Genomic DNA, 72,089 nt, shown 5'->3' on the forward strand with positions numbered 1-72,089 from the left:
ATCAAGGCAGAAATTTAATTACTAGATATGTCTCATTAACAGATAAGGTATAAACTTAAGAAAAATTTGACTTATTACTGAGCTAAAAAAAAAAGAAAAACTTCTGAATTTAGCTTTTTTAAAAAATTTTTTTCCTTACCAGAATAGAGATAGCAGTTGGATTCTGAGACAATTTTCATCTAGTTGGTCTCTCAGAGGTAAAGAGAGATAAAGAGCCAGTCACACAGATAAAGCTATTAAAATAAATATCTTTTAAGACACACAATAGCTGGTACATTAAATTGTTTTCAAATCTTATCTAATTCCCATGGACTCCTTTATATTAAAAAACATTTTTTAAAATAGTGAATTGTGAAGACTTTGAATTGAGATAAACAAAGTGAATGTATCTTCCCTCTGGTTTTGGATAATATCCTGAGCTCTGTGGCTTATGGTTTATGGCTTTTGGTTTCTAGGACCATTTTAAGGAAACAACGAAACTTGCTTCAGCTGCCACAGGAAGTTTACACTTTATCCTGGGCACAAGAAAAGGAAGGAGGTGTTCAAATGCTGCATAAATACATTCCAGGATGTTGACTTGATATATAAGACAGCTTTTTGTCACTGTGCCGAATTCCTGAAAACAACAACTTAAGAAGAGGAGAATTTAATTTTGTCTTACAGTTTCATGGGTTTCTGCTATATGATCAGCTGGCTCTATTGCTTTGGGCCTGAGGTGAGGCAGAAACATCATAGCGGTAGGGCATGGTAGAGAAAGGTTACTCAGCTCATAATAGCTGGGAAGCAGAAAAAGGCAAGGGATAAGAGACACCCTTCCAAGGCACATCCCTAGTGACCTACTTTCTCTAACAAGTATCATTCCCACAACTTCCACCATGTCCTGGTAGTCCATTCAGCTATCGATAGATTAATGCATTGTCCAATCACTTCCCTAAAGTTCTACCTCTGCAGTGGGGACATTGCTGCATTGGGGATCAAGCCTTCAACATTTCATATCCAAACCATACACTTGGTCAGTAATGGAAGTACTAAAGGCTATGTACAATTACTCTATATTGTACTATGCATGGTGGAAATGAATGTGAATTTAAGTGCTATCATTAAATGTTGATGTAAAGAGGTTACAATACCAATTGACCAAATTATTTAAAATTAGGAGCAGTAACACATCCGTCTTTGTATCTCCAACCACTGCATGTTATGTTTGAATGAATGAATATACAACATTTTTTAACCTTATGTACTAAAAGCCATTGAAGTTTGGCCTTGGGAGCACATCACCAGCCTCTGGGGGAAAGATTTGCAAAATCAACTTCTGTCAATGAGTACAGGTGGACAAGGGCCACAAAGCAAGATCATTCAATTAAAATCTCAAATGATGGCAAATTTGAATATCTCCTGTGGTTATCAAGTACACTAATTTTTAACAGACCCACAGTAACCCTAAACTGATTTTGAAATTTTTCATTTCTTCCTGTACCATTTCTATGTTACTTCATCCAGATAGCAACCGCATAAAGATTGCTGAAAATGAAAGTTTCCTTTAATTGATATTCAAGATCTCATTTTGCCCGGAACTCTAATATATTTAGAAAGAACATATAGCCCATAATAACGATGATTTTGTTCCATTGATATGTATCTGCAGATTAAAGACAGAGGCCCTTCCCTCTTCTGTTGAGGAAATGTATCCTGTCTCTCATTTTCTCCATAACCTCAGATAAGTACTTATTGTTTTCATGATAATAAGCAGTCTCATCTTACTGTGACATGATGTTTGTGAGGAGGCCGGAGTTTAAGATCTTTTACATAAAAGAAGTTTCATAATCACAAGCTGTGAAAAGGGAGAGAATGTCTACCTCCCATAGGTACTTTTACCATGAATTTCCTGACCTTGATTTGATTAAAACCTCAACCTAAAGATTGCAACAATTTAAATGTCTTTAGAGTTTAATTGTTCATTTCACTTTGAAAAAAAAAAAAGACTCAAGGTGGGGCAAGAAGGGTGGCAGAACGGAAGGAGAAGCTAAGGACTGAGTTGCTTTGCAGAGCAGTGTTTGAAAGTGAACAGCCAATTTAACAAGAAGCAAAACCACAAAGACTCTGCTCACTTTGTTTCACAGAATCATTCAGGCTCTTCTTACTGTCTTCTCCTTGGTGTTCTCCTCTTTAATTCTCAGATGCTGCTGGGGTAGATAACCTGATCCATCTCTGAGGAATTCAGGGGAGAAAAGAAGCCTTCTGCTTGAGCAGTTCTTCTGTCACTGATACGCAGGGGAATGAAGACGTCGCCAGCCATGTGTAGAATTGGGAAATTATTTGGGATCCTTTTCCTAATCCCACATCTGGGCTTCTGGAGCATCCATGGTAAGGTGTCTATTTAGATTATTTCTGGTTTTATTTCTCAGGGGAATAGGTAATGTATTCCCCTGTTGAACTTAGCAGTGCATGATGTTTATGCCAACTGGGTAATAGTAGATGAAATGATTTGCTCACTGATGACATTAGAGAATGTAAACCAAATTAGAGCCTGGTACTCACCTGCTTAAATAGTAAACACCAAATCCACAGCTTGGCCAGTTTTCTTAAAAACATGTGCTAATGGTAAGAGAAAAAAAATGGTTAGGTGCTATACATAGTTAAGTACAAATTTATCACTACTATTACCAAAAACTTTTTGACTACCATACTGATAGTGAATTAATAGCACTTTAAATATATATTTCCGTTTGATGAACCTTTCTTTCTTCCTTCTTTCTTTCTTTCTTTCTTTCTTTCTTTCTTTCTTTCTTTCTTTCTTTCTTTCTTTCTTTCTTTCTTTCTTTCTTTCTCTCTTTCTCTCTCTCTTTCTCTCTCTCTTTCTTTCTATGCAGTGCTGAGAATTGAACTCAGTGCCTCACACATGCTAGGCAAGTGCTCTATCACTGAGCTACAACCCCCCACCCCCACCCCCAAATAGCATGATCTTTCCAAACTGATTCCAGAAAAATATTGTAGAGTTCATTTGCGTAGTTGGGTAGGATAGGTGCTGGATAGCTGAAATTAAATCTGTCTCCTTGGTTACTCTTAAGTAGTATTTTCTCTAAATAAAATCTTGGTACTTGCTTCAGTGGTGTGTGTGCCTTGAGAATATTGACTGAGCAAATGCTGGGAAATAGGAGCAGAGCCTTCCACAGAGCTTCTACTTTGTTGGAAGGGAATGATTCCTACATGGTTGTTAGCTGAACATTGAAAGTGTCTGAGTTCTGTATAGATGATGTTTGGCCAGCTCTAAAAAGACTTTGGGTACATGAAAAAGATCATTCCTTCTCTATTTTGAGGTCTCTTTCTCCTGTACATTGACACTGGGGCCATAAGTTGTACAGGGCCTATGAGTGGTTAGACAAAGTTTCTAATTGCTCAGTTAATTCTCCTTTGCACACAACACACATTTATCAGCTTGTGTGTTTCTGTTTTAAACTAGAAAATATGATCATTGCAGTCCTACAGAATGCCATCTTTAGTTCTAAAACTGTTTAGCTTGGAATTTGACTCTAAGATACCAGGATGCCACAGTAAAAATCTCCTTGGTCACTAAAGTGTCTAAGTGTTGAGTCCAGTAGGTTCTTAGCTATTTGGCTGAATTTTTTGGCTTCCATCAGATGCCTGCAATCACATAGCTACAGTCAGAGACAAATAGTAAACAAAATTCATCCTAAAGGATTTATTATATATTCTTTGTGAAAGAAAATAAAATATTTTCAGTGCTTTACTACAATTGGGGTGCCATATGACTTCTGTTCTTCCTCTCAGTGTATTGTAACTTAGTGCTTATAAAAATAGACACAGCTATTAGAATTGTGTTCACTTACTCACTCTGCCAGTCATTGTGCCATCTTGGTTAAGTTTCTTATCTGCTCTCATTTTTACTTTTCTCATTTGTAAAATAGAGATGATAATTGTACCCACGTTGTGGGCCTATAGTAATTTTAAGTGCAATAACACAGGTAAAGTATCAAATACTAAGTACACATTACCAAAGCTTGATAAATCTTAGCGGTATTTTTGCTAGTAGTACTTACTGCCAAGAAACTCCCATAAAATCCAGTTAAATGAGATGTAAAGTTTAACATTATTATATCGTTACAATGCAGTGCAACAGATCACTAAATCTTTTTCTCCTAACTTGAACTCAGTACCTGTGACCAACATCTCCCAATACTTGAGTTATTAAAGTTAAAATGAATAAGTAAAATATATTGTACAATATATTTAGCCCAGAATACAGTGAATCAAATCATTTGGAAAATGAAAGGGAAAGGCTTGGACCAAGTACTGACTAGTTATCTTATATAAAAGTTAATATAATTGATTTTATCACTACTCATATTAAATTAAGAATATAGATTGAGATAGAACATCAAGTGGGGGTGTAGCTCAGAGGCAGAGCAAAGAGTTTAAAGATAATTTAAAAATGTTTTCCCTCACTTCAAAACAACCTGAGACCCATGTGCTTCTTCCCAGTATAAGGTCCTTGCTTAGCATCTGGATGGCCATCTTCAATGACAGCCCCCATTTTAAGAAAGATTTTACTTTCCTGCCCAAGGGCCTAAGAAAGGCTCACCACTCCCTTTTACCAACTCCACCCTTAACCACCCCCATTTGGGCTCGCCCAGCTCTAATCCCTGAGCTTGCCTCATAAAAGTCCTAAACCCCAAGCCTGTTTTGCCTCTCTCCATCTATGGAGAGATGTGCTTTTATTTGTCAGCTCTGACCAATAAACTCTCGCGTGTATCTCTGCCTCGGCTCTGTCTTTCTTCTCTCGCTTGCCTGTCTTCCAGTTCCTCACTTTCCTTTCCTTGGTGCCAAAACCCAGGATTGGGTTCCCTGGTGTGCCCATTCCTCTCTTCAAGGGTCACTGAGTGTCTCCAGGCCCCTATCTGAATTCCATTATGGGAGCAGGCCCTCCATTCTGCCAAATACCCTCTCTGCACTCACCACTATTTCAGGTAAGACCCCTGTCTCTGGTCAACCTAAACAACCTTCAGGTCCCTGGAAGTGACTTGATCTTTCGTTCGGCACTCCCAGGTTTACCGTGTGGTCAGGGCACCCACAGCCACAACTTTTACAGCTACGGCTGATCCCTACTGTTGACCGAGTTTATAGGTGGACTTTTATTTGGGTCTTGGGTTTTGAGAAAAACCACCAAGGGTGATTGGGAGTTGTTACTGGTGAGACTACCTCTTGGCCTTGGGTTAATCTCTATGGTTTTTGCCCCTATGTAGTCCCAGCCGGGTGCCCAAGTGTCTCTACAGGTCCTGCTTCTGATGCTTACCCAGCAGTGGTGACAACCTCCTGAGCATAACCAGTCCTCTTGACTGGGTGACACTAGAGACTGGGCGACACCCAACTCTAAACTCACCTTCTGTATCTCATCATGGGTGGCTCCTCATTCATTCCTTCCCATAGTCCTCTAGGCTGCCTCCTGGCTAACCTGGGTCTCTCTCTCTCACCCTGGACCTAAACCCTAAAAACTTATTCATTTGTGCAATCAGATCTGTCCTCAATACCCTTTGGACTCTAAATGGCCTCTTAATGGCTCTCTAGATTCCAATATTATCAGGGATCTTTTAAACTATTGTGAACATTCGGTAAAATGGAAAGAGATATCATTCATTCAGGCTTTCTCCTCTCTGTTCTAAGCCTTCTCTCTGCAACTCTTGCTCTCCTGCACAAGTTCTCTTAGCTCTCTCCTCCCCTATGCCTGCTTCCAAAGGGACAAAAGATTCTACCCAGGACTCTTCCTTAGACCCAGCAGATGAGCTCCCACCACACCATAATTCTCTTTCTAATGAAGCCTCTGTAGCAACTGCCCCCTCAGCCCCTCCACCTTTGATGTCCTCCTGCCTGAGGAGCCCAGGCAAGTTTGGGAGCAAGCTAGAAATTATGCAGATGAGGTACATCAGACTTCCCCTGCCCATCCAATTGGCATTGAAGCAGTTCCTGATTGGGACCCCAATTGGGTTTATAATTTGCCTGGAGGAGTAACTAGTAGAAAGCAATTCATTACTTGCCTCATGGCAGGACTTAGAAAGGCAGCCCATAAGGCTATCAATTATGAAAAGCTCCAGGAAGTCATCCAAGATAAAAATGAAAACCTTCAGCATTTTTAGACCGCCTGGCCAAGGCTTTATTACAATATACTAATCTGACCCTGAGACTCCAGATGGAAGACAACTACTAATGGTCTACTTTTTCTTCTAGAGTTTCTCCAATATTAAAGCCAAGCTAAGGTGCCTTGAGAGGGGGCACTTAACTCCCCAAGCTGAGGTTCTGGGAGTACCCTTTAAGGTGTATAACAGGAGAGACGAGAAGGCCTGGAAGCAGAAATATTAGATGTTCACTCAAGTCACCTGGCTGGCTTCAGCATCTTCCCTGGTTCCACTGGCCCATGGAAAAGTCCCTCAGGACTGCCCAGACCCTGTTTTAAATGTGGTCAATGGGTCACTTGGTTTGTACATGTCTCAAGCCTCGCAAGCCTCTGGGCTCTTGTCCTAAATGCCATCAGGAGGGACAATGGGCTGTTGACTGTCCCCAAGTCCATAGCAGCCCCCAGCTATCCAGCCCTTTTAGCTCTCCTTTCCAAATCTTAGAACTGGCTACAGAGGACTGACGAGGCCCAGGTCCCCATCACCCAACCACTACCATCACTCCATGGGAACCCAGGGTAACTCTGCGTATTTCAGGTAGGCCTGTCTCCTTCCTTCTATACCCCGGGAGATACATAATTCAGTCCTCGAGGAGTTCTAGAGGCCTACTACCAACACTTTACAGATACCTAGCCTTGTTTGTGCTTTTGGTTCTTACCCACTCCTTTTTGGTTATTCCACAGTGCCCTGTTCCCTTTATAGGAAGGGACATCCTCACAAACTTGGTGGCTACGCTTTCCTTCTCCCCTCATATATGCTTCCATCCAAACTCACCTGCTACTCCCCTGATCCTCACCCTTACCTTAGGACCATCCCCTATTCCATCTGCCAGTGCATTCCCATTACCCCCTTCCAAGGTGGACCCTACCATCTGGGATGTTTCCAGTCCTTCTATCTCCTCACACCGTGAGTCCATTCACATCTGTCTCAAAAGCCCTCTCCATTTTCTGACCCAGTCACAATACCCGCTCTCCCTCCTTGCTGCTGCTGTCCCTCTTTTTGCAGAGCAGCCTTGTCAGGCTCCTGACAATAAACCCACTTCTTATCCCAGGTTTGTGATTAGTCCTGAGCCACTTTTCTTTCATTGATGCCAGTGACTCCATTACGTGCTCCTATCAGCTTTGCTCTCCTCTCTGGGGATTTGAGCTGCTTTGGGATCCTGGCCTGAGGGCCCAGGACAATTACCACACACCTTCTTTCATTCACCTGTTGCTCTTCTTCTCTATCCACACTCCAGCCTCATTTGGGTAAATGACTTCACCCTTCCCCTCCCCTGCTCCTCACAACTCTACAAGTCTCCTCTCTAGAACTTAGATCTTGGCCCAGCACCAAGATTCTCACCCATCTCTTCCCCTGGGTGAGTTCACTCCAACTCGCCATGGGAAACTCCCAATCCCTTCCCCTTGGAGAGTTTACTCTTGGGTCTTGGTTCTCAGCTCCTTAGTGGAGCTCACGAAAGCCCTAGCCAGGCAACCAAGACTCCCATAGGCAAAGCCCGGGACTATGAAAGTAGTGGGTGATTCCCTTCTCTCAGTCCCAGACTCCAACTTGTCATGGGGAACTTCCAAATCCCATCTGACTCACCTGTTGGCTGCCTCCTCACCCACTTAGCCCCACTCCGTTTGGCTCCTGATCTAAAGTCCCATCCACCAATTCAACCTTCCAGTCTTTACAACTTTTGTGAGCGCTCAGGAAAATGGAAGAAAAACCCTTATGTGTGAGCTTTCTCCTTTCTCCATTCTAAGCCTTCCCTTTGCTCTTCTTGCTCCTCTGCCCAGCTTCTACTTGCCACTAAAACTCTGGATTCCTCCAGAGGCCCTACTTCTAGACAAACAAGAGACCCAGAACTCTCCTAATCGGAGGGTCTTGACTCTACTTGCCTACAAATGTTGGCTGCAGCCTCTTGACTCATTAATGAGTCAAAAAAATTCACCTTTGGGGCCCCATTTATCATCCTGGTTCCCCATCACCTAAAGGAACTCCTTACCTACAAGGGCTTACATTCCTTACCTCCCTGTTGCTTTTTATCTCTACAGGATTCCCTGGTAGAAGATCCCAGTCTTATTTTCCACATGTGCTCACCTTTAAATTCTGCTACTCTCCTCCCAGCTCCTCAGGAATCTTCCAATTCTTCTCTTCTTACCCATTCATGCATTGAAACTCTGGAGGAGTTTCTTCCATATCCCTCCCACCTACAGGAAGGCCCCTTGCTCTGCACAAAATACAGATGGTTCACAGATGGCTCCTCCTTCCTTTAGGAAGGAGTTCATTGGGCAGGTTATGCCATGGTCTCTCTAACCTTGGTTGCAGAAGTGGCTCCCATCCCCAATAATACATTCAGTTAGCAGGCTGAACTTGTTGCCTTCATCAGAGCCTTCACTGTGGCAAAGGGAGTCTCCCTCAATGTCTATGCTGACTCTAAATACGCTTTCCACATACTTCTGTCCCATTCTGCTATTTGGAAGGAGCATAGATTCCTTACCACCAAGGGAACTTCAATTACTAAGGCCCCCTTTATCTCCAATATCCTTCAGACCTCAAAGCTTCCCATTACCTTTGGAACTAACGGATGGCAGCTAAGTAACCCCCTTCTCAAGTGGGCACTTCCTTTTCTGACCTCTCTCCTTGTCATAGGCCTTTTGCTAATGCTTGTCCCCTGCATCATGAGATTTATTCAAGACCATATTCAAAGGATCTCTAACCAAATGTGAACCAGCTTCTGTTATAGGATTTCCAACCCCTTGCCAAAATTGGGCCCTCTGGAGTCAGCATCACCTGGCGCCACCTGACCATCACCATTGCCTCAATGGCACACAACACCCCTCACAAGGGTCCAGATGCTGCCCCTTCCCAGCAGGAAGAAGCTACGGAAGATTAAATCTATGCCCCTGTCCCTTAAGGGGCCCAATACAAAGAAAAATATCCTTGCTTAGCACCTGGGATGGCCATCTTAAATGACAGCCACCATTTTAAGAAAAATTTCACTTTCCCTCCCAAGGGCCTTTCTGAGGGAGGCTCACAACTCCCTCATACCAACGCTACCTTTCACCACCCACATTAGGACCTGCCCATCTCTAATCTCTGAGCCTGCCCCATAAAAGTCCTGAACCCAAGCCTGTTTGGCTTCTCTCTGTCTATGGAGAGATGTGCCTTTATTTGTCAGCTCTGACCAGTAAACTCTCTCATGTATCTCTGCCTGGTCTCTGTCTTCCATTTCTCACTTTCTTGCCCGTCTTCCCATTCCTCACTTTCCTTTCACCCAGGAGTGACTCCGAATCTAGAATAAGGTTGAAAAAAATGTAATATTTTCTACAAACTCCATGTTTAAAGTCCTTCTTTAACACAAAATTATGCTTGCTTGCTTTTTTTTTCTTCTCTATTTATCAAAAATATACAGGGAAACCTGTCTTTCAGTGCTTCAGTATCAGGTGATTTCTGTCCTCATGAAAGTAATAAAAGTACCAACCCCTTCTCATGCTGACAAGACTTAGGCTGCAGGTGGAAGTTGTTCTTTCTGCTGTAAGTCCCTGGACCACTTGTTTAGTTGAGGATCAACTGAGGATTCCACCTTCAGTCAGGCAGGAGTACTTCAATTAATGTCTGGACACTGACAGTGTGTATGAGCTGGAATAAAGGCAATTGGAAATCTTTGTTCACTGGTTATTGTGATACAAAAGAATCCTAATCTGGTCCAGTAAGGCTATTAAGAAAACAAAGTGATTAGGGTCACATCTCCATTTGGTTTTTGCCTATGTCCAATTCTTATTATGAAGGTTCAGTATGGATCATGGATCTACCTTTAAATGCCATACTCCACACCCCATCCAGATTATGTTGCTCCATTATGTACCAGCTGTGTCCTTGAATCAGAGCAGGCCTACTAGGGCAGATAACCAGTAGTCTGCAACCGGAATTACTTGAAGTTCAAGTATTGTAGCACAGCATCTGTATCAGGCTTATTTATTTATATGCCTTTTGTATTTGTTCCTGTTGAAATGCACATATGAAATATTAGAGATAGAGTCACGTCTTCTACTAAATGCCAAATACCTATGTGCTGTCATCACAGAAATGCCCACCATTTATGCAAATGTCTAGAAATTCATTCTGCATTTTCAGGATTTCCTGGATTAGGGCATGAACAGATTAACCCCTGTGCTGATTACAGCCTTGAATTGACTCCCTAACAATGAGGGGCTCTTCAATTTATTATTGCTTCCTTCATCCAACTATAAAAATTTCCTCTATTTTAATGATCAAATCAAAAGCTATTATCTTGCCTCCTTGGGACTTTCTACTTAATTTCCATTACTGGCGAGTTTTGTTATACTTAGAGTTCGGAAAACAGCTTATCTTCTCATATACTCATTTTCCTCATCTTAAAAATAAAAATAATAATAACAATCATTGTGAGGATAAAAATAAAATGTATATATAGATGATCCTTGATTTAGAATAACTCAACTTAAAATTTTCTAACTTTACAATAATGCAAAAGTGATATGCCTAAAAGTGACTAACATGAAATAAGAACTTAAATGTATTAGTCTTATCCTTTTTGCCTATTGTGGGGATGGATCCAGAAAGGGTCTATCATCCAGTGGTGAATGAGGTGCCATGGGCTCTTGGGCAGGTGGCAGTGAGTGTGCAGCAATGATTCCCAAGATGCTCTTCCAAATGTGACTTAGCCCATCCATCTGCTATCTGACCTGATGACATTGAAAGACCTCTGCTTGTCCTATTCTTAAATATCTCAAGGAGAGGAAATGGCTCAGGCACTTTGTAAGCTTTGCTAAGTATTATCAAAAGCTACAGCAAATACGAAAGTGACTATTTTTAGGTAAAACAATTTCAGAATTATCTCAAACTAGATAAAACCATGAGGTGTATAGTTTAAGTCTTAAGATTGCTCTATACAACTAGGTGGAAGAGATAGTCTTCAAATATCCCCCCAAGTAGTCATATCATACAGTGAGAAATTCTAGCCTTAGAAGAAATAGTTTGAAAGTGTGCTAAATAAATACTATATGAAAGCAACTTAAATGATTCTTGCATGATTATAAGAAGATACATTTTTGAAAGAAGGGGATTTTTAAGAGGAAATAGTAAATGATAATTATGAAAATTCTTTCAATTTTCTTGTATCATGGCCATTGTTTTGCAAGTACTGAGAATATGGAATCATACCATGTGTATTCTTGATATGAAGTTAATTCTTTACATTTTCATTTTTGTTAAGAGAACTTTATATTGTATGAGTGTGTGTGTGTGCATGCATTTGTATGTGCTTAGAAAGAAAATGGCTATCTCTGTCTAAAGACAATATCCAGAGAAATTATTCTACAGAGAACAGGAGACAATATTATTCCATGCTATTTATGTCTGTGATCTATATTACATTAAGTGCTGTTTGTCAAAAAGATGTATACGAATACACTTTCATTTCACAGCAATCTCAGTTTCCATTATAGTCCTGAGAACAAGTCACAGGGTTTTCCTTAAACTAACAATGGTCACCTTTTATAATACAAGTTCTGACTTTAACATATTTATGCTCATGTCTATTTAAATTTCTCCAGGTATTCCTATCAATTTTGGGAGTGTCTGACTTATGCAGTAGGTTCATTTGCCACAGTATTAAAGTGACATATTTAATAAAGGCTACAAAACATTGAATTACTGGTTTCTAGATGAGGTGGAAGTTCCTGCTCTAATCTCATGTCACCGCATTCTGATTTTGTGAATGTATGTCAACTAGTTTGTGACAGGAAGTATGGCATTTGGGCCTTCAAGTGTTACTTATGTGATTCCCCAAGGTGTCCAAATTGATGTCCTCCCAGGCTCTTTGATGTGTGATTACAAGTCTGCCATCGCTGTGCATGGATTTCCTTGACTGTGCTCAAACCATTGCCTGATGTCATCACAAAACCTCAATTTGCTAGGGTTGATGCAGTTATTTCCTTCTCTGGTGGCCATTATCTCTCCTCCCACTATTATCCTACCCCACTGAAGTAAAGCAGAACATACCACCAGCATCACCTGGAAGCCTTTTCCTCCTGAGTGTGAACAAACTATCCTCTGTAGTCACCCCAGCATGTATCTGAAGTATTTGTTATTTGTCTATTATCATCTCTTCTGATAGAGGCTAAAATCTTGACTGATGTCCTTAAAAATTATTCATCTGTTATACCTTTAGTAATATTATAGTTTTCTAAAATATTGTTTACATTTCTATGTTCATCTCTAACACTGTCAGCTCAAATTAATCATTTTGAACTTTCCTTAAATTTTAAGAATTTTCAATGGAGGAACAGTGAAACTTGTTAGGATTTTTCTAATGATAACAGTTATAATCAAAGGACATAGTTTTTAAAAATAAGAAATAATGACATTTCACAAAATATGCATAATCACAGTCCTAATTTAAGAACCTAGCTAATAGTTTTCACAAATTACTTACTCTCTTCAGCCCCTGAAAGAATTTCTATATGCAATTACACTTGCTCAGCTGGAAGTCCCTGGACCATGTGGTTGTTTATGGCTGGCATTCCTTTTCAATTAACTCATCTGGTGTCTAGATGGCTGTGGAACACCACATACTAAATAGTTTAAATATCACCCACAAGTGGACATAAATCAGATCTTCCCACATACTTGCAAAATCTAGTTTTTCTTCAGTGGTTATGAATTAACCACTACAGGGTATTTTGATGTGCATATATTACCACCTCAATGCCTTTTGATTGAGCTCTTAAAGGGCTTAGCTGTGTCTGTGTCTTAAGACAAAGGAACATTTAGAGCTGTAAACAGGAGATTCTTCACTTCATCAAGCTTTCTTTTTAGTCTCAGGACACGTCATGCCTTCTCACCTTCATACTTTCCTAAGGCTACTTACTTCTGCAGAGATGGGTACCATAGGATCAAGGTCATGGTTAACTAGACAGAGGGCAAATGCTTCATCACAGAGGTAGTTGAAATAGAGTGATGTGTGCCACGCTGAATAGCATGGGACCATTCTTTAGGGAGCGGGTGGTATTAATTGTGAAAATAGAAAAAGGACCAAGTATACCTGGAGGTGGGGTTGGGAGTGGGAGAAGGTTCATTTTCCTCCATGAGGCCTTCCTGATTGGCCTAGTCAGAAAGATTCCCTCCCTCTTAGGGATCTGAAAACTCTCAGAGATTATAATAATATTCAAAATAAATAAAACTCTAGCTGCACAATTGAAGAGCCACATAAGCAACTTTCGGTCTCATCTTTGCACTAGAAACCATCATTCCTAAATTGCCACAGGCGTTAGGGTATCTATCTTCCCACAGTCTATCTAGTATCTTACAGCACTAGTAATTCTGAACAATGTCAGGAGTCAAACACTGCTCCCGTAATATTTGGTCTAAGTTTTAAGTGATTAATGTGTTACTGTTGAGTGTTAATAATATGTATGTGATCTTCACATTAATGTGTTTATAGTTATGACTCTCCAATAAATGTTACCTTCTACATGCAAGTTAACTCCAAGAACCTCCCACTTAGAGTTGGCCCTGGACACGTACAAATTCAGCTACTTTTTTTCATTTCCAGAATAAATTTACAATATTCAGAATCACTCTCCAGTGCTCCAGGTCCATTCTAGAGCCACAGTGGCTGTGGTACTCATGTTCCTGCCTCTCAGCTGTCCTCTTTAAATGAACACCACAATGATTATAGAGATGAAGAAACACAATAGAAGCTGTTTCATTTCTGTCACTATATGCAATTGTGTTGAATATTTATTGTGTTTGAAGTTTTAAAACAACAAAACAGAGCACAGAGTGTAGATGTGATATTTTTATTTGGTGATAAATAGTTCATACATCGAATGTTTGATTAGTATCTTTACAATTGAAATGAACACTTTTTAAAGGGCTTAATTGTTTTGAAACTACAGAATGAAGCAAGAAAAACACTTTGTATTAGTGGTAAAATTTAGGAGTTGACTAAATTATACTTTACAGAATTTCAGTTTCAATAAAGGTTCAATCATTAGTTTAATGAAATTCACCTTATGAATCAGTGGACATTTATTTTGTACATTATTACTACAGCATGTAACTAAGGATCAAAGTTCACATCATTGCTCAAATAATTGAACAAATAGTTATGCATTTTTAAATTTTTTCTATTCTACTATCTTTCAAATATTTGCTAAACTTATTAGTTATGTATATGTAAAATTCAATGCAAAAAATATTTATAGTTTATATTTCTTTTCTGGCCACTATGTTGTCTCATTTTTTGATCATTTCTGAAAATACTTTTCCATGTAGAGGTAAAGGTTGTTCAAAATGAGTTGTGCTAGATTTCAGATGTGCTACATACTGTGATAATAACCCTGTGGTTTTCTTAAGAATTTTAAAAATAAGAGGCTTCCTAAATCTATAGTTACTTAAATAGCAACTATTATATTTTATCAGATGAAAACCTAGAGGTGGTAGATGCTTTTAACCTCATGCTGCATTTTAATTATTTTAACATCAAAAATTCCCTATTACCAGATATGAATGTTTGAAAAAAAACAGCAGAAACACTAACAGTAGTAACAAAAATTAACTGGTAGTTGACAGATAAGTCACAGCTCAAAGCAACTGTGATTGTCTTTTCCCTTTAGAAAATGTTTTCCCCTTGAGGAAAGCTTTGTGTGTCTTGCGTGTATCAAGGTGGAGTTTCATAATTCAAGACAGACAAAAAAACTTGTCAACATACCTGTAGGTTCAATGGTGTTTTATTGAGATAAGATTCATATAGCATACTATTCACCACTTCAAAGCGTACAATTCAGTGGTTTTTAGTGTATTCAAAACATGGTGCACTTATCTCCACCATCTTATCCCAGAACATTTCCATCACCTCAAAGAAACCATACTGGTTAAATTGTTCCCAGTTCCCTTCTTTTCTCCATCTTCTAGAGACCACTAATGTACTTTCTGTCTCCATGGATTGTCTGTATGGAGTATTTAATAGAAATAGGATCATACAACATGTGATCTTTTGTATCTGGCTTATTTCACTTAACATAATATTTTCAAGGTTCATCTATATTGTAGTATGAATAAATATTTCATTTCTTTTTATGGATGGATAATATTCCATTGTTTGGAAATATCACTTTTGTTTATACATTTATCAGTTGATGGACATTGAGGTTATTCCTATTTTTTTTTACTATTATGAATATAGTTACAATTAACACTATTATACAAGACACTGTAGGTGCACATATTGTTACTCCTATTGGAGTATACCTAAGAATAGAATTGCTGAGTCCTAAGATAACTATAATGCTTAGCTTTTTGAGGAACTGCCAAACTGTTTTCCACACCAACTACGTCATTTTGTATTTTGCTCAGCAGTGTATAAGTATTCAAATTTCTCCACATTCCCACAAACACCTGTTTTTTTCTGAAGTTTTATATTATTACACTTATTCTAGAATGTGTAAATTGGTATCTCATTGTGACTTTCATTTGTACTTCTCTGGTAAATAATGATATTAAACAGCTTTTTTTTTTCTTTTTTGGCACTTGGGATTGAACCCAGGCCACTTTACTATTGAGCTACATCTCCAATCCTTTTAGTTGTGAGATAGGGTCTTGCTAACTTGCTGAGGCTGGCCTTGAATCTGTGATCCTCCTGCCTCAGACTCCCAAGTCATTGAGATTACAGGCATGTACTATGATGCCCAGGGTTGAACATCTTTTCATATATGTATTTGACCATTTGTATATACCCTTAGGAGAAATATCTACTCAAACTCTTTGCTCTTTCTTTAATGGGTGATTTACCTTTTATTGTGGAGCTCTGAGAGTTCTTTATACACTCTAACTCTTAGACTCTTACACATAAATAATTGCAAATATTTTCTCTCATTCTGTGAGTTTTGTTCCTTCCTTCATTCCTTCCTTCCTTTTTTTTTCCCCCTGGAGATGGAACCCAAGGGCACTCTACCATGAAGCTACATCCCCAGTATTTATTTTTTTGAGACAGAGCTTCACTGATTTGCCTAGGTTGACCTCCTGCTTCCCAGTTGCTGGGATTACAGGAGTGCACCACTGCACCTAGCTTCCTTTTGGCTTCTTGATGGTGACCTTGAACAAAAACATGTTCACTTAACCTTTTGACCATTAAGGTAAATTCAGGATACAGATCCGAGATTCTTTATCCCCTGAGAGCTTCCTAGGAAGAGCTAGGGAGCAGTCCTCCTTTGAGATCTGGCCACCCACATATCCTGAAAAATTAGAATTGTTACATTTGGTTCATTGGATCCTTTTTGTATTAGAAGCATCAGGTTTAATCTCTGAGAGACAGGAAGAATAACACCTCATTTATGCACAGAGGGAATATTCTTGATGATTTTTAATGCCTGGTTTCCAAGCATTCATCATCTATTCATTCTTTCATTCAAGAAAAATTCCTGTGCCTGTGGAATCAAAGTTCACACTGGGATTGTCAATGATCCTCATCCTGCTGATAAAAATATGCAGGAACCTCAATAATGTTTCTGTAAGCCCTTTGCAAGTTAGGGATGTAGCTAGGACTAACAGCTCTCTCTTTTTTTTTCCACCTCCACCTGCTAATCAATTTTGTACACTACTCTCGAGCATAGAATCACAGGATACTGAGACCAAAAGATGTGTTTAATTGTGCTACTAGCATGAGGTGACAATTCTTTGGATAAATGGAAGGGTACTATGTTGCAATAGGGGTCAAAATTGCAGTTTAGAAGTGGTTTCACAGTCAGTCACACATTTGGGGGACGTGAAGTTGTATGTGTTTGTGTTAGGAGGTGATGGTGGTTAGTGACTTTTCTGTTTTTGTAATTCAATCCTGTTCTTACTGTGAAGCAATTGAGTGCTATTGAAACTGGGTAGTTATCCCAAGTTCACACAATGGTTTCACATTTGAAACAGGTGTGTTCAATGAATATTCTCATTTACAGCTATTTCCATGCCCTTTATAAATACCTCTCCCCCGAAATTAGGCACTGCGTTTTCTCATGGTAGATAGGCAAAGTTTAAACTTCCCTACTTAATATTTATTCCATTTATTCTGAACTAACCAGTGGAATCCATGTCACTTTCAGAAAACTGTAAGCCAGTTGTATGTCAGTTCCTTGAATGAACCATAAGATTTCTGGATGAAGAGCCTTTTTTTTTTAATCCCCCATTGTCTCAGTCCTGAAATATCTTGCTGGTCTCTGCTCTGATTGTCAAAGGGCTGTTTATTTACTGAGGTTCAGCTCTCAGTTTCCATGAAGACTTGCCTCAAGAGCCCTAGCTGAAGTCACACCTGTGCATAGCCACGCAAAGTGGTCTGTACTTTTTCACAGTGCTATTCTCCCACTCATCCTGCATCTTTATTTCCCATTAGAAGCCAAATTCCAAAATGCAGGCATCGTGTCTTATTTCTATATCCACCCCCCAAAATTAACATACTAGGTCCCTCTAAACCTTGCTTTCAGCTCAAGTAAACTTTAAGAAAAAAGAGTAGTAGATAATAAGGATATTCTAGAAACATGGACTTGTCATTAGGTAATATTGTCTAATTAAACAGTAAACTTCTGAAAACAAAATGTCTTTGTAACCATCTGGATTTTTGCAATTCTGGTACAAAGTTATAGGCTCCATAAACTGTTATTAATTTACCCAAGAGAATGAAAAGGGGAAGTTAGGAAGCTATGATAGTCCATTAACGTTAGGGAGAGGAACAGACACCTGGTTTCACTTGGTCTTTCTGCCCCTGATCTCCTTGCTTTTTGGTCATAACTATAACCACATTTAGGCACTTCCTTTTCGTAAGTTATTTTACTCTTTCTCTTCAATTTTTGAAAATCTCATTTTTATGACTTACCTTTTTTGTTTGCTTTCATTTTTATTCTGAATTTTTGAAAGCCACTGACTTAGCAAGTATTAAAGTGAACTCGCTCTCAACATAGTTATAAATGGTAAATTGGGTTCTTAAGTTTCTCTAAAGGTTCTCTGTCTCAATCACAATTTCTGAAAACTTAATCAAATTTCAATTTTAGTGAGCTGGAATTGATGAGATATGACCAGGAATTAGAGTGAAAGTTTTATTAGGTGTTAGGAAATAGCTGAAAATGAGAATATTCATTCTATAAGGATATAGAAATAAAGCAGAACATTGTCCTATGTAGAGAGGCTTGTGGAACTTGGGGCCCAAAGCCGCTGGCTAGCTCAACGTCTGGTCTCCCCTGTGGTAGAGTCCTTAGCCCTCCTGGTCTTTAAAGAAGGCTTTTAGCTGTAATCTCAGGTATGCTTATGTGATTATAACCCATGATTCGGTGAATCTATTCAGAAGAATACTTGAAGATGTGTTAAAGAGATTAATGGAGATGGATTAGACACATTGCTGAGAGAGTAGTTCAAAACATAAAAGAATAGGCTAATAAAGAACTAGAAGATTGGAGGAAAAAGTATTTTAAATACTTTTAAGACCATGTGCTTAGCCTTATCTTTACTAGAAAAATAAAAAGATATAAATTGCTTAACTAGACAGAAACTTTGCCTATTTTATTTTGTTTCACCACATCAGGAAGTTAGAACCATAATAAAATATTCAGTGATTTTATACACATATCATACAAATATCAGTTACATGATGTAAATGATGTAAAAGGTTTTTTTTTTTTTAATTATTGTAAGTGCATACCGTATCTCATGCCCCTTATGCATGGGACTCTGACAATTAATAGTTAAAATTCTATTATTGATTAAGTCTTGTTATTATGAACATATTAGTCTGTATCATATAGCATGTTTTGTCCTCTGAAGTGAAAATGGAATTGGAAGAATTAGGTATAAAATGAGCTAAATTTTAGATCTAGAGATATCTATTTTGTCTGCTTAGAAAAGATTTCTTTCTCATATAACTTGGTTCTCAGGTATTATTTTGAATATAGAGGTTACAGGGTAAATATATTTATGATAAGTTAATGATAACTTATTCAACAACATAGAAAACTTTAAAAATGTTTCTGGCTGCAGATTTTATACACACTTGACAATTGCTAGCTGGAGATTCATAGATTACATAGAAAGGCCTATTTTCAGGGAAAAGCTCTTTCCCCCAAAGGGAGGCATGTTTGCAGTATGTTGGGCCAGCATGCAGATATTCCCAGAGTTGGAGCCCTGCTCCTCCTTCCTGTTGGAGAATAAAAAGTTCTGGGTAACTAGGAACATCTTGTCTTCAGATGATTATTTTGAGTTGCACGTCTTCTACAAAGAAAACGTGGAAAAAACTTGCAAGGCAGCATTAAGGCCGTTGAAAAACTAAGAAATAAAATTCTTAATTTCAGGTATTCTAGGCATATGATTGTTTACAAAAATTCTTCTTCTTGGGGCTGGAGCTGTAGCTCAGTGGCAGAGCACTTGCCTAGCATGAGTGAGGCTCTGGGTTCAATCCTAATCACTACATAAAAAATATAAAATAAAAAAATGAAATAAAGGCAGTCTGTCCATCTACAACTATAAAAAACTTTTAAAAAATTCTTCTTCATTTAATGGATTAAGAGTTGCTCAAGAAGTAATGTAGACTAATGGCTAATGGGTTCTAGAACAAGAAACTACAGTATGACTTTAAATCTTAATTCTCTGAATTTTTAGCATGTTACTATAGACAAGTTCTTTACCACCTCAGTCTTCTCATTTGTAAAACATATATACTAATATATAGGATTTTTGTTGTGAAGATGAAATGATTTTCTATAAATCTAGTATTAAAAATATTAAATAAATATCTTTGTTATGTGAATACTATATACCAGACACTGGGCTAGTGAGGTTCAGTTCCTTGGATATATTTCCTAGAAAAATTATATAATTAAGCTTGAGAAATTTTTGGTAGAAATGGTGGAAGTGGCATGTATATGGTGGTTGAAAAGAACAGATTTGATTTTAATTCTGTCTTTATCTTTTAGGGGAGGAGTCATGTAAAGAACAACTTTCCGTGAAGAGACATTCAGCATACCATGCCCCGGCAGGAAGTTCCTTTAAATTGGAATGCCCTGTCAAATACTGTGCTAAGAGACCCAATATAACTTGGTGCAAATTCAATGGAACACAGTGTTCTCAACTTAGAGATAGACTTCAGCCACACACAAGTTGGGAAGAAAGGCAGAATATTTCAGTATTTTCTCTACATTTCGAACCAGTGCTTCCTAGCGACAATGGCTCATATAGCTGTCGTGCGAATTTTTCGTCTTTTGTCTCTCCAAGTCATTCAATAATCCTTTATGTGACAGGTGAGTTCTCAACCCTCAGACCATCTAATGTTTTTCTCATCATATTTCCAGGCAACCGAAGATCCGGGTTTTCTTAAGTGAGTAGGTTAGAAACTGAACGCCTGCATCACCTCAGAAGTCTGCCACACCTCACAGAGTGTGAGATCCAGGAGTGCATGGGTGTCTGCATGTATGTGGGTGTGTGCGTGTGAAGTGAGTTGGGGAAGAGTAAGAAAAGTACAATGAAAGTTTTTGTTTTTGCACTTACGGATTATATCATTTACTTGGTAAGTCCAGAAGTAGATTATTGAAACAGTGAAAAAAAAAAAAAAAAAAAACAAGGTGAATACCAGTGATTACAGATAGTTCTTAACTGTTTGTCCTTGCTTTTCTTTTCCTTTTTTGTTCCATTTTTTCTGTTTTTGACTTTGTCGATTATAATTAATGCAAGTTATATTTGTGGTGCTCCAATAAATACACACTTATTAATGTTCACAGGGCAAACCGACACAAGTAGCTTGACTCTGATGAGTTTTGGGGACTGTGCAGGATTTCAGCTGACTCCTCACTTCCTCCTCAGAGGCCTCTAATTAGCTGTAACAGCTGAGGGAGAACAGGTGAAGATTAAGCAGTGGAAAACCCAACTGAACAAAGCAGAGGGAAAAAATATATATATAGGGAGGAGGAAAGGAGAGTAAAATTATTTTTGATTTGTGAAAATCCCACAGCAAACAGCTTATCCAGTGGTGGGAGATGGAATTCTTGTCCCCTAAGATCAGGAACAAAACAAGGATGCCTGCTTCTCCATTTCCATTCAACATTGATCTGGGAGTTCGAGCCAGAACAATTTAGCAAGAACGAAAAATAAAAGGCATCTAAATTTGAATGGAAGAAGTAAAACAGTCTGTTCAAAGACAGCATGACCTTTTATACAGATAAATGCTATAAAATTCATTAAAAAGTATTAAGATTAACACTCAAATTTAGCAAATTTATAGGATACAGGATGAACATATAAAAATTAGTGGTATTTCTATAACACTAGTAAAGAATAATCTGAAAAGAAAATTAAGGGGAAAAATTTCATTTATAATAACATCAAAAAGTAAAACACTTAGAAATAAATTTAACCAAAGAGGTACAAGTCTTGCAAACTGAGCAAAAAAAGTCTGACTAAAATAAATTTAAGATGTAAATAAGTGTAAACACCTCCCATCATCATGGTTTAGAAGAATCACTGTTGTCAACATGATAATATTTCCCAAGATGGTCTAGAGAGTCAATGTAATCCCGTTCAAAATCCCAACAGCTGTTTTTTCCTATGAATTTTGAGGATCAGATTTTCATAGGAAATTGTGATAGATCTGAAATAGCCAAAACAATCTTGAAAAGTAGCAAAGCAGGAGGCATCACATACCTGATCTCAAGACATAGCACAGAGACACAATAACAAAGACAGCATGCTACTGACCAAACAGGCACAAAGATCAGTGGAGCAGAACAGAGGACCCAAACACATCTTCAGCCAACTGATTTTATTTTATTTTATTTTATTGGTACCAGGGATTGAACTCAGGGGCACTAGCCACTGAGCCACATCCCCAGTCCTGTTTTGTGTTTTGTTTAGAGTCGGGGTCTCACTGAGTTGCTTAGTACCTCATTTTTGCTGAGGCTGGCTTTGAACTTGAGATCCTCCTGCTTCAGCTTCCCTAGCCATTGAGATTACAGTCACTGCATCCAGCCCAGTCAACTAATTTTTGATAAAGGTGCCAAAAAAATACATTACAGGAAGGACAGCCTCTTTACCAGATGGTGCTAGGAAAACTGGATATTCACATGTAGAAAATTGAAACTTAACTCCTATCTCACCCTGTACAGAAATCAGCTCAAAATGAGTCAAAGACCTTAATCTAAGTCCCGAATCTTAAAAACTACTAGAAGAGAACATAGGAGAAACCCTTAAGATATTGGTCCCTAGCATGCAAGAGGCCCCAGGTTTGATCCCCAACACTGAACACCACCCAATAAAAAAACACAAATGAATGATTTGGTTGGGACAATTGTATACACACAAGCAAAAGAATAAATTAAAACCCTTTACCTCACACAAAATTTAAAAATGGATCAGATATTTAAATATAAAAACTAAAATTATAAAAACTAAATTTATATAAAACTATAAATATGTATATAAAACTGTAAACCTTCCTGATCTTGGATGTGGTAATAGTTTTCTAGATAAAATTACAAAAAAAGTAAACAAAAAAATTAGATAAGTTTGGCTTCATAAAACCTGAAAACTTTTCTGCATCTAAGGACACTTTCAAAAGAGTGAAAATTCAAACCACAGAATATGAGAAAATATTTGCAAATTATATGTCTGGTAGGAGATGTTTGCCTAGAATGTGTAAGAACTACAACAAGCCAACTATAAACAGATAAGCAAGGACTTGAGTAGACATGTTATCAAAGAATTTTGTATACAAAATGGCCAATAAGCATGTGAGAAAAAGCTCAATATCATTTAATCTTTAGGAACATGCAAATCAAAACCACCGTGAGATACCATGGCATACCCACTACAATGACAAGAATTAAAAAAAAAAAAAACAGTGTTGGCAAGGGTGTGGAGAAGTGGAAACACTTTTACATTGCTTGTGGTGGTAATATAAATTGGCACAGCTAATTTGGAAAACAGTCTAGCAGTTCTTCAGAAAGATAACCTAGTTACCACATGACCAAGCAATTGTGTGGCTAGGTAAATACCCAAGTGGAATTAAATATATGTCACAAAAAACTTTCACATGAACGTTTTTAAGCAGCTATTCACAATACCGGAGGTGGAAACAACCTAAATGCTCACCATCTGATGAATGGAAATGTGGCATATCTATACAAATGGATATTATTGATCTCTAAAAAGGAATGAGTACCGATACATGATGCAACCTGGATAAACCTCAGAAATGTTCTGCTAAGGAAAAGAAGTCAGACCCCAAAGCATTTCCTGTTAAACTGTGTGCCCCGAGGGGTTTTATTAGTTTTATACTGGAAAAAAAATGTGTGGAGATGAGGCCCAAGAGACCCAAAGAGTTAAATTGAAGACAGGAAGGGGCTGGTTTCTTTTGGAAGATTTCTACCCTCCTAGGTTTGTCTCTTCCCTGCTCCTCCCTTCCTTATTGCTCTCTTTCATTTCACTTGGTCAATCAAGGCTTCTGGTCCACACTGGGTATTCCCCACCACTTGGCTTTGGCCTTCTGCTCCTGTTTGTCAAGAGAGTCTTCTGCTCTATGATGTGTTCTCTTTACAGCTTCTAAGAGCATCTCAGACCTTCATTATTTTCCTTCTAAATGACTCCAATTAATGGTACTATTGGACTTCTTGTCCTTAGTGTTTCCCATTTTGGTCATTTTGGCCCAAAATCTCCCTAAAATACTTAATATGCCTGATACATTTCTTGTCCCCTGGAGAGCATCCTCAGTGCTCGCAGAAATGGGCTTATGTTTGTTCACCGTCACTCAAGGTCTTCCTCAGCTCATCCCCTACCTTTGTGGATTGTTTCTGGATTCCACGAACCTCTCCACTCAGCCCAGAGTAGAACCTCTCCACTCAGCCCAGCTGCCCCACTTGCCATGGCTCTACACTTACCATGAACCCTCTTATGCCATTGTCACCGCTCACAGGGCATTCATTCACCTATCTTTACCTATCAAAGCTTCAGCCCGCCATTCAATTCCAGCTCATTACCTAAGTTTTTAAGGAAGCCTTCCACGATTGCTTTAAGGGATGCAATTTCTCTTTTCTACCAATTCTTATGCAATTTAAGCCTCTGTGTCTCTCATTTTTTTTTACATATTTTCTTTCACAATAGTAATGTATGGAAATGCTCTCAAGTTCCATGAGAGAGTATAATGTCCTGGAAGGTAGAAATTGTGTCATATTTCTTTGGGTTATCTGATTCCTTCACAAAAGTCAAATAAATTATTTTGAAATTATTTTAATTTAAACTGAGTGTGAATTCTACTTTAATGAAATGGTGAAAACAAAGGTAATAGGGAAAGGGTTAAGAAAATTGTTTTCCTTTTGAAAATGAGAGGACTCAATATAGTAAATATGAAGTGAGGGGGAAATGTGCCCTAGAGTTATATTTAAGAACCATGCTTTAATAAATACATTTTGGAGGTATGACAAAACTATTTAATTGTTCCCCCTTGAAATATCTTTCTGAAGGGTTATTGGGCATTTTCTTGTTTTTGTGTCTGATTCTCCTTTGCTGTTTATGTTCAGAGTCGGTTCATGTAAAAACAGGCATGTGACAAAGTGGGGAATTTGATTCTCTTGGGAAAACAGTATTCTCCCCAAATGAAGAAAAGCAACTTTGTAAAGCAAAGCAAAGTCCCAAGAGGAAAGTTGATTGAGCTGGGAAACAGTTAGGGGAACATACCTTGGTCTGGAAGTCTGTTCTCCTCAGACTGTCCCTGGTCAGTCCTGATGAGAAACTTCACAAATGCAGGGTGATTATTATCTGAGAAAGAAAGTGGTGTGGAGTGAGAGGGAAGAGAGAGAAAGGCACAGTCTTTGTTTCAGAATGAGCACCCAGAATGTCTCCCAAAGCATCCTTTCCTTATGGTCTTCCATACTCAACGCGCAGCACTTGCTGGTGTGTCTTGTTATTGCAGGTTCTAGAGGTGCTACATGGGCTGTTCTGTATCCATATACCTAAGGAATGTGGAAGAGGGAATCAAAGCAGACAGATGAGGGTTACCTTGTATTTGCGGAGTTTTTCTTTGAGTCTGAAACTAACTTAGGAATTTACTTTATTTCATGATTTTGTAGTGATGATACATGAATCCTGCAAAAAACTGGCCTTGAGGTGGATCATTGGATTCTCTGTTAGTATGCAATTACCAGAGTCTTCTCCAAAGTTAGCTTTGATTTTAGACATCCCTGAGAATATACTCATTGTTTTCTCAATTTCAATTCTTCATCCTATTTCTGTATTTCAGAACAGACCAGAAATAATTCAGAACAACCTCAAATAAGTAAGTATCAAACTAATCAAATAAAATTAACAAGTTTGTGTGATGGGTGAAAAAATAATTGAAGTTGGGTCTTCTTAGTCTAGTGGATTTGTTTGTATTAGATTATCTGTTGTTTGTTATCCAAACCCCTCCCCGAGACAGCCGTCTCCCACTCCTGCAATGACTTGGCTGCCTGCCCAATTTCAACAGCAGCTGCAGCAGGAACAGTGCTACATTTGTTTCCACTCTTCTGAATTACCAAACTATAGAACTATAGGTCCACTATATGTCCACCCGCAGTATGGTGAAGAGGTGTCTTGTGTAATATAGGGTGTTTAGCCTGTGCTCACTATATGCCAGTCCCACTCCAACTTTGTTACAACCAGAAACATTTCCAGACATTGTCACTTGTGTCCTGAGGGAGAAATTGTCCTGCTTGAGAATCACTACTGTGTGAGATCCATTTCAATATATTCTGTTTTGCTCTGCTTCATTTTCCAGAAATGATATTTGTGATCTACTAAATTGTTTTATAATCGGCTAACAAGTTTCAAATTACCCTGGACAAGTGGCCTTAATGTTTGTTAAGACCTATAAATAATAATGAGCATCAGCTATATGCCATGAAAAGCATATTTGAGGAAACCAAAAGTATTGGGTATTTGGAGATAACAATGAGTTATGAGACAATGAAAAGGTACTGTGTTGAAGGGAAGTGAATTTAGTATCTGAAACATGTTGGTTCACTGGCTGTCTTATTTTGGGGTAACTCCTGGAATTATTATTATTATACTCAAGTCACAGAATTGAATAAAGCTAAAGCCTTCTCTAATTTCCTTAAATAGTGCATATGAATGGAAACTTTGATACTGTAAAGGGAAGGGCTTGGTGAAATACTTTCTGAGAGCTGTTATGAAGATTGTTCTACAGAAGATTAACCCTAGCAGAATTAAAAAAAAATGCAAAAGATTAAGCCAAGTACTGAGGCCTGTTTTTTTAGGAGAGACCTCCGGAGGAGAAATAGAAGCATCTGATGATGCAGAGGCATGTTGCTGAACCTAATATAGCTTTGACTTCCTAACTGTCTTTAGCACTGACTAACATTCCAGATGCACCAACTGCCTCAGGACCACCCTCAAAGGAAGAGGTGGCAGACAAGCTGTGGCTCCTCTACAGTCTGCTTTCTGTGGGAGGATTGTTTCTCTTCATCATTGCCTGTTTCTGCTTGTTCTGCTACCTAAAAAGGCATCAAGGTGGGTTCCATTTTCCTTCTGCCCCTCTGTATCTGGGGTTCTGTTTTCCAGGATGACAGATTTTCCGTTGGTTCCTGTTTTTTTTTTTTTTTTTCTGATCTATGATAAACCATGGAGAAGGAGATCCTGGGAACACTCCTCATATTTTCACCAAAAATGCCAAGTGGGTCCATTTGGGCTCCCTCTTGTCATATTAAGGCACCTGCTTCACAGAAAAGTGCACAGCCCAGGGTTGTGGCCAGAAGGCCATGTTGCTGGGACATTCTCTATTGGTGTCAGTCTTATGCTCATATGAGAAAGAATTCTTCTAAACTTTGAGTTGAAAGTGGGGTTGAAATAATTTCTCAGTGAACAAGTCTGCATTGAGTTGTTTTGTCTCACCTTTTTACACCTATAATGCATCATCCCAGTCACACAGTCTTGTCTAAAGAACCATTGTCCTCGGCAGGAATTCATATGTGTGTCCTTTCTATTGCCATCAAGAAGACACAACTGAACTGAATGCACTCAGTCCTCACTCAAAAATAATGTGTTTGAAAAATGTGGGTTTGGTGAAAATGGGAGAGGTGTGGTGTTTTGAAAACAATTCCTTTCTATTTTTGAAAACATTCTGTCAGGGTCACCACCAAATACTTAAACCCAGTAAGAGAGGAATGCATTGAGAATTCTGATTATCTCTGATCTTGTCACCTCAGTTTTCTCTTTTTTTTTTTCTTTTCATTCCATGTCTTCCCAATCATTTTCCTACAACATTGGCTATAGTGTAGGTATAGAAACTAAGCCAGACAGACCACCCCTGATTCCATTGCCACAAAAGAAAGAATTATCTGGTTGAAGTGCTTCCATTGAGGAATTCTGAAGCCCAGAATCGTCTTACAATTCTGAGGAATCTTCTGTAATCTCACCTTTGCATCTGCAACTCCATAGATCTTTCCTTGTCTCTCTGTATTCCATCATTTTTCTCTCAGAACTTCAGAAAAAAGAGGAAGGCATAATTTTGTAAATTCATTTATCAGTTTATTTTTATTATTTGCAGTACTAGGGTGTCACTCTACTGGGAGATACATCCTCAGCCCATTTACTATGTTTCATTTTATTTGAGACAAGGTCTCACTAGGTTCTCCAGACTGACTTTGTGATCCTCCTGTATCAGACTCCGGAGTAGCTGGGATTACAGACAGGTGTGGGACAAATCTTTTGATTTGCCACATCAAAGTGAACTGAGTAACAGGAGATACTGGCTATGCAGGTGACAGGACAGGAGCATTTCTGGGATTGCACATGGGATATACTCAGAGCAAGGGCTTCCAACCTTTTCAAAGTGAAGTTGCTAGATCCTGCCCCTTCCTCTTGGATATGCCATAGGCCATGTGGTATCAGGAGGGCTGGAAGGGAAATGGGTAATGTGAATTCTCATCCACAGGGGCCTGTACAGCATGCTAGCCAAGGCAAATATACAAGCCCAAACATATGACATCATTGTTAGTATGCAACAGGATGGGCGTGGGGGGAGGTGGTTTACCTCTGCTTTCTTTCCTCCTTTTGATTAATCGTTTTTTGTTTTGTTTTTTACTTCTATCTTCCAGGGAAACAAAAGAAGTCTTCTGATATAGAAGGAAGGGAAATTAACCTGGTATGTTTAATGTATCTGTTATGATAAATGTGACTTGTATTATGTCATTTTTTTTCAATAAGTTTGCATAACACCAAGGGCCACCCACTTTTTTTTTTTTCAATACATCAAAGACTCTTTGGTAATAACAAGTCTCATAATAAGTGTTTCTTTGATATGGAAGCAGTCCAGAATAGAAACAGGAAAGTCAGAGAGGGACCCACATAACTTTGGCTCAGCTCTGGTCTATTATGTGTCTTTGGGCTCTTCATTCATTCTTACAAAAACACCTTGAAGTCTTTCTGGAAGAGAGTAGAGAGTTAATGAAAAAATTAACCCATAAATAATCATACTTCTAGGTTAATTATCACAATAAATCATAACTGCATTATAATAACTAGATTTATTTTCACAAACATACCAGTAGGTAAAGAGACATGATTCCAGGCTAAATGATTATGCCAAAGTCCATGGTCAGGTGGGTGGGCTCATTAAGGAAAGGGAGAGAGAGAGCCAGACAAAGGAAAGAGCTTTTTGAAAGCAATTGTTCCTGGAAGATTTGGAGAATAAATTTAGGTCTTTCTTTTGGATCCAAAGTTGTGAAGATATTGGAACGAAAGAGAGAATGCAAGATAAAGCAATGTATTTGTGGGGAAAAAAATGAAGCTCCTTAATTAAAATAGGCATAAATGAGGTATTTGATGTGTGTGTGTAAGTGTGTGTGTGTGTGTGTGTGTGTGTGTGTGTGTGTTTCAGTAAGGAAAATTAGAGACAAATAAGCAGTAAGCATCTTGAAAGTTCCAGAAATTCCAGAGACAGATACAACCATGTAATATTAAATAGTATTCAACATTTCCCACCTAAGCTGCCAAATTTTATCGTATTTTCCCCCTATTTTTATTCCATTATAATTACACATAATGGTGGGGTTCATTATTATGCATTTGTACATGTGCACGATAAAACAATATAACAATATCATTTGGTCAATAGCATTTCCCAGTTTCGTCTGCCCCTTCTTCCTCCCCCTGTCCCTTTCCTATATTCTACTGATGTCGCTTCCATGTTCATGAGATCCCCCCCACTCACCTTTCTTTTTCTTTTCCTCCCTGGCCTCCATATGTGAGAGAAAACATATGACCCTTGATATTATGAGTTTGGTTTATTTTGCTTAACATAATGTTATCAAGTTCTATCCATTTTCCTGCAAATTGGATAATTTCATTCTTTTTTTATGGCTGAATTGTATGCAGAATCAAATGCATTCACCTTGATAAACTTTATAGTAAGTTTTAAATAAGCACTAGTAGGCACTATTTTTGGTGCTAAAGCTTTATTTTCTCAAATAGGGAATGGTACTTAAATATTATTTTCTATATTTCTAAGTAAACAACAAGAAAAATACAGCATTCTGTCATAGTCAGGCTTGAAACTATTTAAAATAATAATCTAAATAATATACCATGCAAGGAAAACCCAGACTCATTAGAATGTGGTCATATTTTTTCCTGTATAAGCTGGTGTTAATTATGGTTTGAAGTTGAATTTAAAAGGGGGAACACATAGTTCAGCATTCTTTGCAGGTTAAAACTTGAACAAACCTGATGAGGGGAATTGACTCAAATCAGAGCGGTTACAAAATTTGCAAGTCCATTGCCATACCAAGGAAAGACTGGTAACTCTGGACTCTTTGAAGGCCCATTGGATATTTACAAAGTACCAAAGATTACTTTATTTTCAGTTTTTGTGGCAATGTGCAGCAACTTATCCCTATCAACAAGCCTCTAAGGCTTATGAAAGAATTTTTGCCTTCTCTTTGTCCATTCTACAGCCATTTTGACTTTAACTTATCAGTACATATAAAAAACTGATATTCTGGATTTATTCCAAAATGGTCCTTGGCAAAAAAAGCGATTATACACTTAAAAGTTGAATGCTATGATATGTGCATTTTAACATTTTGGGGGGGTAGGTAGCATTAGCAGGAATTGAACCCCAAGGCACTGAATCACTGAACCACATCCCCAGCCCTTTTTATATTTTATTTTGAAACGGGGTCTTGCCAAGTTGCTTAGGGCCTTACTAAGTTGCTGTGGCTAGCTTTGAACTTGAGATCTTCTTAAGAACTCCCAAGCTGTTGGGATTACAGGCATGCACCACTGTGCCCAGCTCAATATGCATTTTTAAAAGCATATTATAAACCATAATGTGCCATAAGTATGCAAGTGGGATTGCTGCTTCTGTCTTTATCAACTTTTTCCACCACATCATGGGGCGAGATCCTTGTGGCACTGATTGTATAAGAACTTTCCTGTGATAGAAATAACAACTGGAATAATATTTCAGAACTTTATCTAAACTTTGTCCCTCTAAAACTGACATCAATTTTCCAACTCCAGGTCTCAGATCATAATAATTTATCTTGGATAGCTCATAATATTTATTCTTTTGGCCCCCATCAGGAGGTCACTATTCTGCTTTATTTATGAATCTTTTTATTCTATACTACATTAATACTTCCCATTGGATTATGAAATACCTGAAGTTTTCATGGGGCACTTTATGTTTTTCCCATTAATTTGGGCTAAACTTTTATTTTGAATGGAATTTAAAGTGTTCTATGATTTCAAAAGTAACCCATAATAAAGCACAAAATAACCACTTGGGAGGAACATAGTAGTCCTCAAAATTTATCCCTTAAGAACCAAGAATTTGCCAAAAGTGTAGACATTATCAGCCTATGTGAGGAAAAGTAGATTATTTCTCTCAAGGTAGATGACACCATTTAGCCTTTTGCTCACAGTTTGCTAATGAGGCCATATTATCATTCAGTGGTGCACCTTTTTTTTTTTTCCTCTTTTAGGTGGATGTCTCTCAGCCCTTGAGGAGTGATCAAGCTGAAGTGAGCATCAGACAAAATTCCCAAACTTTGCCTTCCCAAACTGAAATTTATGATAATGACTCCTTGTTCAGGATAAGAGAAGGCTCTGAAGTTTATTCTAACCCATCCCTGGACGAAAACAAACAGGGAATCGTTTATGCTTCTCTGAATCATTCTATCATTGGTATGAACCTAAGACAAGCAAGACCAGTGCAAGAAGCACCAACAGAATATGCTTCAGTATGTGTGCGGAGTCAAAGCCGGTCCTGATACCAACCAGCCAAATGATGGGCCTGTCATCTCCTCTGGCCCTAACAGTTTGCCAAATATTCATCAACTTGGGAATTTTCACTTCAAGGTGGTTTATGGTGGTGCTTGTGTCTTAAGGGTCCATAGAACATATGATCAGAATTCCTCCTGATAACTTCTTTGGGAGAATTTTATATTATAGCCTTGAACAACAAAATCTTCTCTCCAAAACTGTTTCATATTGTCAATAGCACAATAGTAGAACATTTAAACTCAGCTATATTTTACCCAATATATAAACTCAATATTTCCTTTGAGGCTATCAGAGAGACTTGTGGAGAAGAGAGGTTTGTATTATCTGGATCAATTCACTACACACTCTTGAAAAGGAAAGAATGTGCTATTTTGAGTAACTATAAATATAGTCATTGTGTGTTACCAGTCAATATTCTGTAATTAGAAATTTTTATTTGTCAATCTAAAGCTATTGTTTCTTACATATAAAGGAGAAATAAAATTTTAGACTTGACATAAACAAAGAATGGAAAGAATAGGTGCAATACAGGTATATAATATCCCAACTGGATGTGGGGTAGATATTCCCTACGCCTGACAAGCAAACGCTTAAATCTACCCTGTTGGATTGTGAAGCAAATATATAGGTATTTATGGAGCAACCAATGTATAGTATTTTATGAGCAAGACAGTGACTTGGTGTTTGGGTCATGTGGTATCAGGTATGTGAATGTGACATAATGCTGCTGATTTAATATACTCGTGGGCATCTGAATAGACCTAAAAAGCAATGACAACAGGTATTATCAGGCAAGTGACAACTGAACTTTTAACTCTCTCATTCTTGACCTGACAATAATAAAAGGGACAAGTAACGGAATGGAACGTTAGAATAACAAGTTGGTCTGTAGGGGTCGACATACTTTCATTAACATCTGTAACTTGGCTGTTTTTAGGAAGGAAACAGTGCAAATCATATGCTTTGAAGCATTACAGTTTGACAACCATTTGTTAAAAATACTGAGATTGCAACCAATTAGGAGGATTTCAGATTTCAGATTTTTAGAATTTCTGGAATACTTGAGTCTAATTATTTAAGCAGTAGCCTGCAACTTGATTCAACAGTTGAGATTAGTGTTCTTGGGTGCTGCTACTAAATAATGAAGAAGTCCTGGTACAAAGTGGATGGCAAACATTAGGATCCACTTGAACAAACATGTGAGCTGCTGAACAAATGAATGTGGTCTGTGTGTGTGTGCGTGTGCGCATGTGTGTGTTTTATTGTAGAGAGAGGCAGGTGACTTACGGAAATAGTGCAAAAGAAATTGATCAAATTGGCTTTCCATTTTTAGTTTGCTGATGAAACACCGAATACTAGAATGAGTTATTAAATAAAATAATCCATACAAAATTATGACAGTGGGAGTGTGAGTAGAGAACACACACAAAGACAAACATGAGGTTTTATGATGAAGCTTTTTTTACACAATGCTCATGTTAATTTTAGTTCTGTGGATTTGGTTTTTTAGTCAACATTATTTAGCCAGTTTGATAACATTACATATCTAGAATTTTAAGCAACCAATTCTAGGTAGGTTCTTTTCACCAAGCTACATTTGTGGGCAATTTATGTAAAAAAGAATAGTGACTAGTTGTGATCTTAAAAATAGAAACCGGAAGCATGGGAGGATGCATGCAGCTGCCTTCTTATCAGATGAACACACAGAGTTGAACGGTTCTTTCATAAATTCCTTCCAATTTAAAAACAAGTATATTTCCATCACTGTATTTAAAATATTCTTAATACATCTTACAATCAAAGATAATGTTGGGAGTGACTTCATCTCTATCAATGATTTATTCTTATATTTGTACCATGCTTGTCAAAATCACAATTCATTTATGCTTCTATTCATTCTTAATAAAAATATCAGAGAGATATATGTAATAAATCTATTTTAGTATTGCTCCATGATTATTTCATTAATTTATACATAGTATGTAATTTAATGATTTCCTGTGAATTCTAAGCTTGTTGATTGTTCCAAATAAAAAAATAAAGCTATTAAAACGTACTTGAAATCAATTTGATGTTTATTTTTGTAACAAAAATATATGGATACAAAATGGAAGTGATTCTTAAATTTCATGCACATCAAACAGCCTGAAGAATTTGTTAAACTACAGATCACCAACTCCTGACACTAGGAAATTCTGATTTGGGAGGTCTAAGACATGGCTGTATGATCTTCATCCTTAAGATATGCCCTGGGTGGTTTTGACATGTTTTCCAAAGTCCACGATTTGAGAAAATGTGAAGTAGGGGCTAGGTTGGTTATGTCATTTACTTGATATGTTTTGTGCACCAACCAAGATCGTCTAGTCCAGAAGGGATGAGAGAAAAAGAGAGACCGACTGAGACTTAAAGACTAGTTTTAGTTCAATCAAAACTAAGCAGAAAGCACAGGGATTTTTTCATATGCTCCTTCTCCACCCCACAACACACACAGACTCCCTTCTCATTAATATCCTTCTCTGCTTCACTGCCATGGTATATTTATTAAAACTGAAAAAATACTGAGATATCACTATCAACCAAAGTCTCTAGTTTGCCTTAACATTTACTCTTGGTCTTGAAGTTGTTTGGGCTTTGACATGTATAATGGCCTATCCCCATAATTATAGTGACATGCATGATAACTTTACTGCCCTAAAAAATGTCTGAGCTCCATCTATTCATCCCTCCTTTCCTTCTAACCCCTGGTAACTAGTAATCTATCTATTGCATCCATATTTTTGCCTTTTCCAGAATGTGATGTAGCTGGAATCATATCCCATGTAGCCTTTTTGAAATGAGTTCTTTCATGTAGTAACATGCATATAAGTTTCCTCTGTGTCTTTCTATGGCTCAATAGCTCATTTCTCTTCAGTGTTGAATAATATTCAATTGTTTCACTATACCTACTGAGGAACATCTTGTTTTTTTCCCAAGTTTTTTAAATTATGAGATTGCTATAAACATTCTAATTTTGTGTGGTCACACTTTCAACTCATTTTGGGTAATTTGCAAGGAGGATGATTGTTACATCACATTGGTGAGAGTCTGTTCAATTTTGTTAATAAAATGCCAAACGGGCTTCCAAAGGGACTCTACTGTTTTGCATCCCTACCAGCAATGAATGAAAGTCCCTATTGCTTCACATTCTAGCCAGCATTCGGTATTGTCAGTATTTTGGAATTTTGCCATCCTAATAGGTGTTCAGTGATATCTCTTTGTTGTGATTTCCCAATAACATATTATGTTAATCCTCTTTGCATATGCTTGCATGAATCTTTTTTTGGGATTATTTTTCTCCATTTTTAAATTGGATTATTTATTTTCTTGTTGAATTTTAAGAGTTCTTTATGTGATTTGGATAATAACCCTTTATCAGAAATGTCTTTTGCAAATATTTCCTCCCAATCTATAGTTTGTCTTCTTAATCTCATGACAGTCATAACATTTGTTTGTTATTGTGTTTGTTATCTAGACTGTGGGTTACATCCCTCTTTAGTTTTATAGCTCAGTGCCTGATACATTTTAGAATTAAATTTACTGTTGAAGAAATTTTAGTATTGAATGAATGAATTATTATGAAATAGATCATCTACTTCCTTGTTGCTCAAATAAATCAGTGGCGTGGGAACCTCTGGGAGTTTGGTAGAACTTGTGCTTTTTCAGGCTGCACACACTCAATAAGAATCTATGGTTTAGCAAGATTCTTGGGTAATATGTATGCACTTTAATTCTTTCAATCCACTTAGTCTTTATGTACCCATCTCTCCCTACCCTGAGTAAGTGAGGTAGGAACCCAAGATACATTTGTAGAACAGACTAATTTGGAAAGTTCTATTTTAGGAAGAAACAGGAAGGACCTCACCACCTCACCCAGAAAGTAAAAATGACAAGTGAGACATGACATTTTATAGAAAAGAAGTTGGTACTGAACTGGAGAATGTAGGAACTGAAAGTTTTGTGCTAGAAATCAACTCACAGTTTCAAGTTCAAGTTATAGAAATTGTACTTTAACATAAGGCCTTGATCTGAAGTCACTCACAGTAAACATGCCATGAGAGTTGCTTTCTCTGTAAATAATTTATGACCCCCTACTACTACCTACTAGTTTGCTAGATGCTGAGGTTCTGTGGTTGAGAAAGATTTCATTCCTAACACTGCTAACAGTCTAGATGAAGAGGGTAGAAACTAAACAAAAGATTATAATTCATGGGCTAAATTATAATGTATATAATATATACATTAATTGCTGTGGAAACACCACAGAACTGTGAGTTCTTTGAGCATAAGACACACTTCTGATTCATTTTAGTAGAATATTTTGTTCCTAATACACTGAGGGTTTGGGAGAGAACCCTGATTAATCACATTTCTCTGTTTCTATAGGCTATTTCTATTTCTATATTTCTTAACCTATTAAGATATAGAAGAGCCTACAGAGATACCCAACCAACCCATGGAAGGGTGTCAGTCAGCTTCAAGCTTCCTTGCAGCTGAAGAGGAGTTGGGATATGGTGACACCTTCCTTACCTTTAACACAAGGGCTGCATCCTGAGGTTAATGTGGCTGAAGGCCTCTGTCTCACCAACCACTTAAATCAATCCTTTTTCTGTAAGAAGGCAGGGTAGATCAACAGAAGACTATGTTTTGTAGCTAATGTAAGGACAGGAGGAAAGCAAAAAAGAATGATTTTCCCCCTTATTGGAGAACATAGTAAGAATTCACTGAATGTTACATTAGTGAAATGAATGGATTAAAAAGGAGGCAACTCTTCTTTAGGAGCAATCAAAGATTGTGCTTTCTCTTAGCGCCATCATCCTTAAGAGGTGCGGTGGTTTTGGCGTTTTTCCAAAGTCCAAAATTTGAGAAAATGTGAAGTAGAGGCTAGGTTTGTTGTATCATTTACTTGATCAGCTTTGTGCACCAACCAAGATTGTCTAGGCCACAGAATCCTCTGTGGAGAGGAGAGCTATTCGAAAAGGCACAGCATATTCTGAGAATGGCCAGAAATCCAGTGGCTATCGTGTAAGTTACATGAGAGGAGGAACAGGATATAAGACCAATTTCAGCTGACATGTCCATTTAAATAGAATGTGTGTGGTTACAAAGTGCTTTCCTGTATATTATTCCAAACATTTTATTCACCGTGAGAAATCTATTGCAACCATTTTCTCTTTAAGTTATGTGGCTGTCAAAAATATGCATAATTAACATGCTGATATAGTCATAAACTTCATTTTTATTTTAAACACTATCACAACAAGCATAAATTATTAATTTTTTCTTATTGTTAATGACAAAAGTCTTAAATAAAATATTTCCAAATATGAATCAATAAAACACTTAAGCAATAATGTACTGGAACAAAGGGAAGCATATCCAAGGAATGTCAAGTGTGTAACTGCAGTCTTAGAAGAAGAGGACACTGAAGCTTGGCTAGAAAAGATATATTTGAAGAAATAATGGTTAAAATTCTTCCTAAATTTGAGAGAAAAGATAAATCTATATGTCTCCAGGTAGACAAATAAAAGGAAGGTTATACTTAACCATATCATGGTTAAATTATCAATACCCAAATATAAAGGGAAAATATTGAAAGCAGACAGCAAAAGGCCATGATATATACATTGCATTAATAAAAATGTTAACTTGTCATAAAAATAGTGAAACAAAATTTTAAAGTTCAGAAAGAAAAAACAGTTGTCCTAGAAATTTATGTCAGGAGAAAATATCATTCAAAATAAAGGCAAAATAATTTTTAAAAAAATTAAAAAAATAAAAATGGGGAAAGTTTGTCACCAAAGCAAAAATACCACTAAAATATTTTTAAAAAATTTTGGGCGGGGGAGTTAAGGAAAATGAAACCAGAAGAAAAGCTGGATCCGAACAATAGAGTGAAAAGTTTCAGGAATGAAAATTATGTGAGTAAATGTAAAATAAATCTGAATTCTTGTTTTTAATTTTTTAAAATGATTTTCTAAAGAAAACATAACAATGTTATATGGACTTAATAGAACATGTAGATGTAAAATATATGACAATACTAGCCCAAATGAAAGTATGATATTATATAAAAATAAATGGTGATAAATCAAGGATGCAAATTGAAATACATAGAGTAATCATTAAATTCTTTTCTAAAAAATTATAGCAAGAAGGCAAATAAAAGCAATAAAGGAGGATGTTAGGTAAATATTTAATGAAAAATATTCAGAAAACAAGAAAATAGACAAAACATAAAAGACCAATAAAAAACAAATATTAAGATAGTGAACTTAAACCCAACTACATGAACTATTTTTATCAAATGTAGATGGAGTGTTGATTCCAATTAATAGTAAGACTGATAACACCAAATATTGGCAAGGTTGTGGTGCAATTGGAACTCTTAAAAGTTGCTGGTAAGATTATGTAATGAGCAACAATGTTGGAAAGACAGTAGTTAAGTGTTTTGTTATAAAAATAATCATACACCCATCTCATGACTCATTAATTCCACTTGTAGATATTTACTGAAGATAAATGTAACATATTTTCACTTGTATAAGGACTTGTTCAAGAATCTTCTAAGCAACTTTAACACAATAGTTAATAGGAGAACTGATTTTAAATTGTATGCTCATGCAATAAACTACTATTCCAGAAAAAAAAAGAAAAGGATAAACTGAGGTTACCCACAATTACATGGAGACAACTCTAAAACATTTTGCTGGGTGAAAGAAGTCAGACAAAAAAGATTATAATTTCATTTATATAAATCTCTAGAAAAGGGGAGGTGAATATTTGGAAAGATAAATTTAAAGAATTGGTTACTTTGCCTTGGGTGTGTGTGTGTGAAAGTATTGGTGTAGAAAGGGTAATTATCTAGAGAGTGATATTACAGATAGGTATATACATTTACCAAAACTCATAGAGCATTTAAGTTTTGTACATTTGCTTCTATGTAAAATATACTTCGAAATTTAAAGATAAATCTTCAAAATTTATACTTCAGAATTTAAAGATAAATGATAAAATATATAAATGCAAAGACAAACTGAACTTTTAGATAGTAAGACTTAATAGGACTTTCTCTAAAATTTTCAGTACTTAATGATTTTCAATTAAAATACCAACAGATTTTCATTTTAAAGTTGGGAAAAATTATATCAAAACTTACTTGGAAAATGCAAAATTTTAGGAAATTTTTAAAAAGGAAGAAGAATAATGATAACATTAAAACCTACAACACTACCATAATGAAGTCCATTTGAAATAGAGATAAATAGCAACAAAAGAAAATCAATATATATGAAAAATCATTTGGAAAAGTGTTAGAAGTTATTCAATATTTATTTCGTGTTTAGATATTGACTCAGAATCACTAATCTTTACAGTAAATATAACTACTAGATAAATAAAGGGTTTTCACATTCACATGAAATTGTGATGAAATTGTGCAGGGTTTTGTTACTGACAATATCATAGACTAGATGTTATTTAAAATGCCCACAATTCAAGCATCATTATATGCTAGATTAAAAAATATTTTAAGTATAACTTTTAAAAGATATAGCTGATCTGCCAAGAAGATAAAGCATTTTGGGGAAAGAGGAATTGAGAAAACCACTCATCTGAAGTGTGAGAATACTGAAGCTGGAGGCTATTCTGGTGGTATATGTTAATCTTGAATGGCCTGGAAGCTGTATGTTACAACATGAATGTGCACAGTTACTTGTGGATCTTACTATTTGCACGTTTTGATTCAGTTGATGTGGGGTACAGCTTGAGATTTGTTGTTTAACAAGCTCTATGGATGTACATGGTGCTGATCCATGCATGTGTTGAGGTAGCAGGCCTAGGGCTTTGGTTTCAATAGCTGAATTTAAAGTGGAGTGTAGTAAGTAACAAATACACGAAAAAATGCTCACCATCTCTAGCAATCAGAGAAATGCAAATTAAAACCACTCTAAGATACCATCTCACTCCAGTAAGAATGGCAGCCATTATAAAGTCAAACAATAACAAGTGCTGGCAAGGATGTGGGGAAAAGGGTACACTTGTACATTGCTGGTGGGACTGCAAATTGGTTCAGCCAATTTGGAAAGCAGTATGGAGATTCCTTGGAAAGCTGGGAATGGAACCACCATTTGACCCAGCTATTCCCCTTCTCAGACTATACAAAAAGATCTAAAAAGAGCATACAACAGGGATACAGCTACATCAATGTTCATAGAAGCAGAATTCACAATAGCTAGACTGTGGAACCAACCCAGATGCCCTTCAATAAATGAATGGATAAAAAAATGTAGCATTTATACACAATGGAATATTACTCAGCACTAAAAAATGACAAAATCATGGAATTTGCAGGGAAATGCATGGCATTAGAGCAGATTATGCTAAGTGAAGCTAGCCAATCCCTAAAAAACAAATGCAGAATGTCTTCTTTGATATAAGGGAGGCGACTCAAAACAGAGCAGGGAGGAGGAAGAGCATGAGAAGATTACCATTAAATAGGGACGAGAGGTGAATGGGAATGGGAGAGAGAAGGGGAATTGCATGGAAGATGGTAAGAGACCCTCATTGTTATGCAAAATTACACATAAGATGGTGTGAGGGGGAAGAAAAAAGAGAGAGAGAGAAACGAGTCACAGTAGATTGGGTAGAAAAAGAGGAGGGGAGGGGAGAGGGGGATAGAAAGGGCAGCACATTACAATAGACACTAGTATGGCCCTATGTATAAATGTGACTGTATAACCAATGTGATCCTGCAATCTGTACACGTAGAAAAATAAGATTAAGATTACGTACCCCATTTGAATCAAATGTATATGTCAAGATCATTGCAATGTTTTGAGCAACTAATAAAAAAATTAAAAAAAATAAAGTGGAGCATAGGAAAACAACTTAATTGCCCAACTTATCATTAGGAACCATAAAAGGTTAACACCCTCAATAGGTAAAAGGGGAAAACGTAAATCCTAAAACTGCATCGTCCATGTGGTCAGACATTGCTTTTCCTTCTCATTCATTAATTTACTCAACAAATGTATGCATATTTTTGAGCCCCTTGCACATCAAGCCCTGTGCAGGTTTTAGAGGTTTCCATGAGATCTTGTCTTTGGAGGCTTGCTCTCTTGTGAGGGAGGCCATTGTCACAACAAGTGGTAATCATGAAGATGGAGGTTCATTCCAGCTGTTTTGGGTGCACAGAAGAAAGTCATCCATCTGGCCTTGGTGTGGGTAAGCGCAATTGTAAGGTCCTTGCTTATCATCTGGGCTGCCATCTTAAGTGACAGCCACCATTTTTCTGCCCAAGGACCTTTCCAGGAAAGGCTTACCACTCCCTCATACCAACCCAACCCTTCAACACCAGCATTCTTTCCCACCCAAGGGAATATCACCGCCCCCTCACACCAGCTCTGACCAATAAACTCTCAGGTGTATCTCTGCCTGGTCTCTGTCTTTCATTTCTCACTGGCCTGTTTCTGGGTTCCTCACTTTCCTTTCAATAATCATAAGCAATTTTTCTCTCTGAACCAAGATCACTGAACTTTGAACAAAGAGGGAATCTATATGCTAATTCTCACGGGTGTCATTAATTAAATATGCTTGAAGCATGAAAACTAAATGTGAGAAGAAAAAATGACTTTCAAACTTTCCCAAATCACTGGCCATCAATCAATGTACACAAATAATAATAGCAAACATTTACTGAATGCCAGATATACACCAGGAAGTGTGCAAGAGGCTTTATATGGTTCATATTATTTGATCCTCACCACACCCCTTAAGGGGCAGAATCCCAGGATTCTGTCATTGAAAGGGTAAAGTTTCTAAGCTGGAAAGCTTGAATGTAAAAGATTAGGTATTAAGTTCCTCTGTTACACCCAGAACCTGGAATTCCTGAGATAGTTAAAACAACACCCTACTGGCCATTTAGCCTAGGGCCCTGTGCAGTTTGTCACAGGGCCCGAACTAATCAGTTTGAATGTGTAACCCGCTTACGAATGACCAATCACCCCTGCCCGAGCTGTTCCCGCCAATGAATTTGCCAATCACATCTCAGAGTTGTTGTTCAATTTCCCCGGGCCTCATGATGATTTGTTCTGATGTATGCAAAGCCCACCGCCCTCTCCAAAAAGTGTACTTAAGCTCTGCTTGACCTTTGCTCTGGGCTGTGGGCTGCTCTCCCTCCTTGAGTGAGCACAGAGTCCCAGCGCGCTGGAATGGATCCCCAATAAATCCCCTTTTGCCAATTGCATGGAGTCAGTCTCTTGGGTGGTCTCTCCCTCCGATGATCCGCCGGACTCCCCTTTGCATCATCTGTGTTTAAAAAAAAAAAGTTTAATTTACTTACTGAAACTAATTCTATTAATGATGCTTTATGTTTAGAAAACTCTAAAGATGTCCTATTGCCTGTAAGATCTTCCCCCTAGGACGTAGAAGCAAAGTAGGTTGAATCAAGGCTGTGTTGTAAGGAAAGCTCGAGTTGATCAGCAGGGCTACCTGTGAGTTTTGTCTGGGTCTTGGGAAATGTAACTAAAATGGTAAATCAGAGAACTCTTATTCAGGCAAATCTAAACCCAAGTGTAGCCCTGTGCTCCAGCCATGTTGTGTGACTGAAGGGAATAGAGAGAAGGGGAATGGGAGGAAAGTGGATCAGAGAGATTAGAGTGGGTGGTACCCTGGAAGCAACGGATGGGAGGAGAAGCCCTGAGGAAAGTTTGGGTTATAGGGTCATAGTAAAGAGTATTCAGACTCAAAAAAAAATATTTTTAGTGAAGTCCCAGAAGTTGTCAGACTTTCACACTCCTCCCTTGGATACGACTCTTAGTTTAAATATCTGGAGATAATAGCTTTCAGTTCAGATAAATTTTCTTCTGAAATCTCTTTCTGCTTAATGCATACAATGCCAATGAACAACAGCCAGACAGCAGACTTTTTATATCTGTGGTCAGATCTTAAATCTTAAACAGCCTGCTAGCTACATCCCTAGCAGGGAGCGAGCTCTCTTGCCTTGGACAGTCATTTCACCTGGGCTTCTTCCCACCTACTGACAGTGAATTCCAGATCATTCCTGGTGACTCTTTCTCCCTGCTGCTGGGAACCTAGAGAATCAAGAGCAATTGTATGTTCAGAGGTTTCCTAAAGCATTTCAACTTGTCTTAGCTGATTACTGATTGAGCAATGAATTTGTGAACACAACAGTAACAGGCCATAGTTCATCAAAATACCATGGTTTGAAAAGTCAATCTGTGACTGAAATACATAATCACTGAAAATTACTGTATCAAATTATAAACAAAGCATCAACATTATTTTCTTCTATAAAATAACTGTGGATTGGAACATAGAAAAAAATGAAAGAAAAAATTTCACTTATTTTTTTCCAATTTTAATTGAATGTAATAAAAGTGAGACAAAGAAAAACATGGCAATTCAGAGACCTTTCTCCTTTGATGTTGTAGATTTCCTACTTTTGATTAGATTGGTTTTAATTTTCTTCTAAATATTTTTCACACACACAAAAAAAAGAAAAGTCAATCTGGCTATCACTTCTTGGTTACAAACATGTCTCCTTTCACCTCCTTCTATCCCTAGGAATTTACTGGAAGAGAGCTCCTCAAGCTTATTTGGCCAGCTTACTGGAGTAGTGAGATAAACCCACACTCCTGGAGCTGATCTGTGTTCTCAGACCTCCCTGCATTGTGTGGGAGGAAGGTTCCTTCCAGCACTTGGCCCTGCCTGATAGTTTCAATCTCTCTGATTCCTGTATTTAAGGCTTTGCTCCATTTTTTCTTGCTAATATTGCATAAGTCAGTCTGGAGGCTTTCTGTTTTGTACCAGCCTGGCTTTGATCATATGCCACAGTCCAGCTGGGCAAAATAACCGGGAGGTGACAAGCAACTTGAAGGATGAAGCGGGAACTGCTTTATTGCAGGGAAACTCAGCGGGAACTCAAGGTAGTGGGCACCCAAGGTAGCAGGAGCGGCTTTTTTGCAAAACAGCAGAGGTATATATACCTAACTGATTACACACAGTTTGACTCAATTAGCATCATCCAGTTACAGCAATCAGCCAATAAGGAATCTCCACCAACTTAATGGCTCAGTGGCGTTGCCTCACAAACCACTCCTCCTGGCAAACTGCCAGATGCCATCTTGACTTGATTTGCGGTCCCCAACAATCATAGATTCTAAGTACTTTTGCCAGGAATGCTTTCCCTATCCTGGTTGGCTGGTAACTAGGTTCCTCCTAAACTCTTATTTAGTAAATATTCTCACTGAATATTTGACTTACACCTAGGAACTCATTTTATCAATGTGTTTCACTAAGTTCTCATATTTCTCTCAGCACATTGTGTTTTCTGGCTTGCCCTCTCCCTCTCTTTGAATGGCACAGAGCTACCTCCTAGTAGTCTGATACTTTCCCTAGACATCAGCTTTTATGGGAGTAATCTACACACTCCTCATTGGGACATTTTAAAGTCTTTGCAATTTGATTCTATGGTTACATTTCTCCCTCTCCAGCTTTTATCTTTTTTGCTTTTTTCCATACTCAAAAGACTGAAAAGCATTTCCAGAATCTAGCAAAAGAATGTAAAAGACATACCATCTTCCCTCTGATTGCTTAGTCTTTGCAAGATAGTGAGCACATAAAAGGGTGCCACCACGAGATTGTCTGTGCACACTGTGAGCTCCTAACTGGTGTTTCACTGAAAGCAAACATTACTGTAGTAGTGAGATAAACCCGCATTCCTGGAGCTGGTCTCTGTTCTCAGACCTCCCTGCAATGTTTGGGAGGAAAGTTCCTTCCAGCACTTGGCCCTGCCTGATAGTTTCCATCTCTCTGATTCCTGTATTTAAGGCTGAAGGGAGTAATGTTTGTTTCCACACAGCATTCAGCATGTCTTTAATCAAGTCCTTGTAGGCATCACACCTTAACATTGGTGCTGAATTCTAATTTCAGAGGATGTGCACAGGGGACATACTCCTGATAGCCCACAGCCTATAAGCTGTTTATGTTCCATAATCTTTTACACTTCTAGAGCCTTGAATATTGGTTTTCTTCTCTTTTACATGTTTCCCACCATTTGGTACCTGGATAATTTCTAATTCATGTCACTTTCTTTGTACATTCTTTCTTAGGTTCTCCAGCAGAACTAATTCTATCTACCACATTCTGTGTTCCATAGAACTTTGGGTCAATATTATCTGAGTTCTAACAGTATCCTTGACCCCTTCATTCAGCCACTTCTTGAGGTCTGGGGTTCTAGGCTTCATCTATATGAACTCATTGCCAAAACAGTGCCTGGCATGGACTGAAATTGCCACAATCATTTATTTTAAATAAAGTTTGTTACATGTAGAAATTCATTTAATCAATAATCTCCAATAAATTGATGTTGACAATTCTTGTTTATTTTTTGTACTTTTATGAATGGTTAGTTTAAAATTTTTATTTTTAACTGATATATAAAAACAAAAATTGTACATATTTATGGGGTATCATATAATGTTGATAAATGTATGCATCGTGTAATGTTTAACTCCTCAAAAACATTTATCATTTCTTTACAGAGAAAACTTAAATTTTCTTTTTCTGGCTTTTTGAAAGGTACAACATATTATATTTTCTATAGTCACCCTACTGTTCAATAAAACATCAGAACTGCTTGCTTCTGTTTGTGACTTAGTACTACCCATCAATCAACTTTTTCTCACCTACTCCCACTTTCCCCAGGTTCTGGTAACCACCATTCTTCTCTCAACTTCTTTGAGATCAACTTTTTTAGATTTCACATACGAGTGAGGTCATGCGGTACACAACCCTCTGTGCCTTGCTTATTTCATTTAACAAACTCTTCATCCATATTGACTCAAATGACAGGATTTCATTCTTTTTGATGACTGAACAGTATTCCATTGTGTACACGTATCACAGTTTCTTTAATCATTCATCAGAATCTGAACCCTTAGGTAGTTTCCATTTCTTAACTATTGCAAATATTACTGCAGTGAACACAGGAATGCCTGCACATCCCTTTACCATATTGATTTCATGTCTTTTGGATATATACCCCATAGTGGAATTGTTGGATTACACAATAATAGCTCTACTTTTAATTTTTTGAGGAGTCTCCATACTCTACTATAATGGTTGTAAAAATTTATGCTCTCACTAGTAATGTACAAATTTTCCCTTTTTTCCACATCTCCAAGTACACTTGCTATTTTTTGTCTTTTTAAAATATATAATAGCCATTCTTACTTGGGTAAAGTGATATCTGGCTGTGATTTGTGTTTGCATCTCCTTGATAATTAATGATAGTGAGTATTTTTCACATACTTGTTAACCATTTATATGTATTCTAAATATAAGAAGACATGTCTTCTTATATCTAGTGCTTATTTTGAAAAAAGATTATTTGTTTTGTTGAAATTAAGTTTTTGGAGCTCCTTATCTTGTATCCTTGTTAGATATATAGTTTGCATATATTTTCTCTCATTCTGAAGTTGTCTGCTGCATAGAAGCTTTTTAAAATTTGATGTAATTCCATTTCTTTATTTTTGATTTTATCTTCTGTGTTTTTGAGGCCCTATAAAAAAAATCTTGCCCATTTTAATGTTCTAAAGTGTTTCTCCTGTGTTTTCTTTTAATAGTTTCAGGTCCTACATTCATGTCATTAATCCATTTTGAATTGATTTTTTTTTGCAACTAGTGAAGAATAGGGATCTAGTTTCATTCTTGTGTATATGGATATCCAATTTCCCAGGACTTTCTATCAAAATGACTGTCTTTTCTTCAACTTGTGTTCTTAGCACAATCATCAAAAACATGTTGGCTATAGATGTGTGAGTTTACTTCTAGGCTCTGTATTCTGTTACATTGCTATCTATATAAGTTTGATTTTATGTCAATACCATGCTGTTTTGATTACTACAGGTTTGTAGTATGAAGTCAGATAGTGTAATGCTTTCTACTTTGTTTCTTTTGCTCAAGGTGGTTTTGTCTATTTGGCACTTTTATTATAGTTTTACAGAATTTCAGGATTCTTTTTTCTAATTCTATGAAAAATGCTGTTGGTATTTGATAGGGATTGCATTAAATATGTTTTTGTAGTTTTTTTTTAGTTAGTATGAGCATTTTAAAAATATCAACTCTTCTAATCCATGAATATGGGTTATCTTTCTGTTTTTGTGTACTCTTCAATTTCTTTCACCAATGTTTTATAATTTTCATTATGGAGATCTTTCCTGTTTGGTTAAGTTTATTCATAGGGATTTTATATATTTTTATTATTATTTTAAATGGGATTGCTTTCTTGATTTCTGTTTCAGATAATCCACTATTTTCATATAGAATACTGAGTTTTGTATATTAATTTTGTATGCTGCAACTTTGCTGAATTTATTTATTCTAATAGGTTCTGTGTGTCTGTGTGTGTGTGTGTGTGTGTGTGTGTGTTTGTAAAGGTTTTTTATTAGTTGCTCAAGGTGTGTATAATTTTTTCGTTTTTTTCTAAATGTAAGAACATGTCATTTGCAAACAGTGATAATTTTACTTACTTTCCAAAGTGCATGATTTTTGTTTCTTTCTCTTGTTCTGTCGCTTTAGGTAGAATGTCCTGACTGTTGAATAAAACTGGTGAAATGAGTATTCTTGTCTTACTCTACAACTTAGAGAAAAACTTTCAGCTTTTTCGCATTCAGTATATTGTTAGCTGTTGACTTATATTCCTTGTATACCTAATGTGTTCAACACTTTTATAATGAAGAAGTAAAGTTAAATTTTATCAAAAACCTTTTGTGAATCTGTTGAGATGCTCATGTGGCTTTTGTCCTTTATTCTGTTGATGTGGTATATCACATTTATTAATTCACAGATACTGAAAAATTCTTGCATTCCTGAGATGAAACCCACTTGTTTATGGGAAATAGTCTTTTTCATGTGCTGTGGAATTCAGTTTGCTAGTATTTCATTTGGTATTTTTGCATTTATTGTAATGAAGGTAAAAGGCCTAATGTTTTTCTTTTATTGTGTCCTTAACTGGTTTTGATATTGGGATAATGCAGGCCTTGTAGAGTGTGTGCCTGAGAGAATTCTTCTCCCTCTCTCTCTCTCTCTCTCTCTCTCTCTCTCTCTCTGGAATAACTTAGGAGTATTGGTATTAGTTCTTCCTTAAATGTTTCTTTAAATGTTTGGTAGAATTCAGCAGTGAGGCTGTCAATCATATCCCAGGCTTTACTTTGATTGCAGGGTTTTTATCACTGATCTAATCTTGTTATTTATTATTGATTTCTAATTTATTTATGATTATGTGTTATGTTTCTGTGTTATTTAATCTTGCTACATGTTATTGATTTTTATTTCTTTATGATTCCATGTTGGTAAGGTGTATGTGTATATATATATATATAAATTTGTCCTTTTCTTTTAGGTTTATCAAATTTGTGGGCATATAGTTGGTCATAATCTCTAATAAAATTTTGTAATTAGGTGGAATCAGTTGTAATCTCTCCTTTTTCTCTCCAATTGTATTTGAGTCTACTCTCTATTTTTCTTAATCTAGCTAAGGGTTTGTCTATTTTATCTTGTCAGAGAACCAGTTCTTTGTTTTATTGATGTATTTATTTTTGTTGACATTTTATTTATTTTTGCTCTGATTTTTATTATTTTTTCTTTCTAATAATTTGGGGTTTGGGCTTGAGATATAGTAATAGGTTGCTTGTTTAGATGTTTTTCGTTTGTCTGATGTGAAAATCAATTGCCATAAAGTTCCCCCTTAGCATTACTTTTGTCATATCCCATAGATTTCAATATGTTGTGTCTCCATTATCATTTGTTTCAAGAAACTTTTAAATTTCAATCTTGTTTCTTCTTTGACACATTGGATGTTTAAAACTAAGTTGCTTAACTTCCATGCATTTTCAAAATTTACATTTTTTTTCTTGTTTTTGATTTATAGTTTTCTTGTATTATGGTCTGAAAAGATACTTGAGATCATTGCATTTTTATTTTTCCAAAATTTTTAACACTTGTTTTGTTGCCTATCATATGATCTATCCTTCAGAGTGTTCCATGTGCTGATGAGAAATATGTGTATTTGGCAGATGTAGGATAGAATTTTTTGTGGATATCTGTTAGGTCCATTTGGCTTAGTGTACAATTTGACTCTGCTGTTTTCTTTCTTTCTTTCTTTCTTTCTTTCTTTCTTTCTTTGGACAGGATAATCTGACTATTGCTAAAAGTAGAGTGTTAAAGTCCCCAACTATTATTGTAATGGAGTTTATATCTTCCTTTAGCTCTGCTATATTTGCTTTTAATGTTTGGATGCTCTGATACAAGATGCATATATATTTAGCATTGTTATTTCCTCTTTCTGAATTGACTGCTTTGTCATTATATAAAGACTTTTCTTGTCTTCTTTTACTTATCTGGACTTGAAGTCTGTTTAATCTAAGTATGACTACTCCTGTTTCCTTTTGGACTTCGTTCATGTGGAATTCTCATTTTCAAACTATGTGAGTCCTTAGAAGTGAAGTCAGCTTCTTGTGAACAGCATATATATGGCTCTTTTTAAAATTCATTCAGTCACTCTGTCTTTTAATTGGAGAATTTAATCCATTTACATTCAAGATAATTATTGATAGGTGTCTCACTACAGTAATTATGTAACTTGTTTTCTATTTTTGTTGTATTTTCTTTCTTGCTTTCTTCCACTCTGTCTTGCAGTCTTCCTTTGTGTTTAAGCGATTTACCAGTAGTGTGTTTTTATCTCTTGATCACTATTTTTGGTTTATCTATTACATATTTTGCCTTATGATTACCACAGGCTTACAAAAAATCTTTTGATTAGAACAACTGCTATTTTGATATTAGGGCAACTTCATATAGCTGTAAAAACAAGAAGAGAAAACAAACAAAAGAACAAGAGAAAATATGCTAATAAGAAAATTTAAAACTTACATTTCATTCTTTCCATCTTTTCAAAGTTTTGATATCTTATTTAATCTTTCTGCTTTGCCTATGTCTTAACATATGAATTGTAATTATTATTTTTTTGTTTTATTTTTATTGTCTTCATGATAAAAGAATGAAAGGCTTAAATACCATGTTTAAAGTATTAGGGTTTTCTAAATTTATTTGTATAATTACTCTTACCAATGAGTTTTATACATTCTTATGCTTTCTTTGTACTCATTTATAGATATATATTTTTTTCAATTTGATGAACCTTTCTTTATCTTTTTTTTATAGGGCAGTTCTGGTAGAAATTTTGAGACAAAGTCTTGCTAAATTGTCTCAGCTTCTATTTATCTGGGAATGTCTTTATCTTGCCTACATTTTCAAGGATAGTTTTGCTAGGTATAATATTGTTAGTTGACGATTTTTTCCCTCAGTCCTATGAAAAGTGTCCTACAACTCTCGTAGCCTATAAGCTTCCTGCTGAAAAGTCTGCTGTTAGGAGAAACTAGGACACATGGAATGCTACTTGTTTTTTGGTCCCTCCCCTCTTTTCAACCTTAAGAATGTTCTCTTTATTTTTCATCTTTGAGAGCTCGATTATCAGATACTTTAGAGTAGACTTGTTTCAGTTAAGTCTGGCTGATGATCTTTGACCTTCATTTACATGATATTTAGCTATCTGTCATATGTACCTTGGAATAAACTTCCTATCCCTATGGCATTCCCAAGTCCTTCTCAAACCCCGACATGAATACTTGTTTTTTTAATACTGTTCCAAAGTTCCCATAAGCTTTTTTCACTCATCTTTATTCTTTACTCTTTTTTCTTCTCTGTGTATCTTTTTTTAATTAATTTTTTATTTATATATGACAGCAGAATGCATTTCAATTCTTATATACATATACAGCACACTTTTTTGTATCTCTGGTTGTTTACAAAGTATAATCATACCAATTTGTGTCTTCATACCTGTACTTTGGATAATAATGTTCATCACATTCCACCATCATTAATAACCCCATACCTCCTCCCTTCCTCTCCCACCCTTCTGCCCTATCTAGAGTTTGTCTGTTCCTCCCATACTCCCTCTCCCTACCCCACTATGAATCTCTTTAAATAGTCTGTTTTTAGGTTAACATTTTTTTTTTCTTTTTGGTACTGAGGATTTAACCCAGGAGTGCCTTACCACTGAATCACATCCCCAGCCATTTTTATTTTTTTTTAATTTTGAGAAAAAGTCTTGCTAAATTGCTTAGGTCCTCACCAAAGTGATAAGGCTGACTTTGAACTTGTGATTTTCCTGCTTCAACCTCCAAGCAGCTGATATTATAGTTATGAACCAGATTAACAAATTCTTTATTCTGTCTGATGTCTCCTGCTTATTGATTCTTTGCATTATGTTTTTAATTTTGCAGAGTGTATTTTTCAGATCAAGGATTTCTGTTGAATTTTTTAAGAAAAATGCTTTCATCTCTTTGTTAAGTTTTTCTGTTAGAATATTGTAATGTTTCTCTGCACTTTCTTCAAGCCCATTGAGTTTGCTTAAAATATCTATTTAAAATTATCTGAGAATTCTCTTATACTGAGTACTATATAGTCAGTTTCTGATCCCTTATATTAAGTATTGGGTGAGGTCATGTTTCTTGGAAGCATCCCCCTACCACACACACACACACACTTCTCTCTCTTCTAGATATCAAATCCAGTATTTTGCATATGTCAGGCAAACACTCTGCTACTTAGCTACACTCCAGCTCCCTGAAAACTCTTGATACTTGTTGGCATGCAACATCATTTGGGTACTAAAGGATTAGCTAGTTATTCTTCTTAATCTGTCCTTGTACTTATGTTTCCAGAAATTTGAAGTAGGCTGTTTATCTTCTCTGGGCCTAGGTTCATGCCTCTTATGGGAATACTGGATGTGCCTAGGTCCAGGTTTGCTGGGAGTCTGCTGTTGATGTATTGTCACTATTTCAGTGATAGAGGGCAATCTAAGCCCAGGTTTCATCCAGATACACTGTTGGTGCATTGTGCACAATGAACCAAGAGAATACATAGAAAGAGGAGTCCATCCCCACAGGACCTTGTTGGTCTGAGGTAGGGTCAGACACTTCAACCACAGCTACCAGTCTGATGTCATTTTGCCTATCTCTGGACAGAATCACTATAAAACAGAGCAGCCACGGGTTATTTTTCACACCTGTGGCCACCAATACTACCAGGCTGTGTCACTCTGAGCCCACAGTGCACTAACAGAAGCACAACACCAGGGTTTTGTCAAGGTCCCTGTTGCTGAAGTAGGCTGATGCTCTGAGACTGTTGCTATCAGCCACAGATGATGCAATGTCTTCCCCAGGAACTGGAGCTGTTCCAGAGGCTCCTTATGAGGCAGTATTGAGGATGAGGGCTGTTAGGATCTGCTCAGTGTTGGATTTCCCTTGCCCAGGATTAAGTTCCATAGCAAACTTATGTTTAATCCTGTCCTAACCCCAGAGAATGGAATCTTGCACTGTGCCATGGTGCCAGAGGTTGGGAAGTGTTGGTGAAGGCAGTCTCTTGGTCTCCTAGACTGACATTGTGCTGGGTTGCGTCTGAGTCTCATAGCTGCAAGGGGTTGTGTGGTGTCAGGGATGCACTGAGGCTCACATTGCAGCTGGCAGTGGTGTAGACTGAAGCACAAGTCTATCCTACTCTGCCACAGGTCTGACTTGTGATGGCACAGTTCTAGAGTCATCTATGAGGATTTGCCTGGCAATAGCTGTGCAAGCTGAGATTGGGAGAATAGATGGAGCATGACAATCTCTTGGCCATTAAGACTGACTACAAGCTGGGTTGCACCTGAGTCTCACAGCTGTGACCCACAACAGTCTTGGGATCAGGATAGGTATGCCCTAGGCCCACTCTGAAGCTGGAAATGATGGGTCAAAATGTGAGTATCCTACCAGTACCCGCTTCTCCCTCTGATGCCAGTGCTGGTCTAGAGGCTCTTTCTAAGCCTTAGCCTGTGTACAGGACCTTCAGTTTCTATGGGGTGCTAGATCCCACTACAGCAGTCTTGACATTGAGCTTACACACAAAACCCTGTGCTAGTTTCATGCCCTGCTCCCTAGTGAGTGAATCTTATTCCCTACTCCTCTGCCAGGTGGTGGGAGGGGAGTGGAGGCAGGCAGACACTGAGCCCAATGAGGAGGGTCTGTGGGTTTTGGTGTGGTGCTAGGGGTCATCAGATTTTGCTTATCAATGGATTTCATCATGGAGTGTCACAAGCTGTTCATGGGTTGCATGTGAGTCACCGCTCATGGAAGCCTCGTGGATAGAGACATCGGGTGTCTGGGAATAACCAGTGAACATTTCCATTTCCTCTGTTCAATTGCCCAGGGACAATGTGAATGTCTTTCCTGCTCTGCCCTGGTCCACACAACACCTAAGATGGGTTTAACCTGCCAAGATGTCAATCAACCTGAAGCAGTATTCTGCCCTTGGAAAGTTATCCCTGCCTTTGATGTACCCCCTTACATAAACCACCAGAACCATTTTCCCTTTGTCTAGTTACAGAACCTATGTGGACTAGATCTATCAGGGGCTTTGCATTATGTAAACATAATTCTGAATATCTGTGTTTTGTTACTTATTAATTATCTGAGATTGTAAGTTTTAGGGTGACTTGGATTCCCCTGGGCAGAAAGGAGAGCCCTTTACTGAGATGTTGGCCATCATCTTCCCCTCGAATTGGAGGGCCTTGTACTAGATTTTAAATCTAAGGCCTTTTTTCCTCTTTCTCCACTCTGGGCTACTTGGAGTTGGGAGCCAGGTAACAGGGACAACTCTTTCCTTCACATTTTCTTTAATAGACATCTTTTTCCCCCAAATTTCAAATGGCTTTATTCTTAAAATGTGCACAGTATAGTTTTTACTTAAATACAAAAAGTCCAGTTTCCTTGCACATAAAAAATTTCACCGTCATTTCCATGTCAATTGGCTTCTTTTTAATCAAAACCTTCACCTAAAAATAAACATTTAAATTACTGACCTGTTATGTTCATTAGTGTCCATTCCTCTTACAATACTTTGAACTTTATAAAACTGGCCTTGTGGCATTGTCTGAGCTGGCCACCAAGGGGTGAGACTGCTCTTCCCCTTCCTCCAGGATATCCTGCTTAACACTGGGCTCCTCAGTGACGAGCTTGTCTCCAGACAATGGTGACCTTGACATGCACTATGGGGGAAACTGAAAATTAGTCCTGCTTCACACAGTTCTGCATAGGTCAGACCTGGGGCAGTTCACAACTTCATGTTCAAACTGGTTAGAGAAAATTTACCGGGGAAGGACATCACCACAACCCAAAGGCGGTTTAACTCCCTTTGGAACTGTGCATAAACCCACCTGGTTTTCAAACCAATAATGAGAATATATGGTTCTTCAATAAACCCAGGCAGAGAACCAGCTGCAGAGACAAGCTCATGGCTCTTAAAAATTCAGAGGATTCTTGGGGTTAAAAAGTGCCAAACAAGAAGAAACCTCTCCTAGCTGAGAAGGGAAACCAGAAGTGGAAGCAGGACTTGGTGGCCAGGCTTCTGACCTGAGGCAGCTGCCTGAAGCTGTTCCAATCCATTCTCCCTGGTCCTGGAGGCCTGGACTAGCAACAGCCCAAGGAGGTAGCTGTCCATTTCTCTCAAGTGGCATCAGTGACAGCAAGGTCATGGGGTTTTAAACAACATCCTTGTGACCAACTATCTTTAGGAAACACTTATTATTATTTCTGTTAAAGTATACATATTATTTTACACTTTCAAAAACATCTTACATAGACAGGTTTCTCTCTTTTTATTTTTTATTTATTTATTTATTTTTTAAATTTTAATATTTATTTTTTAGTTCTTGGAGGACACAACATCTTTGTTTATGTTTATATGTGGTGCTGAGAATTGAACCCGGGCCACACGCACGCCAGGCGAGTGCACTACCACTTGAGCCACATCCCCAGCCCCATTTTTTAAACCACTTCAACAAAGAAATGAAAAAAATGACCTTTTTTAAGAGTTGGGTTTATAAGCCTAAGTAAAAAATAAAATTAGTCCAAGAGACATATTACATTTAGGCTTCACATTAATATGTACAGTTTATTAATTTTAATATAATCTAATTTATCTAGTTTTGCCTTGTGGCTGGCACTTTTACATTCTGTTCAAGAAATTCTTGCCTACACTAAGTTCATGAAAATATTTTCTATATTTGCTTCACAAATATATTTCAAACTAGTCCTAGAGCCACTGAGCAGTGCTCTGCTAGTGCTGTCTGAATGCTTCGAACAAGATCCAAGTTCTGACGACCTTAGGACAGGGTTTCCTGGAGATTCTGGCATGTTCTGTTATGTTTATTTTTATGGAAAAAAGTCAATATATTTTTTTAAAAGTTACAATTATTTTTAGTTTTAGTTGACACACAATAGCTATGCATAGTTACTGGGTGTGATAATTCGGCACCTATGATGCATGTGCAATAATCAAGCTAGGGTACTTTTTACTTCCTTCTTCTCAAACATCAATCACACCTAATATCAAAATTGAATTACCTGAAACCTACTCATAATTCTTAATCATACTTCCTACTTGAATATTTTTCAATGATTACTCTCCAATTTTCATACCCAAGTCATCCCAAAGCATGTTGAAACTTGATTATAAAGAAAAATATTTTACTGATGTGTATAATCACAAATGGCAACTGGAAGTACTTAACCTTTTTCTTTCTTTTTTTTTTCTCAATTCCTGTGTCTTGGATTGCCACTAATTGTTTACTATCCACAGGAATATCAAGAATAACAAACTCTATAACAAAAACTTGATCTGAAAACACTAATAATAAATGTTCACATCCACACAATAAAGGCTACACAGCATAACCATCTCCAATTCTTCACTATCAAAAAGTATCTAACTTTTAAATTGTATAAATCATACTACAGCACAGCTTCAAATCCTTTTAACAATTAAATTATGTAACTAAGGAATCTTTAAAATTAATCTAAAAGCATAATTCCCCAAATAGTTATGCTTCAACCACAGGGCTTCCAGAAACTATTTAGCAGTCATAAAAGGAGTATAATTAAACAAAATTTTGTTGCATGCATACACAGAGCTATATACATGAAATGAATTCTCCCAATAGTTCATGTGAGTCTATTAACTCAATTACCATAAGTAGGAAGTTTGAAGAAAAAAATCAGGATTCATATTCAATAAAAAAGCTAAATATTTTATGGAATTTAATTGTAGATAATATAAAAATCCATGGTTTTTTTCCTACTCTAAGAGTAGTACAGTAATAGTAATTAAAATCATAAGAACTTATCAGAATCATTAGTGTTATACTAAAGAAACAATAGCAGAATTCTCAAGGGTAATCTCAATTTATCCAGATTTTAAAAATAGTTGACTGATCCTGTTCTTCATTGTTATACATTTTGCCTCTTCATGCAGGTTGAATTGTCAAAGTTTTACATTGTGAATCACAAAGAGATTCAGAAACCTGAAAACTAACAGTGATTTTCCTAATTACAGTGATAAAAACATAATTTCAGGGATACCTCCACCAGGCAAAGTATCTTTTAGAGAAGCTACTCTACCTATAGTCATACTTTTGATGATTATTTGTGTTGGCATTGAGTTCTATAGAGCTCTCAGCACTTGATTTGGTCCAAACTTCTGTACTAAGAAATTTGACTATATTCTACCATAGCTTCTAGCAGTTTAAAGGCTGTGTTCTTAGACTGATTCTCACCTCCCCTGAAATGCCTGCCAGAGAAAGTTCAATGCTGCCAGGAGAATTTATTACTTGTTCCAGTCAAAACTTGGCAATAAACAGATAGGCCTCTGATTTCTGTCTTGGTAGTTAGCTTAGAAAGCCTGCAATTATATATCCTTCCTCTGCTCTTCCATACCGAAAGCTACCACTAAACAAACATACATACAAACAAACAAACAAACAAAAAACAGATTTCCTGAAGGACCTGAGATTGTTCTCTATGAAATGCTAACTGTAATGTATTGAGTCGTGTTCCTCACGTATTCGTCTGTGGAAGATCTTGTCCCCTGCCCAACATTATTTGGAGATGGGCCCTCAAGGACATAATTAAGGTTTAGTGAGGTCATTAGTGTGAGATCCTGATCTGATGTGACTCATGGCCTTGTAAGAGGACACACCACGCAGCTGGCTGAGGAAAGGCCATGGTGAGCACATAACAAGGAGGTGTCGGTCTGAGAGGCAAGAGGAGAGTCCTCACCAGAAACCAAGTGAGCCAGAACCTTGACGGTGGGCTTCTAACCTGCAGAGCTGTGAGAAGATAAATTTCTGTTGCTGAAACCACCAGTCTGTGCATGTTGTCACGTAGCCCTAGGAGACCATACATTTTTTGGAGCATAACTATGCTTTGCTCTTGCTCCCAGCCCTGAGGGAGGACAAGGACTTTACTACACCTTCAGGGGGCACCTGGCTCTGACTTGTGCCACTGATTCCTGTCATAAAGATATGAAAAGCTCATCCCTCTGGATAAACACCAATGAACTCAGACTGCCTGGTCACATGGGACAACCTCCCCATACTGTCCTTCCAAGTCTTCTCCTTCACATACCTCAGCATTTTAACAGTCATCATATTTTTGTTTTGGAGAAGTTGAGTTCAGTTCACACTGGGCCTTCTTGCCTTTTGTAATTTTATTAAATAAAAAAACTATTTTTACAACGTTAGTGTATGACTTTGTTGATATTTGACAGCATCAAGTTTATGGAATGAATTCAATGTGGATGCTCAGCTAATAAAACTTCTTTCCTACAATCTTTTGCTTTATTTGTCCCTCTTTTTACTTTAGCAGCTTGATGGAGGGATTGGAATTTAGCAGATGGGAGTTCAGGTAAGGAGGGATAAGACCAAAGTTGTGAAGCAAGACAGTTGAGTATGTTTATAGCTGCTATTTTGTCTGGTTTGGGTTGACTGTTCAGTGGAATAGAAACACACTTTCTTAAATAATTTATTCTCTTGGGCTGAGGCTGTAGCTCAGTGGCAGAGCACTTGTCTAGTATGTGTGAGGCACTGGGTTCAATCCTCAGCACCCCATAAAAATAAACATATAAAATAAAGGCATTTTGTCCATCTACAACTACAAATTTTTAAAAAAAAAATCATTCTCTATTATGCCTTTAAAAAACCGCCAAACCCCTAAACCAAGGAAATGCATTCAAATCAAACTCTTGAGATGCAGAAACATTGAAATTCTCTTCCAGAGGGTGCCTAACCAGCTACCTTAATTAGTGTGAAAATCTAGTGTGAATCACTTTAATCTTATGAAACACTTCTGTGCAATATCCAATGAATTGGTAATTGCTAGTTCATTATTATTATTCATGCTGTGATCTTAAATCTTAGGATATCTGAATAGAAATGTGACTAAAAGTCATTATCAGGGGAAGAAGTACAGAGAATTTTACTTTTCAACTAATTCAGAAGAGGATGTAATTGACATGTAAAACACACTAGGACAACCAGGAAGATTTAAGAGTTCAAGTATTTTCAGAACTTTATACCCTGGGTATAAGTGGGAGAGGGGGGGAAGTACACAGTCTGCAGAAGTTCATGCAAAAACAGCTTTTTCTTTCACTGTTTTGGGCAAGTTAACTCTGAGAATGGGAGAGCTTCTTCTCTCCTTTCTTCCCTCTCCTTGCCAGCTTTTACCATGGAGCTCAATTGGTAACTTCTATTTTCTTAGAAATGTAAACATCTCTGTGAAGCTCCAGCTCAAGGCCAGAGGCCTTGTTAAAGAATCTTTCTTTTTAATTACACTTTGCATTTGCAAACACACTGTCCTGGATAAATGTTTGTGAAAAACTAGTAAGGGGGCGTTCAGCACCTGGATTGCTGATCTCTTCTAGGCCAGTGGCCAAGTAAAATAGAGCAACAGGAAAATAGGAAGCTTACCTTACACTGAACTCTTTTTTAGAGACTCTTTTGCTGATAATCCTAAAATCAACTATGGTGAAGATTTCTGGAGAAGCTTAATTAAGATTTTCTATGGAGGAGGGGGTGCCACTACACTGGATTTGCAGAATGCCATCCTACCCTTCAGATTCGGGACTTGCCAGTCTCCCTAATCACATGAGCCTATCCCTTAAGACAGATCTCTCTCACTCTTTCTCTGATTGGTTATGTTTCTCTGGAGAATCATCATGAACACAGGCAAATTTTACAAAAATGGAAAGTCATTTAGTCATTTTAATAAAACTCCTTCTTTATCCAAGGAAAAACACAATTTATTGTTAAAAAGAAAACATCCAATGCTGTTACTTAATTCTGAAGCCGGAAAATTAAAATTTCTGGTTTTTTAGCTTCTACACAACTTATCATGAAGTGCCAATAACTTTAAAAACTATTCTAGCATAATTACATGATTTTATAAATTTCCAGTCTTTGAAGGAAGAAATTGAAGAGTTTGTTTTTCCAAAGAATTTATTTTTTTCTGGGCTGGAAATTCTTGTTGACATTTTCCCAAGCTTTACCCTTTTTCCATTTGTTTAATTTGGGAATCAAGCCATAATTATAGCTCAACCTTGCACCAGTAACCCAAACGAAGTGAAACTGGGGTGAGCCAAACAAACTTGAAACTGCCTCCATGAATCATGATGGACACTGGGAGAGAGGTGCTGACTCCCTGAGAAACCTAAAAATATTCCATGGTTGTTTTCCAACAGTCATAATGACTTCTCCAGATGGAACTGTGCACTCTTAGACTATTTTCTTGGTATTCTATTCATATCTTTATGCATCAAACCATAGTGCTGTTCTGTTGTGTTCTGATATGTGAGACACGCTATTTACTTTGAAGGACGTTAGAGGTCAAGAGAGGAGGAGAACTATGTGGAAGCAAATTTGTACAAGAGTGTTTTAAGTTTAGTGATGGAAGAACATATAGCATATGCATATGTTGGATATTGGTTTTCTGATTTTATGTAAAATTGAAGAAGTGGTGGACTCAGGTTTTGTATCCAAATCACCTCTTATTGGGCATAGATGATGATTATTCAAAAGTAACAGTTGTTTAAATGGTCAAATTATTAAGTGTAAGAATTTTTATTCCATTCTAACCACTGAGTTCCCATGCTAATTGTCAAAGGGCTTACTCTTATTATATTTAGGTGTATACTCCTGAGAAGACACAGAGTATGGGCAAGTTCACTTCACAAAGCACACCCATCTTCTCTAACTCCTACTGATTTATCAGTAGCATTTCTAAACTATATCCAGTTTCCTCTTTAACGCATCTTAGCTAAAATTATTAAACTAATTATGCATGTGAGATACAGGTGGACTGCAACATATATTAGATGTTGTTGGTGTCTAATTGCTATCTATTTTTGTTTTGTTTTTGTGATTCCTTTGTTTTGTGTTTGTTTTTGTTTTTGAGATAGGGTCTTCCTATGGCCAATTGCTTCTACCAGAAATTATGCTCCCCCAACCTGTCATAAGTGTTGAAAGCTAATGGATCATAGCTACTACTTACCTATTTCCCTGGATGATTGATCTCAGATAATGTCAGTCATCTCCCAGGGAGATTAACAACTCCTCTGCTGCAGACAATCACAACTGATTCTGGAGTTGAATAAACCAACATCTTACTTCAAGGTGGGAAATTTTTGTGGTGCAATGTATGCTCCAGTGCACACCCCTACTTGAAGATCAAGCCAAAGTTATTCTATCCCTGAGATCAGTCTGTTCATATCTTTCCCCTTTCCTATTCTGCTTCACTTCATTTCTTAAAGACTTGTTCTGAAGAGCACTCCTTCCATAAATCTCATGCAGGCAAATCGGTTTCTTAGAATTCATTCCACGGAAATCTAACCTGACGTAATTAATCTCCTAAGTGATAATAATGTATTTTCTAGACATCACACAGAAAAACAAATTGGGAGAGAGAAACTGCACACAATCATTTGTAGCTTAAAAAAAATGCTTAAAAGAAGCAGGCCTGCAGCCCATTCTATTTACTAGTGGAAACCCAAGCATAAAAGAAGGTGGAAGACCTGAAGACAAAAGTTGGAGGGTATGAAGATGCCACAGGGGAAGAAAACACCAAGGAAAATTGTACACTGCAAAGTGGTGAGATTATTGGAAAACCTTCACTTTAAACAGAGAGTATAAGTGGGATGATATTACGTATGAATGAAACATGGTGATCTTACCTCGGCCAATTTTAGTTGGCCATACCACATAGGAATCTTTGGAATTATTTTACTCCATCTTTCTAGTAAACATTAAGCAATTCAAAATTCTGGGAAGACATCTAGCGATCACAGCTCTGATAGAGAAAGTAATTGAAGTGGGAATTTTAATGCCTACTATCTAGGTCTCTTGACAATCCTGCCAGGCCCTAACACATAGGCAGATGATTTCTGGGGGTTCATAAGAGAGTGTGGAAGACTGGGAACCTGATTCCTTTGATCGCTTCAGCTATATCTGATATGCTAAGGATTAGGCAACTGCTTTTCCTTTGATCAACAGTTTAATTAAATCATCAAACACATAAAAAAATCAATGAGCTAAGTGACTCCCTTAGGACAGATACTCTTTTTTTTCTATAACCCAGGTATGTACTCATTAATATTTCTGGTGGAAAAAATCAAAACAACAGTTGTTCAACTGAGTAAACTTATGCTAGGTTTCATTCCACAAGAATGCAAGCATACATTTACTCTTTTGCCACAAAATGTTTGAATTTGTTCTTATGTTATCGTAACCTAATTGAGATTCTATTAGACTTGATAACCACGAAGAGCAAGTTAGTGGCTTGGACTTCTCACACCATGAGAACCACCGTCCTTACAGGATGCCCAAGGGGCCCTAGGGCCAATGATAGATAGAATGCAGCTGATAACTGCAGCTAAAAGCAGCAAAACTACAAAATAAAAATTATTTCTCAGAGATCCTGCCAATAAACAAATATCTAAAAAGCAAGTAGACCCTCACTATTTAACTTAAGAATATATATACACACACACACACACACACACACAGAAAAAAAAAAACACATTCCTCATCAGAAATTCTGTTTAACAGAGTTTGCATCACGAGCAAGAAATCCAATTCTAGTAGGCATTTGAGCAAAAAGAGGTGTTAGACACTTTTTAAAAAGGGCAGTGACACAGGTAGTCTCACTGAATTCTTGTGAACTATGCTTAGAAAATATGTAGAAGCACCTATAATCACAATATATGCATATTGAAGCTTTTAGAAGAATCAAATATATTACCCAATGGATACCTCTTAAGTTTTAGACTAAAAAGCTTTCCATTTACAAAACAATTGGTGAATCCATTTATTTGGCTGACCTATGCCAAGGTAATATGCAGATAACAATTGATCTGTAAAAAATAAAGCATACTTCTAGTTAGTTTGATTATCATTAATTACATATTCAATACTTATTTAGAGATTTTCCCTTCAATGTAAAATTTGTATGTAATGAAATGTATATTTGAGTTGAAAAATATGTACACCCAGGTCAGCCAGTCTCTTGTCAGGATGTGGACTACTTCTGTCACCCCTAGAAGCTCCCTGTCTCCCCCATAATACTCCTCACCCCAAGGAAAAACTGTTGTTTTAACTTTTTTCCACCATAAATATTATTAATGAGTACATACCTGAGTTATTTTAAAAGTTTATGTCTTAATGGATTTATTTAACTCATTGATTTTTTAAAGTGTTTACTGATTTCATTAAACTTATTCCTTACCAAAGATTTGATATTTTCTACTTGGAATGCTTTGATTGCTCTACTGTCTTTCCTGCCTTTTTTTTCTTTTATCCCTAAAATTATTTAAATGTTTTATGTTATCATTCTATTCTATAAAGGTTAATTTTTTATCTTATATAATTAAACACATATTTTTCTAATAATATCTAAGTTTAATTAATAACTAAATCCTTCAATTTTACAAGAAAAGAAAATTGGTATATTTACAAATTGGTGCATTAAAAAAATCCTTCCTCTTCCTTCTTCTCTTTATCCTTCAGTATTATCACATGGAAATTTCAGTCTAGGTGACCCAAACACATTCAGACTTCACATTAAATTGTAACACTTTCTTTAGTTATTGTTGCTTGAACCCCTCATTGATTTTTTTGAAATAACCCTTTATTTGCTGGCATATTTTCAGGAAATTCTTGCAAAAAGAATGTTAGAGGCAAATATTTTGAGTTCTTGCATGTAAAAATATGTTTATTTCTTCTTCATAATTTGGCTATGATTTGAATTCTAAGGTCAAGTAACTTTATCTTCAAACTTTGAAGATACTTTTTCATTAGCTGGAATTTCTTATTCCAGCCTCTGGAATTTCATATGGGAAGACAGTGTTGATTTTTTTTTTTTCATTTGTGAGTAATTTTTGTTGAATGATCTTAGGATTTTCCCCCATAATTTTCTGGGTTCTGTCATAACAGTACAGATAATAAGTTTAGGTTTTCCTCGTTTGGCTTTTAGTAGGACTTTTATTTTTTTTTTATTAGGACTCTTTCTGGAATTTAGGATAATAGTTTTATATCATTTCTTTAACTATCATCTCCTCCCCATTTATTGTTCAGGAACTACTATGAAATGACTATTGAAACTCTGGTCCCATTCTTCCCTCTTTGTTTCCTTATGCAGCTTCTAGGAGAATTCTGTCTCACTCTTCTAGCTTATTCCATCAATCTTCAGCTATGTGTGCTAGACATTTGAGACCATCTCTTGAATTTTTCATTGCAATGACTTAATTTGTATTTTTCTTTTTTTAAGGTAAAAATAGATTTTATTTGACAGATTTTATTCCATGTTGCTTAGTTTCTTTTTTATTTCTTTTTTATTTTTTTAAAATTTTTTATTTGTTGGTTGTTCAAAACATTACATAGTTCTTGACATATCATATTTCACATATTTGATTCAAGAGGGTTATGAACTCCCATTTTTACACCATATACAGATTGCCGAATCACATTGGTTACACATCCACTGATTTACATATTGCCATACTAGTGTCTGTTGTATTCTGCTGCCTTTCCTATCCTCTACTATCCCCCCTTCCCTCCTCTCCCATCCCATCTTCTCTCTCTACCCCATCTACTGTAATTAATTTCTTCCCCTTGTTTTTTTCCCTTTCCCCTCACTTCCTCTTGTATGTAATTTTGTATAACAATGAGGTTCTCCTTCCATTTCTATGCAATTACCCTTCTCTCTCCCTTTCCCTCCCACCTCTTGTCCCTGTTTAATGTTAATCTTTTCCTCATGCTCTTCCTCCCTACTCTGTTCTTAGTTGCTCTCCTTATATCAAAGAAGACATTTGGCATTTGTTTTTTAGGGATTGGCTGGCTTCACTTAGCATAATCTGCTCTAATGCCATCCATTTCCCTGCAAATTTCATGATTTTGTCATTTTTAATGCAGAGTAATATTCCATTGTGTATAAATGCCACATTTTTTATCCATTCATCTGTTGAAGGGCATCTAGGTTGGTTCCACAGTCTAGCTATTGTGAATTGTGCTGCTATGAACATCAATGTAGCTGTGTCCCTGTAGTGTGCTCTTTTTAGGTCTTTAGGGAATAGTCTGAGAAGGGGAATAGCTGGGTCAAATGGTGGTTCCATTCCCAGCTTTCTAAGAAATCTCCATACTGCTTTCCAAATTGGCCGAAACAATTTGCAGTCCCACCAGCAATGTACAAGTGTACCCTTTTCCCCACATCCTTGCCAGCACTTGTTGTTGTTTGACTTCATAATGGCTGCCCATCTTACTGGAGTGAGATGGTATCTTAGGGTGGTTTTGATTTGCATTTCTCTGACTGCTAGAGATGATGAGCATTTTTTCATGTACTTGTTGTTGATTGATTGTATGTCCTCCTCTGAGAAGTGTCTGTTCAGGTCCTTGGCCCATTTGTTGATTGGGTTATTTGTTTTCTTATTCTTTAATTTTTTGAGTTCTTTGTATACTCTGGATATTAGGGCTCTATCTGAAGTGTGAGGAGTAAAAATTTGTTCCCAAGATGTAGGCTCCCTATTTACCTCTCTTATTGTTTCTCTTGCTGAGACAAAACTTTTTAGTTTAAGTAAGTCCCATTTGTTGATTCTTGTTATTAACTCTTGTGCTATGGGTGTCCTATTAAGGAATTTGGAGTCTGACCCCACAATATGTAGATTGGAGCCAACTTTTTATTCTATCAGACGCAGTGTCTCTAATTTGATATCAAGCTCCTTGATCCATTTTGAGTTAACTTTTGTGCATGTCGAGAGAAAGGGATTCAGTTTCATTTTGTTGCATATGGATTTCCAGTTTTCCCAGCACCATTTGTTGAAGATGCTATCCTTCCTCCATTGCATACATTTAGCCCCTTTATCAAATATAAGATAGTTGTAATTTTGTGGATTGGTCTCTGCATCCTCTATTCTGTACCATTGGTCCACCCACCTGTTTTGGTACAAGTACCATGCTGTTTTTGTTACTATTGCTCTGTAGTATAGTTTGAAGTCTGGTATCTCTATACCTCCTGATTCATACTTCCTGCTTAAAATTGTTTTTGCTATTCTGGGTCTTTTATTTTTGTATATGAATTTCATGATTGCTTTATCTATTTCTACAAGAAATGCAGTTGGTATTTTGATTGGCATTGCATTAAACCTATAGAGAACTTTTGGTAATATCACCATTTTGATGATGTTAGTTCTGCCTATCCATGAACAGGGTATATTTTTCCATCTTCTAAGATCTTCTTCTATTTCTCTCTTTAGGGTTCTGTAGTTTTCATTGTATAAGTCTTTCACCTCTTTTGTTAGGTTGATTCCCAAGTATTTTATTTTTTGGGGGGATATTGTGAATGGAGTAGTTGTCCTCATTTCCATTTCAGAGGATTTGTCGCTGATATACAGGAATGCATTTGATTTATGCGTGTTGATCTTATATCCTGCCACTTTGCTGAATTCATTTATTAGCTCTAATAGTTTCTTTGTAGACCCTTTTGGGTCTGCTAGGTAAAGAATCATGTCATCTGCAAATAGTGATAATTTAAGTTCTTCTTTTCCTATTTTCATGCCTTTAATTTCTTTCGTCTGTCTAATTGCTCTGGCCAGTGTTTCGAGGACTATGTTGAACAGAAGTGGTGAGAGAGGGCATCCCTGTCTTGTACCAGATCTTAGAGGGAATGCCTTCAATTTTTCTCCATTCAGAATGATGCTGGCCTGTGGCTTATCGTAGATTGCTTTTACAATGTTGAGGTATGATCCTGTTATCCCTAATTTTTCTAGAGTTTTAAACATAAAGGGATGCTGTACTTTGTCAAATGCTTTTTCTGCATCTATCGAGATGATCATATGGTTCTTATTTTTAAGTCTATTGATGTGGTGAATAACATTTATTGATTTCCGTATATTGAACCAGCCTTGCATCCCAGGGATGAATCCTACTTGATCATGATGTATAATTTTTTTGATATGTATTTGAATCCGATTTGCCAGAATTTTATTGAGGATTTTTGCGTCAAGGTTCATTAGAGATATTGGTCTGTAGTTTTCTTTCTTTGAAGTGTCTTTGTCTGGTTTCGGAATCAGGGTGATGTTGGCCTCGTAGAATGAATTTGGAAGTTCTCCCTCTTTTTCTATTTCCTGAAATAGCTTGAAAAGTATTGGTGTTAGTTCCTCTTTAAAGGTTTTGTAAAACTCTGCTGTATACCCATCCGGTCCTGGGCTTTTCTTAGTTGGTAATCTTTTGATGGTTTCTTCTATTTCCTCTATTGTTATTGGTCTGTTTAGGTTGTCTATATCCTCCTGACTCAATCTGGGCAGGTCATAAGACTTAAGGAATTTATCTATGCCTTCACTATCTTCTATTTTATTGGAGTATAAGGATTCAAAATAATTTCTGATTATCTTCTGTATTTCTGAAGTGTCTGTTGTGATATTACCTTTTTCATCCCGTATGTTAGTAATTTGAGTTCTCTCTCTTCTTCTCTTCGTTAGCATGGCTAAGGGTCTGTCAATTTTATTTATTTTTTCAAAGAACCAACTTTTAGTCTTGTCAATTTTTTCAATTGTTTCTTTTGTTTCAATTTCATTTATTTCAGCTCTGATTTTAATTATTTCTTGCCTTCTACTTCTTTTGCTGTTGTTTTGCTCTTCTTTTTCTAGGATTTTGAGATGAAGTATGAGATCATTTATTTGTTGGTTTTTTCTTTTTTTGAGAAATGAACTCCAAGCAATGAATTTTCCTCTTAGAACTGCTTTCAATGTGTCCCATAGATTCCGATATGTTGTGTCTGTGTTTTCATTTAACTCTAGGAATTTTTTAATTTCCTCCTTGATGTCTTCTAAAACCCATTGATCATTCAGCAACCTATTGTTCATTCTCCAAGTGATGCTTGATTTTTCCTTCCTTCTTTTATCATTGATTTTCAGTTTTATTCCATTATGATCAGATAAGATGCATGGTATTATCTCTACCCCTTTATATTGTCTAAGAGTTGCCCTGTGACATAATATATGGTCTATTTTTGAGAAGGTTCCATGTGCTGCTGAGAAAAAAGTGTAACTACTTGATTTTGGGTGGTATAGTCTATATATGTCAATTAAGTCTAGGTTGTTAATTGTGTTATTGAGTTCTATAGTTTCTTTATTTAACTTTTGTTTGTAAGATCTGTCTAGTGGTGAGAGAGGTGTGTTGAAGTCTCCCATGATTATTGTATGGTGGTCTATTAGACTCTTGAACTTGAGGAGAGTTTGCTTGATGAACACAGCTGCACCATTATTTGGGGCATATATATTTATGATTGTTATGTCTTGTTGGTGTATGGTTCCCTTGAGCAGTATGAAGTGTCCTTCTTTATCCCTTTTGATTAACTTTGACTTGAAATCTATTTTATTAGATATGAGTATGGACACTCCTGCTGGTTTCCACATTCCATATGAGTGGTATGATTTTTCCCAACCTTTCACCTTCAGTCTATGAATATCTTTTTCTATCAGATGCGTCTCCTGTAGGCAGCATATTGTTGGGTCTTCTTTTGTGATCCATTCTACTAGCCTGTGTCTCTTAATTGGTGAATTTAAGCCATTAACATTTAGGGTTATTATTGAGATATGATTTGTTCTTCTAGCCATATTTGTTTATTGATGTTTCTAAACCTGATTTGTTATCCTCTTTGACTATTTTCCCCCCTTTACTGTCCTATCTCCCATTGTTGGTTTTCAATGTTATTTTCCATTTCCTCTTCCTGTAATGTTTTGCCAAGGATTTTTTGAAGAGATGGTTTTCTAGCTGCGAATTCTTTTAACTTTTGTTTATCATGGAAGGTTTTAATTTCATCTTCTATCCTGAAGCTTAATTTCGCCGGATACACGATTCTTGGTTGGAACCCATTTTCTTTCAGTGTTTGAAATATGTTATTCCAGGATCTTCTAGCTTTCAGGGTCTGTGTTGAGAGATCAGCTGTTATCCTGATTGGTTTGCCCCTAAATGTAATCTGCTTTCTTTCTCTTGCAGCTTTTAAAATTCTCTCCTTATTCTGTATGTTGGACATCTTCATTATAATGTGTCTAGGTGTGGATCTCTTATGATTTTGCACATTCGGCGTCCTGTAGGCTTCTAGGATTTGTGATTCTGTCTCATTCTTCAAGTCTGGGAAGTTTTCTTGTATAATCTCACTGAATAGCCTGTTTATTCCTTTAGTTTGGAGCTCTGTGCCTTCCTGTATCCCAATGACTCTTAAATTTGGTCTTTTGATATTGTCCCATAATTCTTGGATGTTCTGCTCATGGTTTCTTAGCAGACTTGCTGAGCTGTCTATGTTCTTTTCCAGTTGAAATACTTTGTCTTCATTGTCTGATGTTCTCTCTTCTAAGTGATCTAATCTGCTGGTAGTATTCTCAATTGAGTTTTTAAGTTGGTTTAATGATTCCTGCATCTCTAGGATTTCAATTTGTTTGTTTTTTATTACCTCTATCTCCCTGTGAAATTGATCTTTTACTTCCTGGATTTGTTTGTCAATGTGATCTTTCATTGTCTGATTTTGCTGTCTCATGTCTTCCTTGAGACTCCAGATCATCTGAAGCATATATATCCTGAACTCTTTATCTGACATTCCATCTGTTGCAGCTATTACCTCTTCGAAAGTTGAGTTGACCTGCATTGCTTGTGGTCCTTTCTTTCCTTATCTTTTCATGCTGCTCACGTTTCTTTCTGCTTGGTGAAACTGTTGTGATTATGAGTTTTTCCCCCTAATTATTTATATTTCTCTTGTATAGTTGAAAAATCTCCCTTGCAGGGCAGGTAGTAGCTGTGCTCCTTCTCTAGTTGGGGTGATCTCAATACCGCGCTGGCAGGCCGCTAGGCCTGCTCTGCCGGTTGTTCGCAGGTCTGCCCACCCTGCGGGAGCGGGTGGCGGCACTGCTCTGTCCCCCCTCCAATTGTGGCGATATGACTATCACCCCCTCGCGTCGTTGGGCCTGATCCGGATGCGGGCGGCTGCTCTGCTCTGCCCCCCTACTCCAAATGGAGTGGCGTATCTACCATGCTGGCAGGCCTCTAGGCCTGTTCCGTTGGTGGGTCTCAGGTCTGCCTGACTCTGGCAGTAAGGGGAGTTGGGTGTCCAGAGTCCTTTGGTCCTTGTGGTCACGCCCACAGAGAGATTTTGAAGTTTCCCGGTTGTTCGCCAGGTGTGTGGGGCTATTAGCAGAGCCCGGAGGGCATGGCCATGTACGGGGCCATGCGGGGATCCTTCTAGCTGAGTCGGGCCACCGGGAGCCACGTGAAGAGCGGGGTAGCTGTGTCTGCGTGGTTAAGATCCGAGCGGGTGGTTTGGCTGTTCGCCGAGCGAGAGCAGGGCCTCCCAGGAGAGCCGATATGGCGGAGGCGTCTGCCGGTTTGGGCTGCCACTCCGCTCCGGGCCGCCGCCGCTTTCAGAAGCTGCTGGTGGTTGCGGGATTGGACCTCTGCGCCCGCCGGAGGGGCCACCTGTAGAGCCGGGAAGCTGCGACCGCGTGGTTAGGGACCGGATGGGTGATGCGGCTGCTCCCAGAGCGAGCACTAGGCCTCCCAGGGGAGCCCGGATGGCGGAGGCCGAATTCCAGTTCGGGCGGGGCGGGCCAAGCCACTCCGGGTGTCCGCCGCTTGCAAAAACGGCTGCTGTTTACAGAAGATGATTTCTGCACCCGCCGCGGGGCCACCTGTCTTTTCGGGTAGCTGTGGCCGCGTGGTTAGGAACCGGGTGGGTGATGAGGCTGCTCCCAGAGCGAGCACTAGGCCTCCCAGGGGGAGCCCGGATGGTGGAGGCCGAATTCTGGTTTGGGCCGGGCCGGCCAAGCCGTTCCGGGTGTCCGCTGCTTGCAAAAACGGCTGCTGTTTACAGAAGATAATTTCTGTACCCGCCGCGGGGCCACCTGTCTATTCGGGTAGCTGTGGCCGCGTGGTTAGGAACCGGGTGGGTGATGAGGCTGCTCCCAGAGCGAGCACTTGGCCTCCCAGGGGGAGCCCGGATGGCGGAGGCCGAATTCCGGTTCGGGCGGGGCGGGCCAAGCCGCTCCAGGTGTCCGCCGCTTGCAAAAACGGCTGCTGTTTACAGAAGATGATTTCTGCACCCGCCGCGGGGCCACCTGTCTATTCGGGTAGCTGTGGCCGCGTGGTTAGGAACCAGGTGGGTGATGAGACTGCTCCCAGGGCGAGCACTAGGCCTCCCAGGGGGAGCCTGGATGGTGGAGGCCGAATTCCGGTTCGGGCGGGGCGGGCCAAGCCGCTCCAGGTGTCCCCGCTTGCAAAAACGGCTGCTGTTTACGGAAGATGATTTCTGCACCCGCCGCGGGGCCACCTGTCTATTCGGGTAGCTGTGGCCGCGTGGTTAGGAACCGGGTGGGTGATGCGGCTCTTCCCAGAGCGAGAGCTAAACCTCCCGGGGGAGCTGCTTGCGGGAGCAGCTGATGTCTGTGGGACTAGATTTCTGTGCCCGCGTGGCCGTCCAAAATCCACTTCTCTGGGACAAACTGTCACTTCCAATAAACCTACCAGTTCACGGCAGCTCTCTTCTTCAGGGAATTATGCTAGAAGTTCCTCCGTAGGTAGGCTGCTGCTGTTCCGATGGGTCTTTCTTATCCGGTTAAAGCGGAGACGTTAGAATCGCTGCTTCCTCGCCGGCCGCCATGTTGGGTCCCCTCCAAATCCCATTTTAATCTCATGAGAACTCAACGGGAACAAGCAGCAGGAACACCCTAATCCCAGCAATAATCTTCAACTTCCAACTTCCCTAAAACCCATTATCTTAAACTGGCAATGCCTTAAACTCAAGGAGCCGGTTACTTCCTCAAACCTGATCAGCTCTAAACCCGGATCCGCCTTGGTCCTTGAGCAAGGTCACCTTATTAAAGCATGCATGCAATGTCCCATCGAATGTCCTCCAAGCAGCATGGGGTACGCTTGGCAAGGAAATTTCGATGCGTCATTCCTACTTGGTAATGGCCCTCAGCATCTTTCATTGTCTGATTTTGCTGTCTAATGTCTTCCTTGAGACTCCAGATCATCTGAAGCATGTAAATCCTGAATTCTTTATATGCTGCAGATATTACCTCTTCTAAAGTTGAGTTGGCCTGCATTGCTTGTGGTCCTTTCTTTCCTTGTCTTTTCATACTGCTCGCATTTCTTTCTGCTTGGTGAAACTGTTGTGTTATTGAATTTTCCCCCTATATATTTATATTGCTCTTGTATAGTTGCAAAGTCTCCCTTTTGTGGAGAAAGACAATGTTAACAGATCTCAATATCAATAGTACATCATCTAAGCACACGTTTTCCTTATTACTACATTTATAGGTAGACTCTATGTCTACAAATGTTGGTTTTGATTATCGTTTACAAATATAGTCATTAGTTTCATGAAAGGCATACCATTTCTGATAGCTTGAAGAACACTGAATTTCTGATGTAGGATGTTATGTTTATCGGGAAAGGAGTGAGGGTATGGGGTTAATCTAACTTAGTAACTTTGGAGAGCTCTAACCAATAGATGGGTAATTTATGGAAGAATGTATAGATTAAAATTCCTATCTGTATTTATAAGATTACCCTACTTATGAATAGTAAAATTTAGGGGGTTGCAAGTGGGATAGAGGGAGGAATAGGGAGGAAAACAAATAACATGGAAAGGAAGAGAAAAAAGAGAGCGGGAAAAAGAAAATACGAGAAAAAATTTAAAAAATAAAAATGGGTAAGGGAGGTGGGGCATATGCAATTCCTCTATAGTGTATTATTCTGGTGATTCAGTTGTGAAAGACCTTTTTCATGCACAATTTTTGGTTTCACATATGTTGCGGTTGCAAAGACCCGAGGGGGAAGGGTAGAGGAGACTGGGTGAATGGCTGAAAAGAGAGAGAGAAGAGAGAAAAAGAAAGAAAAAAAATGTCTCTCAGAACTCTGATTTCATTTCTTCCAGTTGGTGGCGTTGTCTATTCCTAGCTTGAGTTTCTGGGTTCAGGATGGTGGTGGTAGTCAGTGGGAGAGGACTTGAGCTTCCACCTGTGGCCTCTCTACTTTTATTTTCTGAG

General features: G+C 37.6%; 1 protein-coding gene across 2 annotated transcripts; it reads left to right on the forward strand.

Annotated features, from left to right (window-relative positions):
* The first annotated feature begins 329 nt into the window (after positions 1-329).
* Positions 330-33,567, forward strand: Btla (B and T lymphocyte associated). 2 transcript variants are annotated; one of them, XM_078044235.1, is made up of 6 exons: positions 330-2,367; positions 20,159-20,482; positions 25,468-25,503; positions 26,574-26,735; positions 28,322-28,368; positions 31,211-33,567. In XM_078044235.1, exons 1-6 carry the CDS (start codon positions 2,280-2,282, stop codon positions 31,496-31,498), a joined length of 945 nt encoding a protein of 314 aa, XP_077900361.1. In that variant the 5' UTR covers positions 330-2,279; the 3' UTR covers positions 31,499-33,567. The 2 variants fall into 2 exon arrangements, with proteins under 2 accessions (XP_077900361.1, XP_077900362.1); XM_078044236.1 differs by having other exon boundaries at positions 26,592-26,735.
* Positions 33,568-72,089: the final 38,522 nt, after the last annotated feature.

The sequence above is a fragment of the Ictidomys tridecemlineatus genome, chromosome 3 (assembly GCF_052094955.1).
Source record: "Ictidomys tridecemlineatus isolate mIctTri1 chromosome 3, mIctTri1.hap1, whole genome shotgun sequence".
Taxonomy (NCBI): domain Eukaryota; kingdom Metazoa; phylum Chordata; class Mammalia; order Rodentia; family Sciuridae; genus Ictidomys; species Ictidomys tridecemlineatus.

Excerpts from the sequence above, each read along its gene's own strand:
- Btla (XM_078044235.1), top strand. The coding sequence starts at position 2,280 with ATGAAGACGTCGCCAGCCATGTGTAGAATTGGGAAATTATTTGGGATC. Across the intron at positions 26,736-28,321 it reads CTACCTAAAAAGGCATCAAG|GGAAACAAAAGAAGTCTTCT; the intron begins GTGGGTTCCATT and ends TCTATCTTCCAG. Across the intron at positions 28,369-31,210 it reads AAGGAAGGGAAATTAACCTG|GTGGATGTCTCTCAGCCCTT; the intron begins GTATGTTTAATG and ends TTCCTCTTTTAG.